The sequence below is a fragment of the Clytia hemisphaerica genome, unplaced genomic scaffold (genome assembly GCF_902728285.1).
Source record: "Clytia hemisphaerica strain Z4C2 unplaced genomic scaffold, Clytia hemisphaerica genome assembly, whole genome shotgun sequence".
Classification (NCBI taxonomy): Eukaryota; Metazoa; Cnidaria; class Hydrozoa; order Leptothecata; family Clytiidae; genus Clytia; species Clytia hemisphaerica.
In genome coordinates this window covers 196,391-260,336 of record NW_027104426.1, presented here as the reverse complement: position 1 = coordinate 260,336, position 63,946 = coordinate 196,391, and the positions used below count along the sequence as shown (strand labels likewise).

The following is a 63,946-nucleotide window of genomic DNA, read 5'->3' as shown; positions in this document are numbered from 1 at the left end:
ATCTTAATGGTGCGAACTTTTCATGAAAAATCTTTTGAAGATTTTGACGTCAGCAAAAATGCAAAAAATCGAAAATGCAATTTTTTGCTGACGTCAACTTTTCAAAATTTTCAAAAAGTTGCATTTCAGTTAGATGCATCTTTGGTCCAAATTTGACAACGATTTGACATGTATTTTTTATATTATAGCGATTATACGATTCATGACGTCACCAAATTCGATCAAATTATGACGTCATGATTACAATTTAATAATTAATTTTTAGGTTTATATTAAATTACGTAACAACCGGACCCTGAAACCTTAAGGTATAGAGGTACTTTAGAGCCCTAAGTTGATCTCTGAATCTGGCTGCTATTGGTAGCGAAAACTTAGGGTAAACTGTTAGGTTTTTGAAACTTGCTCTATGTAAGTCACTCGAGTTATCTTTAAGTAATTGTGCCTTTCGGAAAGGACGACGGTTAAACTAACTTTTCTCACCGTTTATATTCTTACACCAATTTAAATACCTGATTACTTAATCCAATGTCCTTGTTTAATTAAACATCAATTATCAAGCTAAAAGTTCCAAATGGCTGTAGAATAAATGAAATTAAAAATCAAAGCCACCCGTAGCATTTCTTTAGTTGTTAATCCTAGGAAACTAAAAAACTAAAATGGTGTCTTGGGATTTAAATTCTTACTGTTTTGGCTTTTCCTCAATTTACGATAACTAAAAATATTGCAGTTAAGTTTACAATTTTCCATATTATTTCACAAAATTCATTCATTCATTGATGTAGCCAATTTGACTATGTTGTGGGGTAGCCGTGTATTTCACAGACCAGAGCAAAAAAATTATGAAGAATCTAAATGATAATTCTAATTGCATCCAAGTGGCAAAATTTGCTGAAAAAAATGTTCAAATTATTCATTTATGATGCACAAGACATCAAAGATTTAACTTATTTATCAAACGTAATTAAAGGAAATTCCGATGAAATTACCTTAATCCTAAATTTACCATAGGTGAAAAGGTAATTAACCTTCGAGAAGATATCCACTTTTTATATGGACCGCATTGTTATGGACCTCAATATGGACCACCGTCAAAAATGGCGAATTGCATCACAGCACCAAGCGGTCGAATTGTATCAGGGTTACTACATATACATATCAAAATTCATTATTTTATGACTTTAAATCAACCATTTAATCAATTTAAAATTAACTCGTTTTAACGCTATTCAAAAACTAAAAAGACTCCCTGTTTTTAAAGAATTTTGAATTTTTGGGTATGTATACACCCCTGTGTCAGTGTCAGCGATCCCCCCGGTGGTAACCTGGTAAAAATTACAGAAATAGCCGATTTCAAGTCCGGTGGGAGTGAGTGACCCCGGCCAAAATTAGTGGAAATTTAGTAAAATTCTGCGAAAATTCTCTCTGTCGACCCTTATTGATGATATATATTTGAGTTCTCTTTAGTTCGGGAAAAAATCGACGTTTGGTAGCTATAAAGTTTTCTGGCTCAGTGGTGTATCACCCATGAAAAATAGAAATGGACTAAACGGTCAAAGTTATTCTTATTGGAAGTGTCTGTAGTTCTCTTGTGATCTTATTCTGGCTATCTTTGACCTCCCTGTTGCGTTTTTAAGCTTTGAACTTTGAAATACTTCTTTTAACGTATTAAAGATTTCTTACATGAAAGATTTACACCTGCGGCGCTTAAGTTGTAATAAAGGTGTTCTCGGAAAATTTCCGCCTTGCCCAATGAAACGAAAGCTTGTGAGAAAGGGACAACAGTTTTATAGCACCGAGGGAATAATCAAAGCATACCGGCTAATTTACTTGAAAGTCCAGATCTTGTTCTTAACCCAGCTTTTCAGGTTAAATTTTTCAAACCGCTGACTTTTTTGAATTTTACAATGGAGCCTGAAATTTCAATTTGTTCAGAGACACCCTGTAGACTCTTAATTTCCACCGGGTCACTGAGACAGGGGTGTATATATCTCTCTAATGTCTTGTTACTTTTATTCATTTTAACGAATTCTCACCAATTAAGAAATTGCATTTTCTCCCTTTTTTCCACGTCTTATACACGCTTTTTTTATAAGAATACACTATATAAGAATATCCACGATGAAATTGGCCAGTAAATCAAGAATAATTCTAAAAATATTACCACCATGGAATTTGGCTGCTCATGCTTAAGAATGCCATTTTCAGACCGTTTTCAATTATAAATTGCCAATTACCCCTAAGGGCCATTTATTTCACAAAAACGCCATTTTATGTTAGGGACGTATGTACTAAATGTCAAATCTAGTCCGATTTACACTGTTTTATAAGAACAATTTTATAAGAACAATGAGGTTCAAAATCGCCAAGAAATAAGAACAATTTTAGAGTTAAGTTCAAGTTATGTTTTTTCCCTGGTCAAAAAGTTTCAAGTAGATTTTGCTTTTCAAAAGAATACACAATAAATGTCAGTGTGTCAGCGGAAAATAGGTCAGCGGCAAAAAGGTCAGCGGAAAATACTTTGAGTAGAGTAATATTTTTAACCTATGAAGAGCGCTTAATAACTACTTGTGGTATAAAAAGGGAATTTCCCAGAAAAGGGAATTTCCCAGAAAAGAAAAAAGAATTTCCTTAGATTATTCATTAACTCTCCAGGGATAAGAAAAAGACAAACTGAGATTTCAAGTTTAATTTTAATTTTTAACATTTCAAATTAACTCCGGAAAAGTCTTTATGATGATGATAAAACAATAGAGAGACCATCAAGATAAGAATGCTACCGGGACACCATTTAAGCGGAAATAAAATACTGAAAAACGCGCGCAAAATTAAGAGATGTTTGTCCAACTATCCTTAGGCGTGAAGCTATGAATGCCATCCTCGGTCGCTTTAGGCTCCCTGCGGTGGCAATTACATGCGTAAGAAAAAACCACAAATGATTAACACTTCCGAATATGGTCAAATCTCTCCCATAAAATTGGAAAAGATACATTAGTCAAAAGAATAAATTAAGCACTTCTTCATCATGTATTTATTAATTGTTTGCCCGATTCGAAAGAATGTTCTCCTTTAAATCTAAATTAAGTTGAATGGCGACTCTGCAACATAAAATATGTTGAAACTGCTAAAACTACTGGGCCGCCTAAACGCTACTTAGGCTTTCTTGTTCCACATTAATTTATTAACTTATTTTTGCATTTATTTTTTCCCTAAGGTAAATCGGATACCGCATTGTTTCGGATAAACTACCAGAGTACTTATTATTTTTCTTTAACTAAAGCAACAAATTATGATTATTAGGAACATTTAAGGAAAATCGCTTACACAATTTATTTTCCAAATTTAAAAGATCCTCTCCTCGTTACGTTCCTCTTTCTAAAAGGTACACAAACCTACCACGTGTAACAATGGTAATAACGAAGGAAATAGTCAGGTAGAATTGCATAACTACCCGGAAAAAAATGGTGTAGAGAAGATATTTTGCGCAGAGGTCCAGGAACATATCAGGAATCACCAAAAATCCAAGCCAAAGGAATACCCTCAAATTCATAAGGATGGACATGGTACTTTGTAATACAATTATTAATGAAGATACATCCTTAACTGTTCTTAATTTCTAAGACTTACAATCTTTCAACCTTTATACCTTGTTTCAACGATGAAAACTCAAATACAGGCTGAATCAATTTTTGTTTACTGGCATTTTTGAGCCTTATTATTCTCATAAAAATGTTCGAATAGAATGCGTGTCTTTCTTAGAAAATTAGAAAATCGAAAATTAAAAATCAGAAATTGAAAGTGATTTTCGAAAATCATTACAGTATGTTTGCCTACGTACTTTTAGTCGGACAAAATTTCATGTACCATGTGTGTGTGTCAGTGACATGGAAAGATAACCGAGTCCCATTTGGACAAGTGTGCTTCCCAAGAACAGGCTCTCATCTCAGATAAATGCAATATTTGATTTAAAAATCAAAAATCAAGAATTGGTTTGAAATTTGATTTTTAATTGGTGAGGGATAATTGAAAATCAATTTTCTTCTGAAATTCGATTTGATTTTAAATCAAAAATCAAATGATACTTTCGGGTCACGGATTGATTTTGATTTTGATTTTGATTTTGATTTTGATTTTGATTTTGATTTTGATTTTGATTTTGATTTTGATTTTGATTTTAATTTTAATTTCATTTTAATTTTGATTTTAATTTTGATTTCATTTTTAATTTGATTTAATTATAATTTTAATTTTGATTTCAATTTTATTTTCATTTTGATTTTGACTTTGATATTAATTTCAATTTAATTTTGGTTTTAAATTCATTTTCAAATGTTTTTTTTATATTTTTCACTATTGCATTCCTAGGCCACCATAGAGATGAGACCAATTAATAAAAAATCATAACATTCAGTTAGAAAAATTAAGAAAAAGTCTCGAAGAAAAGTCTGTAGCAAAAATAATATTTTTATAAGAAAATGCTAAGTGTCTTATGTATGAAACCAAATTGTAAAACTATTTTTAACAAAACTAAATTCTTAATAATATAGCAAAAATATTAACAACCTTTACAAAGATGTGTGGATCTTTTACCAAAATATATTAAAATAATTTACCAACTATCAAAAGAAACTAAACTCAGTGCTCCGATATCAAAGGGCCGCCAAAAAGTGCCCCAAATTTGGAGTAACCTGAAATTCACTCAAAAACAATTTCATACGATCCCACACAAAAACTTTTTATATTTTTCAACATTTTTTCCAAAATGAGAAAGTTGTTATTTCTCCTGGAATCAAACCTCTGTGTCAAAACGCTAGTTAAAAAATATCAGGAGATGGATAAAAATTAATCCAAAAGAGAATTTATTTAAATTTATAAGTAGAAAGTAACATAGCTGAAGGGGTTATTCGGATAAAAATGTGAATTTAGAACAGCAATCTTCTCCATGACCATAGCTTAGTAAAACCTCAGGCAATTGATGCCCCATCTAATCGTTTTGATCAAAAATCCCAATTTGCTTCCGACAAATGTCAAATATTTTGAATAAAATGTCTAAATAATCTTTAGTTTAGACCAGAATTTGTAAAGAGAACAGGCCCGGCGGAACAACCGTAAAAGTAGGGAGGCTGAAGGCTCAAAATGAGATAAAATTCGCTAGGAATTTGAGAAAAACTCATTTGCTCAAAGTTGGAAGGCTCCCCAGTCTCCCCGCTTCGGCCGGACCTGAGAAACTTGACGGTTTGTTTATTTTTAAAATCCTTCACAAGAGAAGAAATCTGAATAACGGTGATATGATAACTTCTCATAAACAAAAAACCGTTCTGTGCATGTATCTCTCAAGATTGTCAATAACACCAAAACGTTGGTCTAACGTCGTCGATATTTCACGAGATACCTCGGGTAAAATTGATCTCGTTCGAAAATGACAAATATGGATGGGTTATGTTTCATATCAACACAGCTATCGTAAAGAATGTTTCTGGTTCGTTCTGGTGGTCTATCGTATGTTGAATTGCCCTGGTAGAGGAAATTAGATTGAAAAGTTTTGAGTGGACATTGGTTGAGATCTTAATTTAAAGTTGAGCGCCTTGAAATAAAATAGGTGGTCACTCAAACTCTAAAATCCTTATAAGAATTTTGGTCGAAAAGGAAAAGAAGATTTTCCATAAGGGTTAAATCGACGCCTTTCTGAGGCTAAGTGCACTAATTATGAAAACAGAGCCTATGACTGTGTACGTATAATGGCAGGTTTCTTCATTTCTCGATGCAAAAAAACAAAACAATGATAAATAACTTTCTATTATTACATCAGCCTGGATCTTAAATAAGACAGCTTATAAATAAACTTACAGTTGTCGAATGACCAACCAACACATCAGCTAAGAACATGCTTAAAACTCCATCGTTGCCAGCTTTACAATACGTATCACTATAAGACGCATCACGTGCAAAATAACTTCCCTTCCCATACGCATGCGTACGAACCATCCGCCAATCAAAATTCTGAACGAAAATTTTCTCCACGATATCCGAGCTGGTTCCATGCCAGAGTTGTCTTTCGTTGACATTTTGTTGACCACTTAATTCTTTCATTGATTGCTTCTTTCTAAAATTTGGATTAAATAGTAATAAGTTTCATGGTAAATAGCCAAAAACCAGTTGAGTTTATGGTTTATGATAGCAAACCCTTAAAATTTCAAAGTTAATGAAATTAATCCACCTGAAATTTTGATAGATTGATCTATGAGCCCTGAAAATCTTTAACAGACGAAGGTGGACGATATATCGTAAAACTTTCTAATTTGTAGAAGTATATGGTCGTTTAAACCACTTATACTTCTGGGCCAAATTTTAGAGAAAAATATTTAAAGGAAGCTCCCCACCAGAATGAAGCACCGAACTTCCTAGCATTAACAAAAGACCATGTCTTCAAGCAACCATATCTCAAAACTAAGTCTTCCCAATAGTTATTTAGCGTACCGTTGAAAGAACATACAAATTTTAAGTTATTTAAGCCAAAAGGAGTCGCAATTTTACAAATTTAAGAAGAAACTACTTACACCAAATATTGACGATATAATTGCTTGTTACACACTTCCTCGATTGATATAATGCGACGTCTCAGTGTCTTTTCAAAGAGTTTTGTAATGTTGTCGTGTGTTGCCTTACTGACTTTGATCAGAATATAACCTGTTAAAGGCACATTGTTCCAGTGTGCAGGGAAATCTGCGAATGCCGAATTGGTGTTTGGTGGGTTTGCAGCGATCGCACTATTAGTAAATAGATGAATTCAACAATGATTAAATGTTCTCTTTTCTCTTTTCTAGTAAGTGCTGCAGGCAATTCGTATGACATATGAGAGTTTGAAGGTCTTTTTTGGAACTTATTGACAGCAAATTTAAGGGCTACTTAGACAATATATTGACGAAAATATTCAACAATATGTTATAGCTCACATCATATTGTTGGAATATTGTAAATTCAGTTGATAATATATTGCGGACAGCTTTTCAATATATTGCTAGCAAACGAACGAACGAACGAACGAACGAACGAACGAACGAACGAACGAACGAACGAACGAACGAACGAACGAACGAACGAACGAACGAACGAACGAACGAACGAACGAACGAACGAACGACATATTTTGGGTAAAGAATAAAATAACTTACACTGCTTCCTCTTGAAGAGGGATGATACGCCTTTCTATGTTACGCTGGTTATCGGTGTCCAGATTAATTTGAACCATGTCATCAAAATAGAGGGTGTATTTCTGAGAATTAATGGAAAATTCCATGTATTCTTGTCCACCCTTCTTTATATAATTTTGATAATTTGCTTCGATGATGTTTGACGTTAACTGAAAAAATAACAAGAGAAGAATTGCAAGGCAAAACCTTATAATGAGCTTCCCCTCTGCATATTATTCTCTTTATAGATGATTCCCATAGGCTTAAAAGAATCAGTAGAAAGTGATGTTACGAGGTGGTAATTTCATGTGTCTGGGGGTCCACTGATGGTTCTCTAGAGGATGAAATTTATTATACTGAGGAAACTGAAAATGTTTTTCCTCCACTCTGAGGAAGCGCCCAAATTCTTCCACATATGTACTAAAATAGTTTGGTCCTTGAATAAGAATCTTCTTATATTTATGATTTTCTTGAAGATCCCATTATAAAAAATAACCAATGAAATCATTTTTGTGATGATGAAGCTGTGATTGGTCACTTACCCCGTTCACGTTGTATTCTGTCCAATCATCATCAAACCAATACCACTCAAAACGTTCTTCTTTAGTGACATTCCCATAAGGATTCTTGCTCGCTTTATTGCAAATCTTGCAGAGTTGATTGTGATCCTTTGTGGCTGGCTTTCCACAGAATTTACATTTTGGACCAACTTGGTATTGGGGATCTCTCAAACCAACCATTGGATCATCGTCGGAATCGTCGTTAGGCTGGTATTGATAGAATGGTATGTCCGGAACGGCATTAGCGTCTTCATCCTCAGAATCAGAGCCTACAAAAGCTGCTGCTGCTGCTGCTGCTGCTGCTGCTGCTGCAGGCTGTGCTTGTTGTTGACCCAAATTTTGCATAGCATCTCTTTGCTCTTGAATACAATCCTTACACAAAAAATCATCCTCGTGTTGAACCAACTTCAAACATTTACGATCAGGGTTATTGCATTTTGGTAAATTAGCCTGCTTCTTTACTAGAGCTCTTCGAGCACTTAGAAAGGCAGCCATATCGTGTGTACGACGGTTCCGCCTCGGTGAAAGATCGGATTGACTTCCAAAAGCAGTATTCTTGGACATCACATTGATTGTATGTTTTTTGATTTGATTTAGCATAGCGGCCTTCACTAGATTCTGTGCATCTTTAGGTGTATCAGTACCCACAGTAACTGTTTCAATATTTCCCATTGCTAATGGCTGATTTGCGTTACCAACAGGTGGCCCTCCTTGAGCCTCCTGGATCAAATTTCCTTGTGCCAAAACACAGACTTGACAAGTTCCTAGTTCCGAAGAACCATCAGCAGGGTTTTTCCTACAATTCCAACACAACTGATCAGCTCTTTGTTGATTTTGTTGTTGTTTCTGGTCCTGTTCCTCCTGCTCCTTTCTCATTTCATCATTACATACTTCACAAAGTCCAAAATCATTTTCAACGTAAAAATCCCTTAAACATTGATGGCAACTCCCTTTAAACTTTTTCTGGCTGGCTCCATTTGGGTGAGGAGGGCTGCTATCTAGAGGATCAACGTATTTGTGCTCATAAGCCTCAGCGAAACAGTCGCCGCATAAGTTATAGTAAGAGTCATTTGCAGTTTTCAGTTGACAATTTTTACACAAATTTATCGTATTATCTGGTTGATCATCAACAGAGTTTGGTGGTAATTGTTTTTGTTGTTTTGCTTGTTGGACACTGCTTGTGCTCGGTCTGACTGGAGAATTGGCAAATCTCTTTTTCTTACTTTTTGTTATTTGTTGATATTGCTGATGACACTTAGCACACATTCCTTTTAAGTCTACCTCTGCAAAATTATTACAAACTCCAACGTTGTTTCGGATGCATAATCGTGGCAGTGGTTGCTGATAGATTTGAGCAGGTTTTGCTGGTTGGATTGGTGGTGTTGGAATAGGAGAGGGTTTAGACTCTTGTTTTTTTAATTGTTGCTGCAGTACTTGTATTTGGTCTATAATCTGCTGATGTTGGTCAATAGGTGTTGGTTGGGGAGGTTGTTGGGTTGGCAATTGTGGTTGTACACTTGGCTGATTTATCGCTTGGGTTTGGTGAACAATTTGTTGATTTGCTACTGGAAATGTTGGAGGTTGTTGTTTAATCAGTTGGCTTGTCCCATTTTGAGCATTTTCTTGATTCTGTGCTGTAATAGTCGGTTGGAAAAGCTGTTGAGTAGTCATTTTACGTTGCTGAAGATCTGGCTGTTGATTCTGTGCTGGCATTATAGACATTGGTGGTATGGATTGCGGTTGGCTTAAAATTTGATTTGGAATTTGTTGAAAAGATTGTTGTGTCAATGAAAACGGTTGGAGATTAGGGATTGGTTGTTGTGGCTGAATGGCTTGTTGTGGCTGAATGGCTTGTTGTGGCTGAATGGCTTGTTGAGGTTGAATGACTGGCTGAGGCTGAAATATTTGCTGAGGTTGAATGGCTTGTCGAGTCTGAAATGCTGGTTGAGGTTGCAAGGTTGATGGCGGTTTCCCTCCATCAGTTACCAAAGTTGATTGAATATTTGGATGTTGTTGTTGGGTTGGTTGAGTTGGTGTGTATTGCTGGTATTGTATTTGTAAGGGAGACAGATTTTCGAATGTTGGCTGAGGGTTCCTTTGTTTCTGTTCCAGAGATGGTGGTCCTTGCTGTGTTGATTGTCCTCGGTATGTTTCATACTGTAACGATTGGCTTCTGCGGTATGCCTGTAAAGCGGTGTTTATTGATGGTTTCTGTTCCAGCGGCTTCACCATGGTGCTGGGAGTTGACTTAACGGTTTGGTTGCCTTGAATGGCTTGCAAAGCAGGGTTTATAGACTGATTTTGCGATTGATTAGTATCTTGCTGTAAGAGATTTTTTGTGTTCTCATCATTTTCAGCATATTTTTTCACTGTATCTAGGAGAGACCACAACAGATCAAGGGAATGTTCATTTGGTGCTTTGAAGCTTAATCTGGCTGCAGTCATTGATGATCCTGGATTTACATGTGGTACTGTGATGAGATCTAAATGTCTCTGAAGTATGTGGATAGGTCTTTGAAGTTCAGATGATAATAAAAACCGTACTGGAATGTTCGAAAGATTTTTACGAGCCAGCGGTACACAATGTTGTGCGTTTGGAAACGATTTCAAACTATGAATATTCAAATCTGCATTTTCTGCACTAAGAAGTGGTATAAAACGATTCGAGTCGTAACCAATAACAATGGGCGATTTAATACAAGTCTCTATGGACCTCGTGAAAGGTAAATATACTCCTTCATAACGTATTGAATTAGCAATGTCTTGTTCATTAGAGTGTAATTGACTCGTGTAAACTATGATTGGTCGTCCAACAATGTTTGATAATATAAAAATATGAAGCGCGTCAAGTTGAAAATATTTTTGTGTGTTCGGATCTCGTTTCCGGTGTTGAGAATTTTTCATATAAAATTCCCATGAGCGATCAAACTCGTCATCAAAAGCCGTTTTATTTGTATTTTGTAAAGCGTTCAATATTTGCTGACGGTCACTCAACCAACGAACATAGATTTCACCTAAAAGAATAAATGAATTGCAATCATGGCCAACTGGGGAAGCTTTTTCGAAATAAACTAGAAAATCAGCATTTCCTTAGTAAATGCAGCTGACAGCAAGCATTCTGCAAAGAAAACAGGAGATAGTAATAAAGTTGTAAAACGGAGGTGTTGGTAACAATGTCTGACAATATCAAACTTTTAAAGATATTAATTGTGCAGTCTGTTTGAGTTCAGGGGGGGGGTACATGAAAAGTGTACCACCCTTTTTTAGTACATGGTACTAGTTTTTCTGGATTTTTTTTAGGAGACCACCCATTTTACTACCATGTAGTAACTATTACCACCAATTCGAATCCTTATACCACCCTTTAGTACCTTTAGTAGATATCACCGCCCATCCATATAAATCCTATACCACCCTTTTAGTAACCTGTATTAGTTATCACCACCCATTTCAATCCTCATAACACCTTTTTAATACCCTGTAGTGGCTACCATCACCTATTTTGAATCTTTACAACACCCTTTTAATACGCTGCAGGAAACTAACCACACCTGTACCATTTACTTTGTCTTTATTTTAACACAATTAACCATTCTTTCTGGTTCTTTTGTAAAAGTACTGAAAAGCAGTAACAAATACAGTCATTGATACTAACCATGATTTTTTTCTAAAATTTTGGGATAGAAAAGCTTTCGTTGGCTCCTTGAACCTACTTAAACCTATTGAAAAGTGAAAACAGAGAACCGAAAGATTTCTTACTAAAGTATAAGGGGAATTGGGAAGGATCAAAGAGAATAGTAAGTTATTGTAAGTTGGGGCGCAACTCCCTAGCTAGGCAGTTTACTATGCAATGAACAGAGTTTGAAAGAAGTTTCGTTAAATATCAATATAGAGTTTTTTGAGTTACACAGATGATTTCGTTTGTTTACAGGTCTAAATCTAATCTCAATTTCCCAAGCGCATTTACCATTCTCTTGTCTTTTCACATTTGTTAATGACTTCAAAAACTCATTAAAAGTGTGTATTCTAGGCCTTATGCCTGCAATTCCTGGCAGCCATTTCATCTTAACTGCCCAAATCATTTGTTGAGTTAATGACTATTTTAAGTTTTGAATAAGTGAGTCCTTCAATAACATTAAACGTTACGGCAAAATCATCTGTATCAAAGGCTACAACAATGGGAATTAAGAACTAAAATAAACTAGTTTCCTCTTTGTTTTTCACAGTTTGTCCAGGTTTGTTTTGACCCTCAATACTCTCCACTTCTTTGGCTACCATTATGAAAAACAATAACAAAAATACACACAGCACCGATTTATGTAAAGATTCGAAATTTGAATATTTCAATTTCAAACATTCAAAATTGAAATTTCTAAACATAACAAAAAGAAAGAAGGAGAAAAATAAACAAAGAAAGAAAGAAGAAAGAAAGATTTTAGTTATGGTACATGCAGTGCAGTGCAGTACCATAATACAACTGGCAGTTTTTCGATTTGGTTTGATCAAATCTAGCTGAATATACTACATTGTACTATCCTTTAAAATTAAATTTTACTTTGGTACCACCCAATTTACTACATGGTAGTAATTTTTTCTGGAATTTTTTTTAGGGGACCACCCTTTTTACTACCATGTACTAAATGGAAATAACTTCGAAAAACCACCACCCCACCGGCCATGGGTCACTACACTGAACATGTACCCGCCCCCCTGTTGAGTTCGAAATTGCAGGCAAAGACGTTATTCTCTCAGTTCGTCTGAAATTTTGACAAGAGATGACAAAGTTTTCAAAATATATCATCAATTCACCATTGAAAGCTTTCTAGGAATAATATAATAGAGTACTTTAAAGCAATCCCCGAAAGAAAATCAAGGTCAACAACTTCAAAATATGAATTTGATGGAAAATTTTTTTATGTCAAAAAAAGATAAATATTTCTTGAATTAAAAATTACTAATAGTCTTAATAATCAGAAAACGTAGAAATTAAATGATAAATCAGTTACCCTGTTTGTTTTCCTTTTCCATGTTCATCAATTGGTGTATCAACTGTCGGAGAACTTGTGTTTTATCTTGTAATCCAAAGATATACATAGAGACTGAATGAGCCAGTGAGTTGCCATCATCTTCCACATACATTGGGAGAAGAGCTCTGATATTTTGGTTCCAATTAATGGCTCCTTTCCTCTCCAGGTTTTGAAGGATTGGGATTTCACAGACATATTTGATGACTTTGTTATCATAACCTATCGATAATACCATTGAAGATTTTGTGAGCTCGCGCTCCAATAATGGTTTCTTATTCTTGCAAGCATTGAATGCCAAAACAACAAGATCAAGCACTTTTCTGTGAGCCTCTTCATTGCTCTCTGCAAAGGTCTTTTTACGATTATTCATTAGGTATTTTATTTGACATCTAAGTAAAAAAAATAGATATTTGAAGAGTGATTAAAAGAGTTATACAATGTACCTGGACCACAGTGTAAATCTAGAGCGTTCTATCATAGTGTGCAAGGTTGTAGGTTTAATTCCTGGCTGTGTCATATGAGACAAAGTTAAGGGAAGGATCTAGGGGAGATCAAGAGTGGCACCCTCCTCTACCTTTGGGTAAGACTTTGAGCGGTGTCTGACGTTGCAAGACTTACTAACTAGATTCAAAATCTAAGAAAAATACTTGTAGTCAGTTAGTCACACTAGAAAATCAAGCTCAGATGATCAGAAAATCCAAAAAAACAGCATCAATTATTAGTCAGGTAGAATCAGTTGAAATTTCGCCACACCCCGGACAAAATTGCCATCAAGCTGAAAATTGATTAATACTTGTATATTTGAAAAAAAGATTTTTCGGACATAATTTCCGGACATGTCCGGTTTTAAACTGTCCGAAAAAATGGTTTCCCCTGTCCAGATTGATGGGGCTTTTTTTTGGTAACTCAGTATACCCTAAAGAACATCTCTGTGCCAATTTTCAGCTTGATGGCAATTTTGTCCAGGTCTCAGGCTAATTCTACCTGACTATATCTACAGGATGTATTTGCAACAACAAGGATGAGAGTTACCTCAATCAAGGTTAAAGATCCCAAGACAATTAATTAAAACTAGAAAAACTTAAAATGAAACAAAATGACCGATTGCTAACATGCAGCAGCCAGCTAATCAACCAACCAAAATTTGTTATTTAATTCCTGAGATAGCGCTTCAATTCGTTAGGCCTGGATTACATGTTAAAATAAAATAATTCCGCACATGTAAATTGGTCAGTGTTTGAGATCTGACAAAATTTCCAGGAAATAGCCTTTCCGGTGGTGCACGAATCTAGGTGGGTGTCTTCTCCAGCGTAGATTTTTTTCTTGGGAAGTTACTCTCTTCAAATTAGTGTTTAAGGATGACTTGGTTCCAATTTTTTCATCTATTGCTCAAAATTTAGGTAATTTCTCAAAGGAGTTTTTGAAAATATTAATTTCATTTAAAAAGCGCTGGTTTATTTTTTCACGAATCCTATAAGAATTTTTGCGGCACATTTTTTTGCTTACAAGTCAAGTAAACGATATAGCACTTTTGCAACATTAATCTTTGATATGCATTTTGGCGGGATACTAGTGTGACTAACTGGTAGTAAAGAAGTGTATTTGTTTTGCTTTTTTCATTTAAAGTGACTAGATCATTTGAGTGTTGTCTGCAAACAATGCCAAAATAGAACAGTGTCTAGGTTGAACTTCAATATTCCTTGGTTAGAAAAAACTATACCTGTTTTCTTTCCTCTTTACATAATCAACAATTCATCAACATTGACAAATTCCATACATTTCCTCATCAGAAACTTTTAAATTATCTGCCATTATGGCTTTCTTGAAGCTGTTCCAAAATTAACCAATCGAGTTATGTATCGGAATTCATATGGGATTTCTTTTTAGAGATTTGTGAAATAGCTAAGTTAGAAAAGAAGCTTTTCTTGAGGGTTTTTCGAAACGCTGAAAAACTCTAATTTCGAGCTTCCTTAACCCTTTAAGTGCCACGGTAATTTTTTTCTAAGTTTTTTAAAGAAAATCACTAGCTCAAACTTTAAAGGCTTATATCTCGGGATCTAGAAGGAGTTAGATAGCTCGTTGGATAGCTTAGAGTCTCTTCTTTCTTTTAGGCGCCTTTCTTTTTGGCCCGCTGCGCGGACCTGCCTGAATGATAAAAAGGTGGCCAATTGTAAAACTTCAAACTAATTTGCTGGAAGACAGAATCGAGTGACACAGGGCCAAATTTGGAGGTCCTTGGATCACTCGTTGACCAAAAATGGTCAAAAAACGGTCAAAATCTTAAAAAGTGGATTTTTGACAAATTTTTGCATTTTTTTGACTTTTTGGCTTGAAACCTCGCTGGAAAGACTCATTTTTGATTTTTTTTTGCTTGATTATGAAACCCAATTCAATTCCTACAAGTTAGACCAAAAATGACGATTTCTAACTCAAACTGGACATTACAAGAGGGCTTCGCCCTCCTGCATAGCCCATATCTGATATATACGACATTGGTACTTAAAGGGTTAAGGTTAAGAGGTTGCGGTATGGTATTTGGGTTAGCAAGGCAAAAATTGCTGAAAAGCTGGTAAAATCATAATCTTTGAATATCAAAGTTCCACCTACACTTTAGAATGAAAGATGTGTTGCTATCAATAAACCATAAGTTTGTTTATTGTCGACATCCCTCTTCTAAATTCAACACCTTCTTTAGATAGGAATAATGGGAAGGACGGAATCACTGATTGAAACTAATTTTCTTTGCTTAGCGATCAAAGAGGAATAAATCTTTTGTCTATCAGTGATTCTGACCTTCTTATTATTCCTATTTCTAATAAAGGATATATATCATTGGGGGATATCGACCACAGTATGGATCATGATGAGGAGCAAAAGCGTTCTCAGCACAAGATTCTTGTGGCATACCTGAAATAACCTCTGTTTTTGAGGACAAGGTTGAGTCTACTGAAACTCTCTGGGTTCGATGAATCAAAAAAGGTCTGATCCATTCGAAAAGTTTACCATTTAATGCCATTTTTTCTGAGTTTATGCAACAAAATGAAAATGGTATGTTCTGGTTTGATGGATATGAACTTGTATGTTCGATAACAATCAGTGTAGACCTAACTCTTCACACAAAAATTACAGGAAACGCATGTTTGGACTTTGTACCCTATGCTGCACTCAAGCACTTAAGCCAAAGTCCAGCAAAGGCGGGACAAAAATCAGTTTTTGAAGTTTGCAAAAAAACGCCACATAGAAGATCTTTCAAATTCAGTATGTAGGTTTTTTTTGCAAAAGTTCTAGGAATGAAAATAATGACAATTGAATACTATCCATTGATGCCCAGCGGCACTATCGTAAAGCTAGAATCGCTTTGTGTACTCTTCGCTTGAGAAAATGATTGACAGATTGAACTTGAAGTTTTTCACCCGCGCAGGAGTTCGCGGAGCGTTCTCGGTTCAATCCTCGGACCGCGTTAAAAATGGTAGACTGAGCTGTGATAGATCATTTCGATGGAAGTTGTTGGAATGTTTTCTAAATCTCCAAATAGAAAAAAGAGACAATGAGGAAAAACTAAAAGAAACATTGTAAACAAATCAAAAAGAAAAAAAAAAGAAACAAATGTCTTGCACCTTATATATACGTGATTTAGCGGAAGAAGGTGCTTGTTGATGTAACACTGTCAACAAAGAGGACGATTATAAGATTCAAGATTGAAGATTCAAGACCTCACTTCTTTGCAAGCGTTCAATGCAGTGTTTTAAAGAAAGGAATTGAAGTCCTGAAAAGTGTTTATAATCAGGCAATTACTTATCTTTTGAGGACATTTTTGGTTCAATTTAATCAGTAAATTTGAGAGAATCACACAACAATATCAATCAATGTACGATGATTTCAACAAAGACTCTGCGTGATGGAATTTTCATCTGCTTTTGTTTGATGTGGTGAAGAGTGACAAACTGACAAAAGAAAAAGAAAAGACGATTCTCATTCTGAGGAAACATTTTTGTTTTGGTTTATCTTTAGAGAAGCATTCATACCAACAAAAACAAAACTTAAATAAATTTTGCTTGATAAATGAAGTTTAGAATTTTTTATGGGAAAGGACTTAATTGTGAATATTTGGTGGAAGTTTATCGTGTGTTGAATATAATCACGAGATTTACGTTTGGCTCTTCTCCCATCATCGGACATCGGGAATATCACTGGGAAAAATCTACCTAGCTATATATGGATAACGAGATTTGCGATTAGCTACGTTTCGAGAGATTCTTCTCCCATCATTGGACATTTGATGAATTTCACATGGCTACGTTTCGAGAGATTCTTCTCTCATCATTGGACATTGATGAATTTCACATGGAAAAAAAGCTAGCTAGCTTTATTTTTGAAAACTGTTAAAGAAAAACAAAACAAAATTTGTTTTAGAACAGAGACTGGAAGAAAGGTTCGGTTAGGGAACAACATTTTGGCAATTTGATTGAATTTGGTTGAAGATTGAAATTTCTGGAAAGGTGAATGTTCATGCATGCTTCAAGATAATGTGATGCGAGGAAATATTTTTGGTTTCGTCATGTCATAAGAAGAGATAGTTCATACCACTTTATACTTGCAAAACAAAACTAAGATTACTTTTACGTGATCATATGAAAATATGGTACTTTTATACAAAAAGAGACAATGGTGACCTCTGAAAAAATTACCCTCTTGTGCTTAATTGTAGGTGGTAATTTTGAAATTTTTTGGTAAAAATCATCCAATTAGCATTTTGTAATGACCTCCAATTTATGAAATTTTCCTGATAAAGTACCAAAACCTTCATTTTCCTTGTTTTTTTTGGGAAAATCACCCCAAAATCAGTTAAAAATGATCCCCCCATTTTATGAATTTCCTCTGAGAGTACTGCCCCTACATCTTTCAACCCCTACAAATAAGCATAAAAGAGTACGATTGAATGCAGAGTTTATGAAATGATATATAACAACAATCTCTACCAAAAGAATTATAAACAACACTCCATACGATTGAAAAAGTTGAAAAAGTGTTTTCCTACAGATTGTTGATGATTACTGTTAGTACCTTTAATAATTCTTAAAAACATCTTTGAATGTAAAAAGTACTTTTTTATGAGATTATTCATCTAATTTCTGAATGAGAGCTAAAATTATCTATTTGCACATAAAACACATTATATCAGTACTTCATGGTGTACTCCACTTTTTGGCAATATTTTATTTTTCCATCGTATTGTATTCCCTTGTATTATATGTATTATATAAATAATCTCCTTTATTTTTTAACTTGATCACTATTTTCAAAATATTATCTATTTCTGGTTTTATAATGTAAACATACTCAACATGAAAATTTTTGCTTGATTATCAGCCAATTAATTCGCTACAAAGAAATTCCATGAAAAATGGTTATAAGAATAAATTATCGAATTTTTTTACTATATTTTAAATATTCACGAAATGAAACTGAAGTGTGAAAAGTATTTAATATAATATTATAAATTGTCTTATTTTTCCTTCAAACATTTCTTCAAAACCATTTATTTGCTCTTTTATCCATGGCTTTCTTAAAAACATTTTCTGCAAGAACCATGAATATATAAAAGAATATACATCAAACAAGCAGTTTTGAGCATGATCTGGGGTGTCTGTTTTATCAAAATAAAAGGTCAAACCAAAGAAATATAAGAAATATAATACTCTTATATTTCTTTGCTCAGACTATATTTCCGTTTTATGAACGTTTTGTGGGATATGATTGAAAAGAAGAAACTAGATGTGCGCAATTGCAGTTAGGGAATTTCCCAATGTATACATGAATATCACCACAAACGATTATTACACGTTCAGTCTCTGGTTGTTCAAGCCGGGACAAAAATAAATTGGCCTGCCGCCCTCCTTGCAGCGCATGTTAACCCGCTAAGGCCTATGTTTGGAGTTCATAGGTAATGGGAACTGCAGACGTGCAGGCGCTCATTAACGTCCCTCATGTTGAATGGAAAAGAGGTGACACCGCCAAAACAGGGCAGGTGCAAAATTTACACCCAAAATGTTTGTTCCAAAAATTTTTTTTTGAAAAGAGATTTTTGAACCCCCTCAGAAAAATCCCAGATCCGCCTCTGTTTTTCGTACTGTTATACAACTTTGTGAATCAAACTGGTATTTGGAACTTCGAATTTGTCTAATGAAAATATTTAACAATGGATGATGATAAACCAGGAAAGGTAAATAAAATTAAATTCTACTATTCCTATGATGTTCCTTTAAAGACATGATAGCTAGACTTGTTTGTTCGGGCCGATTCAATAATACTTTTTTGTGGCCCGAGCATGGTCCGAACAGGCCCGAACATGTTCGGGCCATGCCGTGGCGGGTCGTCTCGATATATCCTAACTAAGATGGCGGATAGACCTTTTTTCAAAGAGGCCACCCTGTTGAATAATTATGTAGTCCAGCAGAAAAACAATGATAAAACCATGGCATATATTACAATATGCATGATACAGTAATTATGCATGGCTCTATCATTGTTTTTATGGCTGGACTACATAATTATTCAACAGGACATCCTCTTTGAAAAAAGGTCTATGGAAAGCATAGATCATAGATCTATTAGGGAAAAATGAATAAAAAGAGAAGAGCATCAGAGTAGACAGATTCAACAGTACATTTTCACGTTGTTTCACCATTTTGGTTAAAAAACACAAAACACAAATGACAGGACCCTTCCGACGCACCGGACTTAACGAACACCGGACACGCAAAAGTCCAGAAAGTCAGATGTCCGGTGTCGGAGAGGGATATTTTTTCCCACCGGACAATCAAAACACAGGACATGACCAGTCCGGTGCGTCCGGTGTTTCTTAACTTTTTGTTTCATAAATGTCAGGCGTCCAAAATTCCCTGTATGCAACACCGGACTTATTGCGTCCTGTGTAGCGAAAGGATCCTTTTTGCCACCAGACAGTCCGGTGCGTCGGCAGGGTCCTCAAATGACAAAAGAAATGTAAAAACCAAACCATCAGTTTTTCTTGAGTCGCCATCTCGAACTTTCACTTTCAATCCTAACCTACTAATAAATAACCAATATCATAAAGGAAACTGATGATATTAGCTTTCTTTTTAGTTTCAGCTGATTTAAGACACCACACACAATAGACAGCACCAGCCCTGATATCTATCAAGATCTGACCAGTATCAGAATTTCATTTTTCCAAGAAAAGTTTTTCAATTCGACCAGATTCGACCGAGTCCTTTTTTGCCGGGATAAAACGAGATAAAGCGGGGATAAAGGATCGGAAAATCGGAAAATCCGGAAAAGAGCGACGCCTTTTTTGGGGGGTGGGGGGGGGGTGCGGGCGGGCTGGTACGAGATTTTGGTACTGCGGAAAATAATTGGACCATGTCATAAAGCCAGAATATTTTGACCCTAAACTTTGGAAATCACGACCCTGGCACCCCGGAGAATAAAAAAATGCTTTATTTTTATATCAAAACAAATCTCCGAAAAAAAGGAACTTCCTCTTTGTTGTCGCTTCATTCAAGGGGGTGTCAGAGCTGAGGCATTAATCTATAAAGTCAACGAGGAAGGAAATGCGGGAATACAAGGCTAGCGCACCATACAGATCACAGATCGATTCAAACAATTCTCACTCCGAATCCCAATTCCAAATATTACAATTGATTATGAAACAGAGACTAGGTGTATCAGCTATTTCAATGAGAGACAAGAAAGCAAGTGCGAAGTGTTTCATTCCTCTGAAAAAGAGAAGTCCCTTTCAATGCCAGATTTATGCATCCATTCGAATGCTATACAGGGACAAAAATTGTTTAATTCCCTTACCCAAAGATTTTGGGAATCTTACTAAATGTAAAAATAGACGACTTCAAAAGAAAATTTGATCGTTATTTGCGTACTGTTCCGGATGAACCTCTTGTTTCAGGCTAACAAACCTATCTTTGCTTTGAAACGATGTAAACCCGGGGGGGGGGAGTACTAGGGCAAGATGGGTTATATGGATGCTCCGCTGGTTAGGGTACCTTTTTTAACCTCCACGAGTCCCAGGTAGTAGGGTCGCAAAAACACCAAAAAAATAGAAAAATCAGTCCCTCGTATGTAGGGTGCCTATTTTTGGAGAATTTGGGGAAAAAGTAGAAAATTTGAGAAAATTTTGGAATTTCAGTCCCATTCAGGGTCACTTTTTTCGCAAATTTCGAGTCCCTAGTAGGGTCCATTTTTCGAACCCCAGCGCGAGCACCCCCGTCGGTCGACAGGGGTAGTACCCCCCATCCCCCCGGGTGCAAACCTCGAAGCTCTTGCTATCCCAAAGACAAAGTTTCATACCGTAAATGTCACAATTATATAATTAAGCGCTTTGCTTGGGGACAAGGTGTACTCTTGTGTGCTTAGTTGTAGGAGGAGGTGGAATAAGCAGGGGATGGTACTCCAGATAAAAATCAACAAAATGGGGAGTGCTATCACCTGATTTTGCTAAAAATCCCTAGGAAAATGAAGGTTTTTGGCCAATTTTGGCACTTCGTGGCATAAAGGTCATAAAAGGGGGGTCATTATAAAGTGATATGGGGGTGAATTTTATCCCAAAATTGCAAAATGACTCCCCTACTGTCAACCTCACGGGGCTAAGGTTGAAAATCGTCGGGGATTGTGACCAGTGTGAGAAAAGAACTAATTATGCCTCACAAAGAAACTTGTTGGTGGACGGGATCTTTTCGAGCAAAGTTCGACTTTTTTGGTTATTAAATACAAAGAGATAAGTTTATTACTTTAACAAAATATGAATTACAATCAATTACAATTTAGAAGCCCCAAAGAAATATTATAAAATAAAAGCCTATAATTTTGTCTAGCAGCAGCTTCTCACGTCACAATATGGTCGTTGCATAATGCATAGTACGTAATTAACATTTTCCGTTACCAAGCTTTAGCCATTCCAAAGATTTTCTAAGAACAGTATTCAAAATGCGATTTAAAACTGGAACTCCATGATTAGTCTTTGACGAGGATATTCAAAACACTTTCATTCAAGACTTCGCATGAGCATCCTGTAGTAATGGTCAACGCAGCATGTTGACCCTGCCCCTTGACACGCCCAATATGATGACGTAACTGACGTTTCTTGCAAGCTCCTTCACTGCACAGACATGTGATGTCAGCTCCGTTACCGCATCGGAAATGGACGAAGGATGTCGGGAAAAAGCTAATATGAAAGAAATAGTCAGTAGTAGTAAGGGATTCAGAGCATGAACAAGTGTAAGGTGGAACATCACTTTTGATTTGACCAACAAATCTACAGTTTGATGACTAAAGTAATATACCTTTCGAAATACAGTTGACGCTCTCTAATTGGATCTAAAAGGGGAATTGGATTTTCATCGAATAAAGAAGCTTATCCAACAATAAGGGAGCATCATTTATGAGAGTTTTCTTGACATGGATTTTAAATTTCATTGAATAAGGGAGCCTATCGAATATAGAACGTCGAGTTAGAGAGCGTCAACTGTATCTCATTTAAAGATACGAGCTTTACTAGACATGATTCTTTTCAGATTAATGCTCTCGGCATGCTAGATATTTACCAACCCCAGCCAAAGATCGGAAGTTTTAATACGCCTCAATAGTCATTCTGGTACAAGAATGAAACCCTCTAAAGAAAAGAGACGAAATTTAAATTACTTGGACGATATCAATGTAATAGTGTATCTGCAGGACTTGCACATGTTGATGGTATTTGTATTAGGGTCGACCTCTCCTTTTTCAGTACATCCTTCCTTTTGAACGTTGATGAGATTATTCAAATTTGTTGTTGCTGAAAGTTGAAGTTCATTCAAAACATCTGCTTCGTCGTCGCTCATTTGGCGTTTTGATTGCTCCACCAGATATTCATCTTCGTCGTTGTTGAAGTCTTCTTCCGAATCACCACTTTCTTCGTCATCATTTGCTGTGCATTGTGTTATTGAACCAGTGTTTTGCTTAAAAGAGAAAGTTTGATGCATGTTACATTAAATGCAGAATCTACAGTCGACGCTCTCTAATTCGACTCAGGTAAGTTATGGCATGTCTCAAAAACCTGAAAATTACCATAATTTTTGAAGACCATTATCCCCGGCAGAAAATGAGCAAACCAATGATTTACAACCGAAAGATACCATGGTGAAGTTTCACTGTAGGGGTGTTACCTAATTGTTTACGCGCCCAAAAAGTGTTGACGTCAGCAAAACTTGTTTTTTAAATAACTCCAGTTTGACTAATGGTAAAAACATGAAATTTGGACTGAAGTTGCACATAATTAAAAGGACTATTTTGCAAAAAAAATTTTGAAATTTTGCTGACATCAGCACTTTTTTGAAAAATTTCATATTTCGCTGATTTCTGCTGACAACAGCAATATTTCGAAAAATTCTTTTTTGCAAAATGATCCTTTTAATGATATTGGTCCAATTTTGTTCCAAAACTCTACCGCCACTTTTTTCCCGTAAACCGCCCCGCCGACGCCCGAACCTTTTCCCGCGTTTAACTGACCTTTAAACGGACGATAGCATCTTCTAATTTTGGAGTACTAAAGAGTAAGACGATTGTGATGATTTGACACAGTGTGCTCTAAAGCTCATTTAATCCTTATCCCAAATCTTGGAAAACCCTCTTACGGAGCCACAACTTTAAAGTGAATGCTGCCTTTCGTGCGCAGAGTATTAAGGACCTGCTCAATTGGGGGGCTATGGGTAACATTCCGTCAAACTCTACCACGCGCTGTTTATCTATTCGTCAATTTTGCTACATTTACGGTATTCATCTCAATAAAAGTTATACCTTAAAACTTTCTTTCAGATTCATGACTTGTTGTTGGACTTCTTTAGAATGAGTTTTCGGACAAACAGGTTGGCTGAGCGATGTTATATAATCAGGTTTCTGGTATCGTTGAAGTATCTGTCTGATTCGTCGGTTGGCATTCGCTAAACAAGTAGATGGCGAAACACATCTCGAGGGTGGTCTAGTTCTCCCACCTGTCTCAGATCTTGGTGGGGGCACCCTGCTTGAAACTGGTACCGAGTGGATGATAGTGGTCACACAAATCGTGAAAAAAATCGCAGTTTTCTGAAATGAATGAAATCAGACAAGAGTGAAGTTTAACGATTCAAGGGTTTTTTGCGTCATCGGGGACTAATTGTCAAAGACGGTGATGTTATCGTCCGTTTCAGTGATAGTAAAGGCGGGAAAATATGGTGTTATGGCGTTATGGCGGTAAACGGAAAAAAATCGGCGGGAGAGTTTCGAAGAAACGACTGGCAAACTCTACCGGTTGCAAACTATTTTCCGGAAAAATCCCGTTTTGTGAATTTTCTCCGGCTTTGGGGTTAGTTCTTAGATAGTAGCATAGTCTAAGGATTTTCTTGTCATTATAATACTATCGCTGAGCTTTTCAAAAAATTTATAAACAACATACTTACCATCACGCTCACGATTGACAATCTACAGGTACGTGTTAATCAGTTGGAAATAGATCGGCAAAATGGTTTATTCTTGTTTTGGTACTGACTTTAAAAGAAAAATGGGAAGTTCAGCGCTTACAATACAATAATACCCTATTAACGTGGTAAGATAATGTTGTCATGACTCTTAATTATCATACTTAATTGATTAGTACTTATTGAAAAGATAGAACAAATATTATGAAGCAGGATCATAGTGTGCAACGAAAGTTCAGTATTAGGCCCACACAGTTTTAATTTTGTCAGATTCTATTTTGATGTTAACGAGATAAGATCTCTCCACCATGCGCTCTTTTGTTACGAGAAATAAACGTCATTAAACCTTATCACTCTAAATTCCTTTTTTCGACAAGGTCAAAGTTCAAAAATTGCTCTTGGGTACCTAATAGCCGTCCCCCTGCTAATTCATTTATCAAAGAATTTTCCATCCACGACGCGGGGTGGATCGCTTATTCCGGCTTATTCCCCGGCTATTCGGTACCCGAGAGTAGATTGCTAAGGCAGCGTCGAAATAGATCTTATTGGAGTTTTTGATTTTTCTAAAAAAGCAGTGCATTGTGGGATTGTTTCGGGAGTATTACAATAGAAATCTCCTAGGAATTCCTCGAGGAATTCTATTGTAATACTCCCGAACCAATCCCACAATGCATCCCTTTTTTAGAAAAATCAAAAACTCCGATAAGATCTATTGTAACATTTTGGATAACAAAATAACGATAAGAAAATTTGGTTTAAGATATAATGAATAAATATTGTGCTGTTAAAGTGAAGTAATACAAAAATGCTTAAAAACATCCTCTGCTTTCATATTATTATAAGTTGAGTTTATCACATGCAGCTAAAATAATAAAATGACTCTAAAAGAACTATAGATACAAAGGGAAAACATCGCAGTGAAAAATATTTCCATAAAGGTATCTTTGAAGTAAGACAAACAGGGCTTAATTTCGACAAGACTTTGATTTTGACAGTAGTGAAAATACTGAAAAAATTCTAATTTTTCGCCAAATATCTTAAGAGAATTTAGAAGCGACAGAGAGAAAAAATGATGGAATAAAATTGTACAAATTTGTATGAACATAAAAAGATTGCGATCGATACCAAAAAAATAGTACAGCATAGAAGAATAAAAATTGAGGTCTTAAAGTACAAACAGAATTAAAATATTTCTTACAATTTCATATCAAAAAACCTACACAGAATTATTACAAAACACAATATATAGAGTAAAATTAGAAGAATAAAAATACAGAATAAAATTAAAGATCCGTTCATCTAGATTTTATCTGCAAGCAGGAGAACGATTTTGATTATTTCGCAAATGAGTAATTAATGGTCTTTTTTGGTTGATCAATTTTACACGGAAGTACACAAATCCGGACCGCAATATTGCCTAAAAATGTAATTTCGTAGGAAAGGAAACAAAAGCTGCTTTTTTAAGGTACCAACACTGGTTTAGACAAGATAAGAGTGCCATTTATTCGATATTACTTTCTAGTTCAGTCAAAAATTATACGATTTAACTATCTCTAGATACACTTGGATAAATATAGTTATCCAAGCTAAGGACATCACACTAAAGATAGCCATTAAAAACTAACTTTGTTAAAAATTATCTCCGGCTAAATACACATCAGTTACATAAGGAAGAAATATATACACTAAAATATAATACCTAGAGTAACATTTTTACTTATTCTAAATATATTTTTTTGATGAAATTTTTACTGGTACTGGAAGATAACAAACGTGGACAAAGCCTTTTGAGTTCGAATAGTCAATCCTTTTTCAACAATCAGTTTTAAAGCAAGAAGTTTAAAAAGGTTCAAATTTAGTGAGTGTTATATTAGAAAACTCAGAGAAAATAGTACTCGAGTAACTGTATTTTTTCAAATACGTTAACCAACCGAACCAGTAAAATTCCCATACAGTATAAAGTGAGTCGAAGCAAAGACTTTGCGTAATATTTGGGAACTTTCTTACGAAAATTAATCGTTTTTGTGTTTATATTTCAAGCACGGAGTACTGTAGGCTTACTTCCAAAAATCACACGCTCGTCGAGCATCAAATAATCAGATCACGTGATTGGTGCATAATATCCTCTCACTCAACACCAGACTCTTTCTCATATCGAATCCATAACAAATTGAATAACTGAGACAGCGATTATTTTCAAAACAAAGTGACTCGTTTCTTCAACTCTTCTTGTTTCCATTTGGGTTGTGAATAGAACTTATCACGTGTCATACGGAACACTTCGAAGAACTCGTTGTCCGTCAAATAAGTCTGTACAAGGAAAGTGAAGGGAATCTCATTATTGAAATTAAAAATTGTAAATCTTATTTTCTTGTCAAAATATATTTTTAGACGGTTTTAGAAAAAATTGTAAAACCTTATACTCTATTTGTCAAAATATAATTTCAGACGATTTCAGGAAACGCAGCAATGAGGCCTAAATTTAGAGCCACCAAAATATACTATCTTTCGCTAATTCGGGCTCAATAAAGAAAGTCTAATTTGTTCCAATTATAAAGAAATTCGAATCGTAGAAAGTATTTTAGCTCGGGATTAGCTCGTATTACAGAATGATTCGGATAACAGAAGCTCGAATTAGCGAGGGTCCACTATATAGTTTTACTACAAAAATTTCCCCTTTTGAGCCAAATAACTTGATATAAACACGATGGTCGATTTAAGTAAGGATCACTTTTCAGAGCAAGATAAGAATCACAGAGCTGTGGAAAATTGGCAAATATTTTCAAAAATCTTTACAAACTTAACAATTCGAAAGGTTTAAGAAATCGATGATTAAACATTTCAAAATTGAAATACCTCAAATAAACAAATTAGATCCCTCTTGGGTGCAGTACATAAAGTTAATACAGACCATTATTTCATTATTAGCAGTTGAAGAGTGTGTTAATTTTAAAAAGTGTTAGTGTTATTTGATTAATGTTTGTTAGTGCAAATTACAAGAACAGACAGTGTTAACCTAAGCAGTCTGTGCCACTAACTCGATCGGGAAGATTCTTGCGAAATGGGAAGAACCTTCCCGAACGGGAAGAACTTACTCTAATTTTTTCTACCCATTTGGGAAGATTCTTCCTCTTTGGAAAGTTGAAAATTGACTGAACCGCTTCTTCCCGATCTGGAAGTCCGTTTTTTAACTCTTACCCGTTTGGGTGTCAATTTCCCGTTCGAGTAGGTTCTACCTATTTCGGAAGAATCTTCCCGATCGAGTTAGTGTCACAGACTGCTAAGTATTCAACAAGTTTCTTCATTTAAAATAATCAAACAGACCCCCAAAAAGACACCAACAAACATACCTCCAGCTTATTTTTGTCGACATTATATGGTGTCTTAAAGCTACTAGTCTTTAACATCTCGTATGGGTAGGTCTAAACACAATATATTTCAAATTTGAAGCTATTTTTATTAGAGTTTATGTGTTGAGAATGAGTGACTGCATGATGAATGGATACGAGAATGGAAGAATGAATGAATGGATAGCAAGTTGATGTGCATGCTAGAGTGCAATTATGTGCAAATTATCAAGTGCGACTGCAACTATTTCAAAATTCTTTAAATAATTTTAATTGGTTTAGTGGTATTTAGTCTTTCAGTCCTTACATAGTCTACAAGGTTTACAAATGTTTAAATGATCTCATCTTGACATCTATTTAATATTCATACATTTTGAAAAAAAGTTTAAAAACGTTTTAAACGTATGAAAGTTATTGCTTTAAGAGTTACTGAGACAGTTAAAGCGCCGAGCAAATTTATCGCATTTGCAAAATTTAATGCTTTTTACTTTTAAGGCTTCAAAAGGTTAAATGGTAGGAAGTAGAAAAATTAGTTTTGAATTCGACTTTCCATACCAAAAAGTGGGGTGTTTTGAATTTGAAGAAATCCTCATTAAAAGATAATCTTCAAGCCTCTAAGGAAACGAAGTTAGTTTCCACAAGGCAAACACGTGATTGAAAAGACATGCAAGCCGGGGAAGGGGGTGGTTGTTGTAAACATAATGCTGGTCTCGGAAGAGTATATTTGGAAAATGAATACGCCAACGCCAACGGGTTGTTTAAAAGCGAACTAAATCATGCTGAACCATCTTTAAATTTCAATGGAAAAAGTATTGCTTCTTAAAAAACAAAAGTAAAAACAATAGAATAATTTCAAAAAAAACAACTGAAGACTTACATTTCCATTGGGATCAGCGTTTAATTTCCTTAGAATTTCTGGGTCTAAAAAGAAGGAAAAATAACATCATGAAGTATAATATTGCTTGCTATTCATTTATCAGTTGTAGCAATGGTTTCATTTCCACTTTTCAGAGCAAAAAAAGGTATACTAAAACAAGCCTTGTACTCAAACATTTCAAGAAATACAGGCTTTTGAAGTTCAAAATCCTGTCAATAAGAGTACGATTGACGTCAAATTTTTTCTAAAACGCATCAGAATTCACAGGATTTCAAAGTTTTTATCATATCTTTTTGTGTGTTTTAGTATAAGACTTGCTGTAGTATACTTCTTTGCTCAGAATTTCATGCTCTATTTGATGGTATCGATTTTTTTGTTTTAATTCAATTTTTCGCCAATTTTTGGGGTAAAATTTTGCTTACAACGTCAGCTTTTTGGCCATAAAAACTTTTCCCAGGCCTTATCCATGGGCCCCCTCTCCAAAAAGTTTCAAAATCCTATCTTATTTCAAACCAATCAAATGCGGTTGTGTCCCACGAAAGATGCTACGGATCATAAGGATTAGCCCCCTACTAAAAGAGGTGAAAAAGTCGGAAGCAAAGGAATTTAAGACATACCTAAATTTTCATGCCCGTTTGCAGATGGCTAAAACATAAAACAAAACCAATTAATAAAGCGTGAACCCGGGATGAACATTTTAATTGGTTCAAGTAACCAGTTTCAATTTCTCCTCATAAAACGTTAGGCTTCTGAAAAATGGGGTATAGTTAAACAATTTTAGTTTATTCATGATATGCACCACTACAATGTCTTCTGACATTACATCAAGGCCCCAACAGCTGATTGGTTACAAGTGATTATTGACGGGTCTTATGTCACTTGCAACCAACCAGCTGATGGGTCCGCAGTGTTGTCAGAAGGCATTGCAATGATGCATATGAATAAGAAAGAAATAAAAGAAAAGACTAACTCTTGCCAGTGAATTCTCTTTCATTTGTTTTCGTTGTTGCACTAAAGTAAAATAAAGGAAAAGGAGATAATGGTAATAGAATAGTCTTTCTTACTAGGGAACACAACCCTCTAGAGACAAAGCACTAAATTGACTCCGATTTTAATCGTACTCTCAAGGATTGAGAACAAAAGACAACGTAACACAGCCCTCTAAAGACAAAAATTGACTCCGGTTTTCACCGTACTCTCAAAAATTCAGTAGATAAGTCAACAAAACATTTTTCTTTTGTGTTGATTACAGTAAGACATTGAAAATACTTAAAAGGGGAAGAAATACATACATTTGTTGAAGCCAACGCCTTTTCTCAATGCTGCTCCTCTTAACCCATTCTAGAAAAAGAAGAAATGAATGTTTTCATTATTGTTAATTTATTTTACCCAGGTCAGGTTTAAACTATAAAGTTGAATATACGTCTGCATTCAGTAGTATGTCTGATTTTTAGACGGTAACTGATGACCTCTGTTCATCTCATCGCCGAACTCCTTGACACAAGGTTTAAAAAATCCAGTGGGGATGGTTTCGGAGTGCAATTTTCAAGCATTAAATTTCTAATAGGGGTGTAATCATAATCAATTTCCCAGTGGGACTGAAATTCAATGTTATTTTTCCAACGTGGACGAAATGTTTGCCAAATTTTCCAGTGGGGCTGGGGTCAAAACTGGTCTGTGACACAGGGGCGTTGATGTGGGTCTGCATTCAGCAGTATGTCCAATTTTTTAGACGGTAACTGATGGCCATCGCCAAACTCCTTGATTTTTATTCATCATAATGGAGAACGATAATGAGATTTCGACAAGAGCCGCAGAGGGTCGAATCAGTACATTAAACACCTTTTGAGCTTACATCACTCAAATTACTTTAGGTTTGAATTCAGTATTAATTGCAGAGGGAAAAGAAATAAAGTAGAATCTGGATGTCTCGGATTGTAACGATCACATAACGATACGAGGCCATTCTACAGTAAGGTAAAAATAAGTATTATGAACGATTGCAACTGATTTCTTACATCTCGTTCGTCGTAAGGTTCTTCACTGCTCGTCGTGCTTATCGTTCTCTATGAGAAAAAAACAATTTACACTTCCGAAACAAAACACCTGGGTCGAGATTTTATTCTTTTTGCAATAATGATTCTGACTAGACAAGGCCAAAGCTAGCGATTAAATTTGTAAACTCGAATGCGTCAGATAATTGCAATGGTTGAAATGGGAAAATTTCAATACTTAGTAAAGGACAGGGCTTGTTACGGGCTTGAGCTTTAAAGTTATGGGAATAGTGAATGAAACTTAACAATCCAAGATTAAAATCCATATCAGCCTGTTTTGCAAAATCTCATATACAGTGGAGTCTCCATAACTCGAACACGCACGGGTAACACAAATCTGTTCGAGTTAAGGAAATTTCGAGTTATGGAGTAAGGTTTATAAGGCATTGTAAACAGAACGCACCATAAAACTTGTTCGAATTAAGGAGACATTTCGAATTAAGGAGGCTCAACTGTATATCATACAACGGAAAAGGTCGAAGAAAAGATGTTTAAAAGTTAATGTAATTTCCACATACCGTGCTGCTACTGACGATACGAGTTTGGTGTGTTGTCTTAGTGATTTGGTAAGTGCCTCCTCCTGATGACGCTAAGATAAAATAATCAATCAATCAATCAATTAATCAATCAATCAATCAATCAATCAATCAATCAATCAATCAATCAATCAATCAATCAATCAATCAATCAATCAATCAATCAATCAAGTCACTCAATCAAAATCAATCAATCTCAATCACTAATTCCTGATGGAATTGCATGTCTTCTGACATTACATCACGGACCCAAAAGCTGATTGGTTAAAAGTGACGTAAAGTCAATCAATACGTCACTTTCAACCAATCAGCTGTTGGGTCCGTGGATGACATTGTAATGGTGCATATCATGAATCAGGTTTAAATAGATACAGTATATATTTGGAGCAAAACCCACATATTGTATGGACTGAGCTAGAAAGCTGATTGTTAAATAATAAGGCTTTAAAATGGTGGAATTTAGATTAGTAGAAAAGGGTTTAAACAAATTACTGATAAAAATTAACATTTTTAGTATCTCATTAGTATCCTTACTTGAAGCCCTTGCGGCTGCAGATTCGACAAAAGACAAAGGTCGTGATTTTCTTGCTGAGTAAGCATTGCTGGATGGTTTAGTAGTTGGTTTATGAATTACTGGCACAGGTTTTTGTTGAGCTGGTGTTGGTACTGCAAAGGATTTTAGTGATATTAATTTGAGAAATTTATTAAAAATCAATCTGAGCTAAATGGTCTGTTATTCGTTATAAATAAAAGAGGTATTCACTATTTTTGTTAATAAATTTACTTGTTCACAAAAATTTATTACGTTAATGCTTGTTGAATTGTCAAAGTATGTTTGTCATCTGGCGTCCATTGTGGAAGTCGTTAATATTTTATTTCTCAGGTTATCTGTTTAAATGTTTATTGTAGGACTCACACAGTATGTACCAATTTCGTTACACAATCAGAAAATTCATTGTCATAAAAATCTCTTCAAATTGTAATACCTTAAGGGGATTAATTTTCGCGGGGATTATATTTTGCGAATTTTGCGAGTTTTTCCGAAATTCGCGAAAATTTTAAAAGCCTTTGGATTCGCGAAATTCGCAAAATATAATCCTCGCGAAAAATTTAAAATCATGATTTTTGCCTGAACCCCTAGGAAAATGAAAGAAATTCGGCCAAAAAGGGGCTGATTCGCGAAATTTTATCCTCGCGAAAATTTAGAATTCCCGTCTTCGCGAAAATAAGTCCCGCGAAAATTAAATTATTTCGCGAAAAAATTGTCTCGCCGAAATAAGTTCCCGCGAAAATTAATCCCCTTAAGGTAAATTGTTTATTTGGTCTCAAACAATATATTTTCATATGTAGTTGTTTTTATTGCTGGCTAAGCTATTTGTTAGGGTTTATGTGTATGTTCACCTCGATTTATTAATTATTTTATTAGTGTCATTCAATTAGAGTTTAGTAGTTCGTGTAATGAGCTGTTAGATGTGTTACAATTTAAACGAAATAAAAGCATTGTATTCAACTTCACTTACGTTCGTTCTTCTTCTCCTAGAAAGGTAAAAAACGAAAAAAAGAATTAATACGAGCTTGCAGAGGTTTTCCAAACTTTCATAAATTATTTTTTCTCTCGATACATTTCCACGTTTCTGCCAAATTCTAGACCGCTGGCATCTAAAACAGATACTACCTTCCGGAGGAGTTTGCAATTTAGATTACTTCTATGGGATAAAATTTCGCGGGGATTAAATTTCGCGGATTTCGCGGATTTGGCGAAAATCCGCGAAATTAAGTCCCAATGGAAATTTGGAAGGGCCTCATCCGCGAAATATTTCTAAACAAAACTCAAAAAATGTCAAATGAATACTATTTGAATGGTTTCTTGCATCAAAGAGGCGCAAATAATGTGTTTTTCAACAACCAATATGCATGATTGACAGTAAAATCGTGAAAATATTGCCACCTAATAGTGCCACCCGCGAAATTAAGTCCCCGCGAAATTTTTGAATTTCGTGGATAGGCCCAACCGCGAAATTTAATCCCCGCGAAAGTTTATCCCATTAAAGTAGCCGAATTCGAAAGAGCTTTTCCCCATATTTAAGAAGTAGATACACCAGGATAAACGATGTACTTTTAAAGAAAAATTAAAAGAGATTAAAGCTTTACCACTGCAGTCGAAGATTGTGCATATTTCTGTTTCCATGCAGTGCTGCTAGACCTTGATGGCGGTGGTGGGACGGGCGGAGGGGCGTCCTCTTCGTCGCTAGCATCTTTAGGTGGTTTGTTATTATTATTGTTCACTGCTACTATTTGTGGTGGTTTGATTGAGCGGAAACCAGGCGGTTTATGATAACCATTAGTTGTAGTATTATTTGATGCAGGTGGTTTCCACGTGTGAGCACTTGGTGATTCTGGCGGCTCTATTGACGAGTCATTGTTGTAGCCGTTCGGACTGTAGGGACCTGGTTTAAGACTTTCCGGCGTCTGATGAGTTTGTATCCTTAGATGAGGGGAGGTTGGTCCGTTACGAGCAGCTTTCTCTGCTGCTTCGGTCTCGCGTTGGAATTCTTCGCTACACGATGGATGCCAGATTTCAGAACCTTGTAAATACATTTCTTCTCCTTCTCCGAACATATCTCCGCACTTGGCGCACCTTGAACAATGTGGATGGTAGTGCTTCTCACCTGCCTAATGGTGACAAAAGAAAATGGTATGAATTTTTTCCAACGGGTCAGAAGTTTTTAATAGCATTTCAGCTTCCCACTATTTAAAAAAGTAATTGGTTTTTACATCGTAATAGCAGGACAAGGTCACAAAAACATTACAGTCTCATTTTATCTAGCAATTCGTTAAAGTTTATGCTTGCGAAAAATATTTCTTGCTCAAATTCGAAAAAGCAATAATTATCACTGATATTGCACCTCGCGAAAGTTTGTAATTATCTATCTAACAAACCTGTAGAACTTTCCCAGTGATGTAACCTCCGCATCCTGCACAAGTGACACCAAACTCTGACTGATAATCTTGTTCACAGTAAGGTACACCATCCCTGAAAAAAGAATCAACCCAACATTTTGATTAAAACAGGCTTACAACTCAGCTGAGGTTTTCAAATCAAATTTTTCAGCATTTTTCAAGGATTATAAAATGACTTAAAATTAACTGCAGGTCACTTTTTAAAAACTAGTGCGTACAAGGGATTATTTGAGACAACGTTCTTACTAAAGATGGTTTCATTTTAACTGACTTTAGTCAAAACCAAAACGTTCCATCCAAGGGTTTTTTTTGGCATTGAAAGCTCTCTGTGAGTTATATCAAACTTCAGTGGTTGTATATTAAAAATAACACTAACCTTCCCATATATTCTCCAGCTAGTAAACAGCCGCATTTGTGACAAGTGAAACACCATAAATGCCATTGTTTATCTAGAGCTAATAGCGCTTGACCACTCTTTATATCATTACCACATCCAGCACAGCCTGAAAACATTTGATGAAAATTAAAAAAACCAATCCTAAACATGCCTAAACTATCACATATCTAATTATATGACTGATTTTATTTAGGTTGCGTGCCCTTATCCTTCGGCGGGGTATTATTTCGTAATACCCCGCTTGATTTGTAATACCCCGCTCCCGCCTAAATATTTTTGATCAAAACCATTTTCTCCTAACATAATTTCACGCGAAATGAACGTTCGAATTTCCAAAACATTCGAATATTTTTGGCATTATTCGATCACAAAAAGTAAACAGTGTTCGATACAAAAATAGTAAAGCTGTCTGGTCAAAGGAGGAAAAGTACAAGAACAAAGTACAAAGAAGAATTTGTTGAATTTTGTCAAGCTGTTGGATGATGTTGTTCTTTTATTATGGCAAAATTCTAAAAACAAAAACGCGAACATTTAGATAAATGCTTTTCAGAAATGGGCGGAGAGAGTTTCGTGGACTTGAGGAGATAGAATGGGAGAGCATATCCGAATACGAACCATATAGCTAATTTGAACACTTCATTTGTGACCATTTTGTGTGGAGATACGAAAGAAAGAATAATGGCACTGATTATGAACTTGGATACTTGCTGATAATAATACAGGCGTCTTTGCAAAGGAGCCGAAAATACAATTTTTATGAAGAATCCTCGTTCCAATAATATTGTTGTATAATGGATTATTTTTGATTATTGGTTTTGTTGTTTGACATTATATTTATGAAATTTCTGCAACAATTTGAAAGTGATATGGAATAATTTGTGTTTTGGAGCAGCAATACATCATCTTTCTATAGTAAAACGTCATAAATTTTCTGACTCACTTCTGGAATCCCCATTTCGGATAAGCTCTTTAAAAAATAATAAAATCAGTCATATAATTAACCAGGAATGATATGACATTTCGTGAAATTAGGATTAATACCCCTCGTATCATTTTGAAATAGTTTGAAATAGCCCTCACTTCGTTCGAGCTATTTCGAGCTATTTCAAACTATTTCAAAATGAAACTCGGGGTATTAATCCCTAATTTCCCTCAATGTCATATCATTACTATTACTTATTATGTCAGACAGTGTCAAATAAACCTGAAAATTTTAAATGTCGAATTAAATTTCTTTCCAATATTAACCCAGTTTGCTCAAACGATAACTAAAAATGATAGACATTTTCTATGAAAACGACTGAGCCAAAACTCACAATACTCACAGTTTTCAATATCGTCATTCTTTGCATTTTTATTATTATTATCTGTGATATCGACCGATTCTTTTGGTGGTGTACTGGACTGGACATGATGCTCATATGAAGGCGGACCGCGCCGCTCTATCTCTTCACTTGGCACCTGTTGTTTCTTGGGTGACGCTAAATTGTCACATGTCTCGCAAAGAAAGTCTTCACCATCGTATATAATATTTGCACCTTCTGGAAACACTTTCCTAAATGTGAAACAATGACAAATCTCACAAAAAAGCGTATCTTATTGTGCCTCACATAGAAAATGTAAGACAATCATATTGAAGTCCATAAGTGTACAGTCTTTTACTACCATGTGAAAACCATGACAGTATAACTAATAAGTATTATTATGCATATGGAACAGTTACCTCTAACTAAAATTCAATCAAGATTTTTAAGTAGAGAGGGTTACCTTAAAATTAGTTCATTACAGGGCTTGAAATAACATTGTCCGACCCAAATAGCTTCTAGTCTGACGCAAAAATCATAATTTTCAAACTAAAGTAACCCTGATTGAACATTTATTCCGACCCAAGTCGTTATTTTGAGCCTTGTCATTTAACATTTTATTACACATTGATGCTACTAAAAAGTCAGGATTAATAAACAGTAGTTGACATACCCGCATCTGTGACAACCGAAACATTCTGGATGGAAGGTTGAATTCATTGCTGTTATTACATTTCCCTCAACAAACTTGTGGCATCCATCGCATTGGGTGCCAACAAGTTGATGGTAATCTTTATTGCAGAAGAATTCTCCATCTACTTCAAAGTAGCCTGTGTTCACCAGATCTTCGTTACATTCTGATAAGGAAACAATTCAAAGAGAAAGTTCACAACACACACATATCAACATTTTTTCGAAACAATTTCTCCATCTACAGTATATTAAATGTTTATTTCAAGTTGACGAACAGCAACAAATGCTAATAAAAGTCAATGCTACTTTAAAAATTTTCTAATATAAATAATTTTCTGATGTCATGATTTTTAAAACAGTAGAAAAAATCTTCATTTTTTTCATTGTCATTTTTTTCATCGTCATTTTTTTCACCGTCATTCTTCTTAACTTCATTTTTCAATTTTTTAAAAATCTTTTATCCTTTAGGTTATTCTCCTTGGAAATATCTTTCCAATGGTGTATAACTTTCTAACATAATATGAATATGTGCTGAGAAAAGATATAAAAACGCATCCACACAGATCCACATACTTTTGAGAAAGACTTCAGTGCTCCCGATACATGACATCACTATTGAGTAGTACACTTAAAAGCTCAAATCAAAGATTTTGCTTTGTCGGGATTGAGAAACTTGTTCCAGGGTATGTAAATATCAGTGAGTACAACTTACTTTTACAAGTGAAGCAGTATTGATGATAGAAGTTGCCACTCAACTCAACAACATCCCCATAGCACGAGTCTTGACATCGATTGCAAAATACATCTTGTTGAACTAGAAAATTTGACGTCAACATAAAATTAATCCCAAACTCATTATAAAGGTTAGTTAAAATAAAAGCTTTCTCTGCTCTGGCTGGCAAAAACTGTAAACAAAAGACCTGAAGATGGAGTTATTAAAAACAATGAGGCTCATGTCTGCACCACAAGCATATATGTCAATCTTAATTATAAATAAATAGAGCAAGAGACTCAGGCAATAATCTAGAAAGGCAGGGCAGCGTCCAGTAGTGGTAAAAAAAGGCACTTTTTCCATCAAAAAGGCTGTTTTTACCAAGAATTTTAGTGAACTCGGGTTAAGGGCTGCGTTCGATAACCGGACGCTAAAAGGGCATGAAAAATGGCCTGAGGCTTTCATGGATTTCAACGTCCTTAATACAAATGTGACACACAGGGGATGTGGGTGTACAACGGGACAAAAGGTCCATTTGCAAACGTGACACTTGGTAACTATGAATTAGTAGGTCCACTGTCCGTCAAGGAAAACTCAATAGAGAGGCAGTAATATTTTACTACAATCAGGGTATAAACATTGCTTACAGAATGCAAGATTCAAGGAGAAAACAGCCAATTTATGTACATAATTTGATCATATCTTTTTAAATGCACAGACAAAATATTTTTTCTGTAGATCAGATTCTTTTAATAAAGACAAGCGTTCTTCTTGTGTGATTTTTTTATAGTCAATGATTGTTTATCTTTGTCGACAAGCACTGTATGTACCCGTCGTAAGCCTACAATGAAAACTACCACAATTGCATATACATACTGAAATTGAGGGAATTCCTTGACTGAATGTACACCTGGTTTAGTTTTGTTTTCAAATGGTTTTTGCTGGAATACAGACTAGAAATTGAGTCATATGTAAACGATCTTACAATTGTTTTGTATTGCCTTATGTCTGCCGAAATGCCAATAATTGCCGTTTTTATCTTCAAACCCCCAACGTCAGCCCTTTTTTCACAACTTCTAGTTCTTCAATACCACTAAAGAATTTTTTTGGGAATACCCTTTCCTGTTTCATTTAACAGAGATATTTATTTGTGGCAATTTTCACGATGGTATAATGTCTTCTTTTGAAATTCTAATCAACAAACGTTTTTATGCTTAGGTGACATCACCATCGATCCTGACTTGACAATGGAGAACCAAATTTGGCAATGCATAATTATTACAAGCGGTTGAGAAAGTTTGTGTGACGCAAAAATTGCGCGATCAACAAAGCGCTAGAAAAACGCCCACTGAAAATTGAAACTTGGAATTTATTGAATATTTCACTAATGAAGTATATATCAATTTTTTTGTTTTTGTAATTATTATAAATTCATAATTTTTCAATACTATTTTTTGAAAGTCAAAGGACAATTATATAAAGTGAATTTAAGCTGATTGGGTGGGGACGGGCGTTTTGCACTTTCCGAGAACGGAAATTAAACGAGAGTAAAAGACGGGGGCGTCTTAGTATGTATTTAATATTAATTCATTATTTTCTTATTTTTATTTTTCGCAAATGAAAAAATGAATTTTTGATTTTTGAATTAGGGAAATATAATATATTATATTTGATTGTCAATGTCAAAAGATATTTCTTTACTTTACAAATAATCTGCTGTGTTCCTTTGCCACTTACCCCCGGATTGTTTAACTAGGCACTAAGGTCTCGTAAATAAAAACATGTGTATATGTTGAAGCCGACTGTGGACTGACTGAAATTGCAATTACATAAATTATTATGGAAGTGAACGCTTTAGACGAAAGTTTGGGAAATCAAAAAGACAACTTTTGCGAGAATGTTGAGTTTTGTTTATATGGCAGTTTTCGATGGACTGTTAATATGTTTTGTCGAACTTAATCATATACTCACAATTTTAGCGACTTTTGAAAAGTTCGATTAAAGAATTTAATTGAACTTTTGTTGTTCGATTAAGTTCGACAAAGTTTGATTAGTTCGGTAATCGAACTGTTCGATTAACTACGTCTGGACGAAGCTGATTTGCAACATCGCAAATCAAATATTTTTCCTCCGATAGCGATAGGAAGGGTGCATATTTCTTTGTAGCAAAAAGGTTTCTCCAGGCCTAACTTCTGATGAAATTCAACTCAAGCAAATTTTAGATTCATGTAGAGTAAACCCTGCTGGTAGTGACATGCTTTTAATAACCATTAATCATCATATATTATATATCAACACAGCCAGTATGGACTTTAAAAACTCGCATATGAAGATTACGGGATTTTGAGTACGGGCTGATTTTACTTTCGTTTTGAGTGGTTTCATTTTCGATTTCAAGTCAACATCTTAGCAACGGGGTGCTTGCCCATAGTTACAGGGGTTTTGGTAAAAAACTAAACATAGAAAATTTTCCAAATCCCCCATTTTGATTAATGCAATGAAAAAATGAAACTTTTCTATGTTTCACTTTTTTGCACCTATTCTTCAAAATGAAAATATATATTTAAGATTTTAAGTTCTTCCAGGTTCTTCTTTTATTCAATGATTTTTACGGCACTTTGTTGACAATCTAACTCTTGCATCAAAGTCCTGCTTTCTTCAGTAAATTGAAGATGATAAAAAACCTAAGCCACGGATCACGGATTGAAACAAATATTATGAAGGGTGGGATTTTACAGCCGCCCGTCGTGCAAGGTACTGAAAGGCCACGGGTGCCAAAAAGAAGGGCCGTTTCAAATGTGGCAACCTCATTGGTGCAAATTTGATAAACAGCTGCAAAGGAGCGCTGGGAAGCAATCAGTAGAAGAGACCACTTTCGTTTTTGTTGCAGATTTCTATAAAAACTTCTCTCAGGGATTACTTGTCAATGTACATGTATGTATGTGTTGTGTCAACTTGTCAGCATTGTACATTTGGTTCAATTGGTTCAGTGTATCAAATTTCTCAGTTTAGTTGACACTTATTTATTTTCATTGCGTCACAGGGAAAGGTTTGTTTTTATTTTACTTTGTATCCTTGAAAGACTCCATCGGATTAGGACCCTGCCGACGCACCGGACTGTCCGGTGTATTTGTCCGGTGGCAAAAAGTATCCTTTCGCTACACCGGACGTACGACACAATAAGTCCGGTGTCAGTCCAGTGTTGCATACAGGGAATTTTGGACGCCGGACATTTATGAAACAAAAAATTAAGAAACACCGGACGCACTGGACTGGTCATGTTTGGTGTTTTGATTGTCCAGTGGAAAAAAATATTCTTCTCCTACACAGGACATCTGACTTTTTTAAGTCCGGTGTAGAGATTGTCGGGTGGTAAAAAAAATTCTCATTTCACACCGGACTTTGGCGTGTCTGGTGTTTGTTAAGTCCGGTGCGTCGGCAGGGTCCTATTGGATTTAGGCAGGGCTGTCGGATTTAGGACCACTCACGGTAGGAAAAGATAAAAGAGGCAAGACTAGCCTAGTTTCTAATCCTGATATAGGAGTTTAAGTTCAGACTGACAGCTGTTTTGCCTTGCTTTATCGAATGATTTTATTTGCGATTAGCTTTTCAAATTAATAGATCCAGACGGTAATAATCAAACGTTTGATTGTGATTGAAGTAATCAATAAAATAATGATCGATAATAATAATCGAAGGTGGCGGTGTCGAAAGTTGGTCTAATGCTGACAGCCCTTTTCTTCTAATTTCGTATATAGCTAAGAAGCTTGATATTTAAATTCAAGAATTCTATAGACCAGACAAAAATGCCACATTTCTATTATTAGAAGTAATATAATTTAAAGTTGTTAAAAGAAAAATGAATATTCAAAGATGAGAAAAAAGAAAAGGTCCCACTTACCCATAATTTCAATCACTGATTTTTCAACTCAAATTCATCTAGCTAGAAGAAATCACAGCAACTTCCTAAATACTAGAGAAGGAATCCCAGAATATTGATAAAACAAACAGAGGGAGTTTAAAAAATTATCCAAAACGATTATTAACATCCAACGATGTCTCATCCACTATTTTTATGTATCCTAATGTACTACATAGTATATTTTAAAAACATTCCATTTTATTATGTGCATGACAAAGAAGAGATAATACGACAAATCAGGGATTACTCTTTGATTGCCATCAACATTTTTATCTCCTTAATATTTTGCACCCACTGCAACGATGATATATTTGATAACCATTTGAGATATGTTGTAAATACGAACTGTACGCAAAGGGTTAGGAGCGGCGGTTTCTGGCATGTACCTGGATGAGGGTGCACAACTGATACGACGGAAAAAGAAGAACCGAGAAGAACCCCCTGAAAGGGGAGTGGCATAACTTGAAGTAGGTGGGGAACGGCAACTTTTTGTCCACTAACAAGCAAGAAGCTTCAGCGGAAAAATACAATGAAAATTCGGTAACTAATATGGTCGGTAGCTTTTTATCTACCTATTCATGTGTTCGTCTGCACTTCCACCATGATGTTTTTGCAAAAAAATGGCACAAAAATCAAGTTACTAGCGATATTACTCATCCACCGACTCATTAGGCACTACTATTGTTTCAAGTGTGAGAGAAATTCCTTAGCTAAAAGCTCGTAAATTGTGGTATTTTATTTTTGAAGGCTCAAATTTCAATGTGACGAAAAAGAGATGATCTCCAATAACAAAATTACAGTATAACAAGAGTTTGTCTTTTATTAAACGATATAAATTTCGAGAAGTGATGTCCAAATTAAAAATTGGATTGAAATACTTCAACTCTCTATCAAGAATTGGTTTCAGCTACTTCAAACCTTCTTGAAAGCTGTCCAAACGTAGATTTAAGGTACACGCACCCTATTGATCGTGCAGAAAAGAGCAGTTTGATTTAATTCAAAAAAATATTTCTATATTTTGGGTTTCTTTCTTAGCAAAAAAATCAACCACCTTTTCCAATCTTTATAAAGTTCCAAAAAATATTTACAAATGTTACAAAATAAAATGTGCATGTGTGTACCATTCTTTACTAGACAAGTTGTTTTATACAAAACAAAAAAGAAAAGAAAAACGTCAAGATTATGAAAGAGGTCCAAAACTTCTTATTTTTTTTGTATTTTCGTATTTCAGGTAAAAAACCGCTAACAGAAAATCAGCTAAAAGTCGATAAGATATTGTCTCGTGATCGTAACAAATTGGTGAGTGCAAGGTTAGATTGCTAGTAAGCTAGACGACTAATTCAGACATAGTAGAAAAAAAACAAAACGTAATGGAGGGAATAAATTTTAGTCGTCTACAAACCTTTGAGCAAGTGAAAAGTTGCATATTAATATTGGGTCGTTATTGTTAATGAAAAAAAATCTAGGAGGCCTTTTCGGAAAAAATGGTTTGTTTTAATTTCGTAAATCGATCTAAAGTTTCTACTGCTTTTTTTTTCCAAAAAAGAGCGGATTCTGGACCTCTTTCATATGCTCTGCTAAATAAGTAATCAAAAGTCTGCATATATATGTCATCAAAATAATGATGATGAAAGAATTAAATATAATTTAGATTAGGAATTTATAAGTTAACATTAGACAAGAATATCATTAAGCCAATAAGCATGACATCGCTTCGGAATTAATGAAAACTGCAAAGATTAAAAAGTTTAAAAGCTGTTTGGGAAAGATAAGACGTGTTTTTAGAAAAGCAGTTTATATACAAGGAGAAAGCGTTAGAATTCCAAAAATTATCTAAAAATGTTAATTTAAAACATCAGAAACGTTATTAAATATTTTTTCTAATAATTTGGTCAATCTATTGAAAATTCTCTGTAAAATATATGATATGATGTTGAATTCGAATACCGAAAGAGGGGTTTAACATGTGACTGATTTGGTTCTATCAATACGCAACAACTAACACCTCTGGATAACGCCAATTCGATTTTGACAATCCGAATTCACTCCGTACCACATCGCTGTATTACTAATAAAGTCACTATCGATCATCAACGGTAGGGCTTCTTCACATCGGCATCCATTTTATTATATGCTGATATTTGAGGCAGCTTCCCAGGTGTTGGTCTCGGACTTGCTGTTGGTCTAGGGCTACTGCTACCTACACTAGGAGGGTAAGGAGGCGGAGCCATCTTTCCACTCGTTGACGGTGGGGGTGGCGCTTTATACGTAGGTTTGGCGGCGGGTGCTTTTCGAACTGGAGAATATCTAACGTCTGGATTGGCAGATGCATGAGTGACGTATGGACTTCCGGCTTGAACTCGTGGGTTGCCACCAGTCGTTGTGTTTCCTGCGATGAATTTCGTCCTGAAAAAGGAAAAACACGTGTTTTTGATGGAATACAGTATTGCTTTGTATCAAATCTTAAAGGTACTGAAGACAAAAGCATTATCCTTAGCACTATATACTAAACATCTAAAGCACCTTATCCCAGGGTCGAAAATTGAAAGAACAACTACCGTATTACAGTATTTCGAACATACACCTCGGGCGTTTGTTAAATTTTTTGGATTTTGAAAAGTGAACAGTTCTTTCTAAAATCAGATACTATTAGCTCAAACCGCAAGGAAGGTGCAAAATATCATTGAAGCCGTTACTGTAAACCATACTTTTACAGAACAGAAACAATGTTATTTGTATTGAAATAATGGTGAATGAGTCTAAAATAGATCATTGTTGTTAACAGACTTAAGGTCGATATCATCAATAGCAACTAATTAATTCAATTCAGAAATGGTTTGGGTCTACCACAAGTTTTGTTATCTCCCTAATATCAAGTGACGTCATTAAAGAGACAAAAGTGAGAATTCTTTTCCATTGTTTTGTCATATCAAAGAAATATGGAAGTGCTTAGCATGTCAAGAGAAAATTTTTTTTTAAGCAAAGCAGTACAGTAGTCTTAGAATACATTGGAAAGTCTGTAAAACCGGACATGGCATTTCGTGAAAAATTGTCAGTAGAATGCTTGAAACTCATTCGTCGTTGGAAAACCTCTTGTTTCATATTAATACGATTTCAGATTTTTATAAAAGTTTTATTGGATTTACATCTCATCCATTTTAGAGATTTAGTTTCTTATACCTTCAATGATTGTGTAATAATTAATGTCAAACACAGATCAAAAGCTCTGATAAGAATGCAAGTAAAGAAACTCAGTTTGAAACATCGATGTTAATAAAAGATAGAAGCAGTCAGTTATTAAGGCTTTGAAACATTTTTTGATGAATGAAAAACTGTTTTGCATAGCGCGTGCTAACTAAAGTACAGTAACATTTTTTTTTAAACGTGAAAGAAAAAAAAAACTGTCGAAGTTACACAAAAAGGATTACTGTAAAATGTGACACTTTTTTTATGACAAAATGTTATTAAATGAACATGACTGACTAAATAGGTGGTTCTATGTCTTGTAAAAAAGACTTGAGAAAGAATATGCTGAAAAAATAGACGATATCGGCTTAACGTGAAAACTCAGATTTGATCCCCGAATATTGCCCACAATGCTTTGCGCGGAAAAAAGTTCACGGTGAAATTTTTTCCGCACAAAGCATTGTGGGCAATATTCGGGGATCAAATCTGAGTTTTCACGTTAAGCCGATATCGTCTATTACGGAAGAATTAATTTTAGTTTTATTAACGTAAATTTAAGGGCAGTGTTTGGAATTGAGGGTTGATGCAACACGAAAAAGGATACTCATAATATCAGCATAAAAAGTTATTTCCCCATTACCGAATAAATATGAACTTTTCTCAAAGCAATTATCTACAAGCAGATGATTCATATCATACGACAGAGTAACGCCCATTTCTAGATGACATATACTTCCGTAATTACGAATCCCTGCTAATTAGCTCTTTTGTGAGGTTAAGCTGGGTTAAGATATATAGGTTGAGTCTTACTACATCACTCGAACTCTAGTCGAAATATCAAAAGAAAATGTTTGGAATCTTAGATGCACTTAAAACTTTAATAAGATAAAAATAATTAAAGGAAGGAAAAATGTAACTTCCTTCTCAAAGTATGCAACAATTCAATATCTCACAGTGTGGTCAGAGCTATCTGTTTTATTGCATTTCAAATTTCTCAGTGGGGGCAATTCTTAACCAGTAGGGAGTCTACATCTAAAGTCTAATCTAAATAATGAAAAGACTATAGACAAACCCTTGGAAAAGTGTGACAGCAAAAAAATATCCGGCACGATGTTCCGGTTATGAGTACATATTCCGTACTCCAGACCATAATCTAAAAACAAGATGAGATATGAAGAAGTATGGCTGAAATCTCAAACAGTAACTTGTTAATATTTCGGCCAAAATATTCATAAAAAATCATTCAATTATCAAAATGGTGAATACCTTAGTTCCATTCATTTTCGCAGGCCTTTTATTTTCGTGTAGAATACGTGCGCGAAAATAAAAGGCGCACGAAATAGGTCTATTTTAGCGCACTTGGCCGCGGAAAAATTAAAGGGCGCGTAGATTTTTAATAAAATGGGACTCGATTCATGTTAAATATGCCTCCGGGATGTAAAATTCAGCTTAAATACACACCTAAACGAGTAAAACTCCTGATTTCACGTTTTTTTCCCCTCTTTACCTATAATCATTGTCAAAAACACTCAGAAAATTTCCCAAAAATTACAAGATGTGCGAGAATTGAAAGGTGCGCGATTATCCTTTTTTACGAGTTGCGCGAAAATTAATGGAATTAAGGTATGCATGGGCAGCTATTATTCTTACCTTGTTTTGCCACTACTTGATTGTCCTCTCTTTGATTCTCGGTATACTCGCCAACGATTACGTAATTGTTCTCGATGTCGGTAAGATAAGTAACCAATCAGACAAGCCAATGGAAGGATGAGGAGAAAGAGAACCAACATACCTTTCACCAATGGTGTCAGACATTCTATGGTGAAATAATGAAAAGTAAAACATCTGAGATTTAGACAAAAGAAACAAATTAGACATGGCAATTGGCCCTTTAGTGAATGTTATCATCATGGAATAAGACACCCTGTTGGTATCCTGTGGCTTTGTGGAGGTATGTAATTCAGCTTAAACAGAAAACATGAAAATTAGACACAAGTGAACTGGCAAAACGATAAGAATTCATTTATCATGCCTATCAGGAGGTATTGTCATATCGAGGCGCTTCAAAATAAAGTCACTAGACTTTTCAATACTACCAATTTTAGGAGAATTATAGAAAGGGAAAAGAGCCTGTTCCTACCAGTCATACAGTTAATAGTTTAAAAGATTCCGAAAATTATATTCAACAGTTAATTTGTCAGATGACGACACCCTTTCAATTCATGATCAGCTTATAGGCTAATAAAACCGAAAGAAAAGTTAACGACAAATTATTTGGCCTTTTAATACGATTTGTCTCGATCTTAAAAGGTTTAAGAGCACGACATTTCATAGTTCAATAGCGGTTTCAAAAGTTTAAGACTTAAAAAAAAGCCTGTATCAAACGCTAAAGAGAAGTATTTTCTCAAAAGGACTTAAAATTTATCAAATAGAGTAAAAAATCAAACTTGATTAACAAAGTTACCGCAGTCGTCTTGTAGCAGACATCCTTGCCCGGAATCAACACTTCCGCCAGGTCCGGCTTGTTCACAATACGGACACGCCCAACCAGCGGGACAGTGACAATTACCCATATTGTTGCAGACCTAAGAACGAAAGAAAATTGGTTGATAACCATTGACAACGAGTGATCTGTCCTAATCGACCAAGACCTAGAACACACAACACAATGAGAAGCTCGAATTTCTTGTTTCATCGAGAAGAGAATCTATTTTAGCCAATCTATTTTATTTAAATCCATAGGTGGGGAAAAACGAACATTTCCATGAGATCCACGGAGAAGGTGTCTAAGGATTTTTGTAGCATTATCAAAATTTTCCTTTTTGGTGGTCGAAGCTTCACATTAGCTATTTTTAGAAAATTTATGAAAATATCAAGATCGTGAGTCGTAACCCTTATGGATGAAACCTCACCCCTAAACTTCGCGGAATCCCATTAAATAAACAATTATGATCAATTAAAGTCGTAGGTGAACTTTAAGCAAAGACTTTACGAAATTTTTACTGCAACCTATTTTTTTATTTCTACGATTTTGGGGCTGTTTCCTCAGAGAAGTTTTCTCAGGCTTGCTTACCCCTCCATTTTGACATTTCTGTTTACAAGTTCGGACATTGGCCACTGCTGAAACATTCTTACACTTACTGTCCATACAAATCTGAAGGGAATATGAAAAAGGTTAGAATAGCAAAATACACTGAATACAAGTACATGTTTTTTCTATAAGCAAGTGTATATTTTTTATAAGCAAGTGTATACCCCTTGGTCAGGCTCGAGTATGCTTAATTTCTTAAAGCATCCAGGCATAGCTTAAGCTTATTGTATGCTTATGAATCATGCTTATCATTCGCCCCGAGCGAAGTTTTTAGTGAAATTTCAGAAATTTTATAAAAATTTGTTCATATTTTGGGAGCCGTGAAATGTGGAATTGACCTCTACCAAACCTTTTTAAACAGATAAAAAAATGTAAACTTATGAAAAATATTTCAGGCTGACATATTATATGCTTATGTTATGCTTAGGAATTCTGCAAATCTGAGCCTTCATATGTTTATAAGCGTTATCCTTATAAAAAACATGTAGATAACTAGAGAAAACTAGAAACTATTAATCTGAACTAATTTTGTATTTGGAAGCAGAAAGACGGACACAAATTTTGGGCTGTTTTACATTTATTTTGCTTCACCCGTTCAAAAGTTATAACGACAAACAATCATACCGCATTTTCACGACATTTAGTTCCTTCAGCAGCTAGTGTTGGATCAGCCAATTCCGCAGGAAAGTCCATCGTCACAACGCTAAAGAAATAAGGAATAGAAAATTATCAGTTTAAAAAATGTATGCCAGAATGTTTCAATAGCTGTCTACCAACGTACTAAAAGCCTTTTTACTGTTATTAAATTTTGACTCTGTGTTTTTGTGATTTGTAGGCTTAAACACGTCTGCAAATTCTAAACGATACATTCAGCCTCTTGTTCTAAAAACTCCTAGTCAAAAAGTGTTCTGTATCAGGAATTTGCCTTTATCTTGAAAGTGAAAGTATGGATTTCATACCGGCAATCAATTTTTCGCGACCCGATGTAATACGTTTTATCTTTGACGACCCGTTTAGTACCAATCAAAGGAAACCTAGGTAACGATTCGCCAGGTTTGCCTTGACATTGTATTTTTCCACATAATATGTTCCTAAAATAGAATGAACAATTTCTTAAATGGTAGAAATTTGAGAGGATTGAAATGTAATGAGACGGACAATACGTCTATTAAAAGATCCCCATAAGTTGTAGATATCGAAAAAAGTTTTTCTTTTGAAGTTGCAACCATTCAGTAAACGTATTGATTAGATTTGTATATAGATAATCGGAAAACTAAAAAAACACACCACTACTGGGTACGCCACTTAAGTCAACTGGTTAACATTACTCTAGTGAAGATTCAAAAGCACACTTCCTCAGGACAAAAGAGTAAACAGAACATGTAATGAATGTATCAAAGGGCTTTTAGGATGATGAAGTTTTTGTATAAACTAACTCTTCAGCGCATTTGATTTTTTGCTTCCGTGCATCAGTCCCGCAATGACCAAATCGATCGCCATCTTCATTGCCAGAAAAGCAAATATCTTCTGCTTTCATCGCCGCTATAATAATGAAATAAACAACAACAAAAAACCAGTTAGATGAAAACAACCCTTAGCGGTGAGAGGAAAACTGGTAACGAAAATACAAGGAAAATTCTTCTCCACGACGGTATGGAAAGCACAAAAAAATGTAAGATACCTTTGCATTGAGGTGATAAAAGTAACATCAATATAGTTAAGCTATACTAGACCGACTTTTTCATATATTTTGCTTTCAATTTCTGTTTCCCAATTTTTCCCTAATTTAGGATTTTATAAAAAGAATCTGCACCACATCATAGAGACTCGAGAAAATGTCTCTCAAGTTTTAGCGGGAATTTTCACAGCTGAATTTAGTTGTGGCCTAAAAATGCCGTGCGCCGAGAACAAATCCTCTTTGCAAACTCATTACCAGTCCCCTAAAAAGCAAACCACGCCGTTAAGGATTGATAGGTGATAGGTGCATTGAGAACACATTCTAGCCATACGATAACAATTTCGAAAAGAATTGCTATTAAAAACTAGTGGATGAATTCATAATGGCACTGGATTTTAAGCCCTCCTGGTTATTTGTTGTGAAAAGTGGAAAATTTCAAAGCGTCATCAACCAAAAGCTCTCATTCTGCTTTCAACACTGCTATGAAAACAAATAAAAATCGGTTGAACGTACCACTAACAAGTACTTGAAAAGCATTTACAATGGACACTAGAATTTAAGGCCTCATGCAAAGCGTCAGTCACAAAAGCTCTCTTAAGCCTTGGGTGCTGAAATTTTTGAATCGTTCAGCGACAGCGATTATTAGTGACTTACTGGTTCCCCAAAGTGCCTCACATTGAGCATCGTGTGTTTTACATAATCCTTGGTGACAAATACCCTATGGAAAACACGAATAGAAACAAGAAATTTCACCTTGTAGGGGAAAACTTCGTCGGGGAAAGGTGACGAAATTTTGGCCAAGTGACGAAAATTTTCCCCGGCCTTAATGCGTTTACCAACTAACAGCAAGTGACGAAAATTTTCCCCGATGAAGTTTTCCCCGATAAGGTATCAAGCATTTCCTTGTCAACACGGGCAATAAAATCACGAGAACAGTGCTTTCAGTAACAAAGGAAAAACCAAAAAAATCTTCACAGCATTGTATATGAAACCTTTTCAAAGAATCTGCAAATAAAAATCGTCAGTTACCTCATCATTAGAGCAAGAACCACCATCTTGAACATAAGAATTACGCGGACACTGAAAAATAAAAAGATATTTAATAATAAAAACTAATCTGAGAGATATCCCCTGTGATAATGAAGAACAATGTTTAAAGGATCTCTGAAATCAAAAATCTCTAAAACAAAACATCAAAACATGAAAAGAATTATTAACCCTTTGCGCGCGCTGTTTTCTTGAAAAAGTTTAAATTTTTTATTTTTGAAAATCAAAACTTTAAAATGCCATAAAAGCTTGTAGCTTTTGATTTAGAAGATGATTTTGGTACCATTGGAAAGCTATTTTTATACTCTTTCTAAAAGCATTCAGTTTATACCCCTTTAAATCAAGTGGTCATGACCTCAAGTCTGTATTTTGGCTTGTTTTGGACGCATATACGCGTCCCTCGTGGTCAAAGGGTTAATAGTAAAACCTTCCTCCTTTATACCTCAGCAGATGTTCCAAGACAAAATTCTTCCAAATCGCATTCAGAGTGCATTTTTTGTCGACATAATGATCCTTGCGACTTGAACTGAAATCGAGAAATACTTAAGATTAGGTTAAGCTACAAAAATATGAATTCGTGTTCCTTTCAACAGTTATTTGAACGGTTTGGTAAAGCTAACAGCCACAAAGATGCAACCAGCCTCGGTAACTTGATTCCTGTATAAACTCTTGAGACTAAACTGAGATTTGTTAATTTGTTTTGGATAACTACTTTACATATGTTCCACCTCTGTAAAAAATTTAGTCTGAAACAAGTTTTCAAGCACGATAAAAAGTTACCTTGCAATTCTCACAGCAAGTGCCATCAGCGCATTGGGCAGTAGAATGTAGCTTGCATGTCTTGAAATCACAACATTTATCAGCACCCGATCGTTTGCAATCCTAGGAACAAAGTAAAGATTAATTAAAAGAGGAGCGGCACGGAAGGTTGGAGGTTGTTACATAAGAAATCATTAGCTGATTCATACAGCAAATATAGTCCTTCAGTGACCCTAAATATCCAATTCCTTTCAAACTCTTATAAAGTTTATTCCAAAAAGATTGGTAGTCAACTCAATTTTATGCATGGCTCTTGAAGGAAGAAAATTCATAATTTTCAAATGTAATACCTTGTTAGAAAGATAATATTGATGATTTTAAAGGTTTGAAATTTTACAAACATTTCGAAATGAACATTAAATTATAAATTAACGATAAATTGACGATTCTGAAACGATTCTGAGATCAAAAGTTATGACCCTTAAATAGCCTAAAATGGGTAAAATGGAACCAATTTTGTCCGGTAGAAAAATCTTTATTTATTCTTTGGAATATCTTTCGAAACCCTTAAAAATCACCCTTAAACTATCTTTCCAGTAAGCTAGGTATTACTCTTAGAATCACGACATTAAAGAACTCAGTTTATACGGTGATGCACGAGTTCCAGCGGGCAATTCTTTTTGTTCGAATTACAGAGACATTCGAATAATAGAATATTGAATATGGAAGATTCAAATGTATCAATTATTTCATATCAGAACTAATAGTTGAAATGGGATGAGCCCTGAAAGTCATAATGACCATACCAACTACAACAGGGGTAAAAACCAGTAATAAAATCATACCAGAGTTCACCGAATGAGAAAAAGAAAAATACCTCCTCTGTGCCACAATCACAAGTTTCACCTTCTTCTAAGTAGCCATTACCACATGCTTTCGGTCCAACAAGCTAGAATATAATTTCAATCAAAATTGTTACTTCAAAAGGTCTTAAAGGTTTTGTTTTGATGCGACAAGATTAGAAAAAAGTTTTGAAAAATGAAAAAACATTGAATAAAAAAACATTCCTCAAACAAAGGAAGTTTTACTGATACTCTTTCGAATGTTTTTATGTTTATAATAAATAGAACGTTTTCTACTTTATAATCAAAACATTTGATTGTAAATTTGCTCGAAATCAACTTTGCTATTATTTTGTTTACAAAAACTTTCTATCTTTCACTTGTTTGCAGGATATTTTTGCGTAAAAAAGTAGCTTTAATTTATGTGACTCAGCATGCAGACACTGCCTAAAATAAGCTCCTTTTATTCCCGTAGAAAACCTTTAAACTTTAATTCTAAAGTTTATCAATTAAGAATACCCCTAAAATAAGACTCTGTATTCATTCTTTTTCTCACCAAAGTACCTTTTGCTGGTAAAGTTTTTGTGGTAAAATTTTTGTGTTAACATTTTTGTAGTGAAAAATTTGTCACTTTTCACCAGAAAAATACCTGGTAACTTTAATAGTACACGACTGCAAAATTTTGCCCCAAGACAAACAGCTTTAAACAAGAAATAATTTAAATAAACTATTTGGTAAAATTATTGATAGGCAAAATTAGTCGTCGGCAAAAACATTTGTGGGCTGAAAAGATTCGTCGGTAAAAGATTTCATCGCCAGGCGGTGTTCAGTTCCTCTTGCCGAAAAATCTCTTAACGAAAAGGTATTTTGAATCAGAAAATGATACAAAAGCACTCACCGTATCAGGGTAATCGTATAAACATGGATAACTTCCCGAGTCTTCTTCCTTTTCATACTTCTCAATGGTGCATGAAGTGAAACCCTTCACTTGTGAGTAACTGAGAAAAAAATTGTAAGAATGATTTTATTATAAGCAATGGAATAGAATTGATACAATAAAATAGCCAAAATTCGATTTTTGCGGAATCTCGAAACGGAAAAGTCTCTTTTTGTACAACTTTGGACATGAGTTTTAAAGATTTCGGAATTGCACAAAAGAAAAAAAAACAACAACATTGAATTCTTTAATCGTTTTAAATCTTCAATTATTTGCTTCTGAGTTGATATCACTTTGTCCACAAACTGACTGAAAACACTACAAGGTTTGCCTTGAGTAACGTAACATAGGCGAATCAATCATTTTTAAATATTGACGCGGTAACCAGCATATGAAGCAAAGTAAAGTATAAAGTTAGATAATTCTTACGGAGCAGTAGCACCCATTACACACGGTGCATTCACACAAGAGCAAGAATCCGCTAAAATGTACAGAAAATGGATCATTTTTAAAAAACGAAAAGATTATAAAAGAAAAGATGACAACTTTGGATGACATTGACCAGATTATCACACATTGTTCACTATCATATAGATAAATAGTTTCATTACAAAGACTCAATGCTTGTGGTTTTTGATGGTTGAAAGCAAAGGCTTGCATTTGAAAGTCGTTCAGGATTATCCAAATGGAATTGAACGGACTATGCTTATAATCATTCATATTACGAGCGTAGAGTTATTGACGGGATGTGACGCTCAAGCTACAAAAATGCAGTAATATTTTGTTGATGGTTATGTATGTACTTACTATTATGATAAAACCCTAGATTATGCCCCATTTCATGAGCAACGGTATTGGCTGAAACTGCTGCATTGGATGTGTGATCCTATAATAAAAAAGTGAAAATTAAATATAGTGACAGTAATTAACTATATCCATGGCGTAATGTTTATACAGAAACATCCCAAAAAGCTTGGGCGTTTGTCACTACATTGTTTAAAATTCGAAATTAGTGGTAAACACTCGATCTTTTTCGGGTGCTTGCATATAAAACATTACGTTATTAATATCACGAATCACCAAAGAAGAAAAATGTTGCAAAATTGCTAGGAAAGAAACGTAAAACAAGTTAAATTTACATAATTGACAGCACAAGAGGAAAGTGAGCAAATCACACCAATTCCTGCTAGACCAACCAATGTTCCATCAAAATCTGAATTCCTTTATAAAGAAAAAACGAAAATTACTTTCAATGGATAATCAACGTAAGTTTGTGTATTATTTGGAGGATTCCTTTGGGACCAATGGTATATGAGATGGCAACCTCGGCCAGTATTATCATAAATGGTAATACAGTAGAGACTTTTTAACTTTCTAACCCTTCAGTTAACAATGCCTTATAACCCTTACTCCATAACTTGATATTTCCTTGACTTGAACAAATTTGTGTTACCCGTGCGTTTTCGAGTTATGAAAACTTAACTGTAGTTTCTTGGATGGTAGGAATAGCTTGATTGGAATGGGATTGGGATGAATAAAAATCATACGTGAGAAGTTGAGCATTGTCGGGATACAGTTTCATCTTATCATTGAGTACTGTGGAGGTATATTCTCGAAATTCACCGAGCATCATTCCAGCATTAGTTGTTATGCTGATCATGTTCATTGTGTTCCAAACAATAACTTTTGTCAAAGCAACACGTGTGTTCATCGTTTTGTATACCTGAAAATTTCAAATGGACGTTTTTATATAAGAACATCAACAACTTTGAAGCCTTAAAATGTTCCAGAATGTTCTTAAATATTTTTTATTTTCACCGTTTTGTGCGTATTTTCATATAAATTTTCCTAAGAAATCGGATGTTTTAGAGTCCGCAAAGCCTTAAATGCTTTTATATCGTTTATTCTCATGAAAAAATTATGAAGGGAAATCCAAAGATCTGGATACCAAATCTGGTGTACTCACTAGGAAACTCAGAAACTAGACTATGCACCAGACAGGAGAGGGAAAATCACTACAAATGATAAAAACTTAGTTTTTTAAACTTACAGCATCTACATAATTCATGACTTCAATTGCCCTTTGTTCAGTTCTTGATACAGTCCCATATTTTTGAAACTGAAATGCAAAGAAACCATTTAAAAGCTTGGAATGTTCTAATTAAATTTTGATTGGAAGAATGCATAGTCATTGCAATATTCTTATCGTTAAATAGTTTGACTTCATGGGCATAAATGTTTCAGGCCGAATGAGGTTCAACTTTCAGGTTTAATGTATTTCAGCTATTTGTAGCTATTGTGATACGCTTGTTTGCAGTATCCAATTGAATCTCAGAAATAAAAAAAAAGGTTTGCAAAACTTTTTAGTCAAACTTGACTATTTCAATCATCAGGCAACTCAAAGTTTTATATCATGTAAGAGAAAATAAGCTTAAAAATATTTTACCATAGTATAATCCATAACAGCTATCGTTTCAATGTACTTCTTGCTCCTCTGTGTGGTTGCCCTTCTTACCTTTACATAATGAAAGATTTCAGTGAAATAGTGCATAAGTATTAACAATATCGATTCATACTTAGGGTTCTCTACAGTATAGCTGAAGAATAGATCAATCAATCAATCAATCAATCAATCAATCAATCAATCAATCAATCAATCAATCAATCAATCAATCAATCAATCAATCAATCAATCTGTCAAGATTTTTAATTACCCTTAGACTTTCTTTCATGGCTTTCAAATTTTCTTGGGGTTGAAAATGAATGTGTCCTGAGTCATCCGTATGATTAACACCTGTCAAAAGAAGAACAAAGAAGCCAAAAATTAGTCAAACTGGTTTTCCTAGAAATGATGTCCTTAATTTAATGCTAACCCTGATTTATGAAAATTTATCCACATGAAAACAAAAATTTTCCTACCACATGAACGTTCCTTAACTCGTTGTAGATGCTTCATGTTGAATAAGACATGTGTTCCTTTCTAAAATTGACATGACAAAATATATTTTGAAAGGATCTTTGCTTTATGGTTTTTGCAGCTACACAGATTGTCATTTTGGATTCATTTTCCATCCTGTCTTAATTCCTCAGTAGACTCAAAATATGCTAATTTGTGTTTTCAGTTAAACAAATACTTGCACAGTGACTTTTCAAAAATAAAATTAATTCTGGAAAGGAAGTTGTAGTAAAATCTAATCTTAAAGCTTAAGCATGAGATAAAAGAAGGTGTAAAATGCGGAGACCCTTACATCAGAAGGATGTGGTTCAATATAATACGAATCACCGCTCTCTTCTTCAATCATACCACTAAAATGAAGAAAACAGGGTGAAAAATTTTGATGAAATCTCATGTATTTCAAAAGGATTTGAAGATGTCCAGAATAAAATTTTAAAATTAACTTTTGCACACTAGTTTGCTAAAAATGCACTGTTCAAGTAAAAAAGAATGCTATGAAAAGATTCCTGGACAATTCCCCCCCCCCGGTGAATCCCCCCAGTAAATTCCCCCCTGGTGAATTCCCCCCGGAAAATTCCCACCCGGTGAATTCTCCCCCTGGTGAACTAAAAAATCATGTAATTTGAAATAAGCGATTTTACTATTTATCTTATAAAAATCTGTGTAGACGACTATCATGTAAAAATCTTTCAGTTCTTTTCTCAGAATATAAAAAAATGGGCGTAGTGATTCTTAAAACTTTGTAGACTATCATGTAAAAATCCTTGACCCTAAAATTGGAGGTTTGTTTCGATTGAAAGTTATAAATTAGTCCCTCTAAGGGTCGGAAAATCCAGGATTTTTAGGAAATTTTTTGATTTCCAGAGAAAAGATTGTAATAAAGTCTCTCTAAGGGTATGACTTTTTTCAAAAATCGAAAAAAAAATTCAAAAAGTCTCTCTAAGGGTCGGTTTTCGGAGGTCCCGTCTGCACATACCTCTTATTCGCCAACCCTAGTACCCCCCGGGGTTACAGCCCATGATTTCGAAACTTAAAAACACATATGAAAATATATGGGTGGGAATTCACCAGGGGGGAATTTTCCGGGGGGGGGGGAATTCACCAGGGGGGAATTTACTGGAACTGGAACTTACTACTATGAAAAACAGTTTGAAACAAAACCTTAATGAAAGTTTACCTAAGTCCATTACATGTAGTAAGAACAACATTGGAGTCTGGTTGTCCATCAATAGTACCGTGGTAATAACAATGCTCGACTTTCTGAAGGGTAGAAAAAATAAAAACGTGCATTAACGGCATACTAATTACACTAAGAAGTGCTTAAAATTTAGCCAAATCCAACAATTTGGAAAGGCTTTCCAAAAATATTATTATAATGAACGGATAGACAAACAGAGATGCAGAGACAAAGAAAAATTGTCTTACAGGTGCTTCATAATGTGTTTCAGCACCAGTATGAATTATGCACGAATAGCTTTCTGGTAATAATATCCTATAAAGAAAAAAGAGAACATCCAAAAATGAATTTGTAATAAAAAAAACCTCTTATTGATCTGCTAAATTGAGAAATTCAAGAAAACTAAAAGACTATCCTTCGAAAATCCACCAAGTAAAAACATACATTAGTTTAAAATTATAAAAAGAAAGCTGTAAATTTCAGGAAAAATATGAACAACATTTTATTAAAACTTTAAATCAGCTTGAAATTTAAATTTTTTAAGGAAAATCTGAAGAATGTCACATACCTATTTTTTGTGATACTGACATTGAAAATCTTATTTAATCCTAAAATCTGAAACTTTGTTTCTTCTAAATGGTAATTCTAAATAAAAACAAGATATGGAGAAATTATTTAAAGATTATGGAAGAAAATATTGCATCCATTATATTTCAGCGCAGCAAAATTTGAAATGCAGTCATTTTCGTCCCTGCAATGCTATAACTAAAACAAATAGCACCCAAACCTTCGCAGCCATGTTTTTTGTTAACCATAACATTAAAAAAAAGCAAGAGAAAAAGAGAAAAGGATCTGTTAGGACAGGACAATCTCGCACTTAAATCTACCATATTATTGTAGATATGTAAAAATAAATGAATAATACTTCTACTGAATATGTAGAATCAGAGACTTTTTATCAAACGTTTCCAGACCATCCAAAAAGAACGACAAATAACTATCAAAGATTTTATTTAGTAAATTTACCCATGTTTACATATCTACTGTACACATAATAGTAGAGATAAGTGTGAGGAAGTGTTTGCCCATGTAGAATTTTTGTAGTGCCAGCATTTTTTACATTTCCTTTTTTTTTGTTTAAGGCAGGTCAAATCATAAAGATGATACAGATTTCTATATAAGAGATAAAACCTAAAGACCAAAGAACCTGGCTCTGATGTTGCATTTGAAATATTCCCTTATTATGGATTCTTGACAGGAAACCTTGACAAACATAATTTAAAAATACAGTAGCGTACACAGGAGGGGCGCAAAATTTGTGTAGGAGAGCAGAATATAAAAAAATAATTACTGTGTAAAAAACCTGCCCTCCTACACAAATTTTGCGCCCCCTCTTGTCTACGCTACTGAAAATAGATTACTTGATTAAGAGTTTTTGTTGAAACATCTCTTCTATTCCTTGCATGTTTGCCAATATGGAGGGGTGTTATGTGTTCATAATGTTCAATCTGATGTAGGTAATCAATACCTGAAGTAAAATTAGAAATCACCAACTCAAATTCAAATCATTACTTTGCTGGGTGTAAATTTCTGAAGAATTATATGAAAACATTTAGGACTAAACAGAAGAGAAGTAATTAAGATGAATGAATGATAAATCTTACCATTTGTAAAATCGTGCAACAAAGCCAGTAAGACTACAAAATATACCATGTAGCCCATGCTTCTTAGAATGCACATAAAACCTCCAGCAAGTTTTAAATTTTATTTCCCAGTGTTTGCTATTAATACATTTTTTATGTTATTTACTGTCCATCTAATCTAAGAGTTCCAGAAGCAATAAAACAAATATTAAACTAAAGTAAATAAGTTATGGGATTTGATAAAAAAACAAAAGGGAAATGGCACATAACATAGATTTCACATTTTACTGACAAAGTTACTTTATTTATCAGGAATTTCTTGGGTCAGCTTAGATGAATCTGAATTTCAATCAGACTTACAAAAAACTTATTTGTTCAAGCATATCTCTTTCACTCCAGCAACAGTATTGAATCACCATGGCAATCTATTATGTTTTTTATTTAAACATCTAGATGCTAAAACATAATGTCCTGGTTTTTAACACATCCCTTAAAAAATAGTATTAATTTTTGTTAGATGGTTAGGGAAGTAGAAAAATGTGATACATAATATTTCTAGCACTGAAAAAAGTTAATTAAAAATTTCTTCACTTATTTAAGATATTCATTCTCTTAAATGATGTAAGAAGCAGGCACACCTCGAGTTAGGAAATTAAAAATGTTATACATAATTCCAAACAGAGAAAACAATTAATTAAAAAGTCTGAATTTAACTTTAAAGGTATTCATTCTCTTAAATGATGTAAGAAGCAGGCACACCTCAAGTTAGGGAATTAAAAAATGTGATATATATTTCCAAACAGAGAAAACAATTAATTAAAAAAGTCTTAATTTAACTTTAAAGGTATTCATTTTCTTAATGATGTAAAAAGCAGGTACACCTCTCATACTGACAAAGCAGTATTTTCAAAACAATTTCTCAAAATCTGTACTTTGAGGATAAAGTTGTTTTTACTATTGTTTAAACATACAGTGCAAGCAAATGATAGATACACTAAATGGTGTCACTCTTTAACCCACAGTAACCTTTTTTAAATCTTAATGATAATTTGTAGTTGTCTCAGGTTATACTCAAAGGGGTGCATACTTGTCAATTTTTTAAAAAACCTTGCAAATTGGCCACAAAATGAGTGTTAATTGATAAAATTATCAATGCAACTCTTTGAATTCAAATAATACACAACTAACAAAAACATTTGATAACTATCAAATTTATAAGCATAAAAGAAAAAGAAAGAAAAAAAAACAAAAAGAAGAAGAAAAAGAACATAATATTAATATTGTTTCCAGAAACTGTGTAGAATATCAATACCAATAGGAAAAGAATATCAACAACAGGTTTAATTAGCAATGAGTATAAACAGCAATTAAAATATATTTTATCAATATCAAATCAGATTTCATCATTTAATACAATCACAACAGATACCATTTTATTAACTTTTACTGTTACTTAAGTTATAAAAAATTGTTCTAAACTCAGGACGAGAAAGAAAGAAAAAATCACAGAAAAATCAAGGTGTAAAATGACACCACTGCTCTATAACACATTAACAGGTTAAAATCAAGATAGCTTTATAGCCCATTCTTCCATATGTAATATTGTCAATATATCGCTTAGTTTAGCTTAGGGTTGATAAGGGTTGAATTATTCAAATTTGTAAAGATTCCAAAGTCGGATTTATTAGGAGAAATGTTAAGGAGATGGATTCTTTCTCTGTTTTCCCGTTTTTTCAAAACAGACAAAATACACTTGTTTATTATTGGCTAAATGCTAATAATAAATTTGAAAGTTTTATGTCAAAAACCCCCTTACTGAAAAACCAACTTAACTTGGTCTAATGTTGACATCTATCATCTAATTCCCACACAACTTTTGTAGAGCTGAAAATAATAGAAAGGTTGAAACTATTTTTTTTTGTTTACTGGTCAGAGAGGAAAAATCCTTTGTCAATCAGTGAGTCCAACTTGATCATATTATTCTCCGGACATGTTTTTTTAATTTGGAATTTAAAAAAAAGCTAAAATCTGAATGCATGTGTTTCATACTCCCAACCTTATATAGGTCATCAGTACTGATGATAAGACCTCAAAAATATTTTCTTCTGAAATTATAGCTGTTGCGGGGCCCCATTATGAGCCATTTTTAGCACTTTCACCTGGTTTACAAAATCCACTAAATCAGTACCAAAAACCATTTATATTGATAATTTTGTAAATGAGTCATATAATGGGATGGTTGAACTATATGCTGTATTGTTATATGGCCCATATTTTTCCAATGAACGGTCTGTTTTTGAGTCAGTTTTTAGCACCTTCTTTCTTGTTAATTTTTTGCTCATTATGGGGCCTTACAACAGAAATGATTGTTTGATGCTTATAGTCAAATACTATATGAGTAATATACTAACCCATTATTTTTTTAAGTATTAAACACATAATTTGGCCAAAAATGGAGCAAAAACGTAGCATTTCACTATTTCACGGCAGGTGCTAATTATTGCTCACTTTTAGTCCATTTAACCAAACTAAGTACACTTTTGAAGGGCTAGAAGGTTTAACAAAACATATAATAGTCAAATAGTACCTAAATTACCCATTAAATGATAATAACTTTTTAATTATTGCAATTTCCAAACTGAAAGCCAACTTTGTGAAATATAAGAACTGGCCTTCTGCCAAACCTTAGCTCCTAAAAGGGCCTAAGAAAGCTCTAAAGTACATTGAGTGACTTTTTCTATCTTCTTAAAAGTGTCCCAAATATCCATACTATTAATACCATAATATTTTTGCATTGATTTGAGCTCCAATTCAAGATTGACTATAAGCTGATACTCATCAGTGTTAAAAAGATGCTCATAATTGGGCCATTTAAAACACTGTTTCCTTTTTGACAAAGATGGACCAGTTCACAAAAATAGGATAAGGTACAATCCTGGAGAGCACACCAGCCAACCTCCCACCTGATGATGAAGATTATGATTTGTAAGACATTATTGCTGATCCTCTAGTGCTAGTGCAATCCACTTAATAAAGGATGAAATTTGATGTGCCAGAATATATAACCAAGTCAAACGTGTATTTTCAATGGTCAAAAACAAGGACCAAAAAAAATGCGATTTGATTTTACTTTAATTGCATGTTCATGTCTATATCATTTTCATTTGTTTTAAATATTCTTGTGTTATTGCAATTGTTTCAATAAGAGAAGTTGTCAAAATTGAATAAAAAACTTTTTTCTTTGACCTAATACTCTTGTGTACCGCATAATGCCAGTCTGCAATCTCATCTAAAAGTGGTATAACATTTTTTTTTAAAGATTATTTTATTTTGTAATCTCTTTTTTTAACTCAAATCTATTTTTACTACAGTCAACTGCTCTAACTTGGAACTATCTGACAAAACATGGGACGACAATTCAGCCACCATTTCACCGAAGCTCCGAAGTCATTTGATTTGAGTCAATGAACAGCGTATTAAAAAATACACGATTTCTCTTTCGCACCGAATATATAGGCTTTTAAATCGAAATATGAAAAAGAATCTGTAGTGGAACACACCCTGAGTGTCTGGAACAAAGAAGGACAAATTAGTGGCAAAACGATGGAGTGTTGACGTCACTCACGCAGCAAGTTTCCTCACTCTTTATTTATTAATCCAATCGGGTGATAGGCAGGCAGGCAGTTAGGCGACAGACGTTCTCTAATTCTCCAATTGATGTCCGGTCATTTTTAACAAAAAAGTTAAAAAGGGCGCGCTATCTGTGAAAGTTATCATGACATGTTATGACAGAAAGTATGATTGATAAACTTGATGGAGTAATCAAAACAAATTTGTTGTCAAAGAGATTTAACAGTAACTGAAAATACAGGCCAGATATCAACCAATCCCATGTTTCGACCAATCGTCCCAAGTTAGAAGAGCAGTGACGGTGTGCTATAGCAACTAGAAAAAAGCTGCTTTGCAGACTTTTATTCTGAACACAAAGTTCAAGGCTTGAGATTCTTAACCCTTTCAGTCCCAGAGTTTTCACAGCTACCTTCCCAGAGCCGTAAAATGCGTTTTTGAATGTATTTCAGGGGGGTACCAAGTTGTGGTACTGGACCAGTGTTGAAAAGTTGTACTTTCTTGTATTTTGAAATTTATCTGAGACCACCACCACTTTGGTACTAAGTTGAATTTACCACTTAAAATAGGTACACCACCCCATAGTACCCGGTACAATCTTGATATCACCATTGAGAAATGACACACCACCGTTAAGTACCCTATACTAAGTTGATTTTTCCCCTCAAAATAGGTATACCGACCTTTAATTCTTAGTAATTTACTTTCTGGTCTTTAGTTTCTGGAACTTTCTGGTACACCTCCTTTAAATTTTTAAAAAAACTTTACAACACTGTATTAAAAAATACACCACACCACTCTGTATGTACGACCCATAAATTAATATCTCAGGAAAAATTCCTGTCAAATTAGGTCAAGTCAAAGATCTTTTTTTTAAGCCAATTTTTTTTTAAATCAAAAGAAATAAAGTTTCAAATAAAAACATATGTACATGCTTTTTTTTATAAGAATATCATCTATAAGAATATCAGGTTAAAATTTGGCCAAATCGTAATAATACCCTAAGAATACCCTCTAGGGTGAGTTTCACAGACTTTGATAAGAATACAGTACAGTCATTTTGTATTTGGTTAACAGAAAAAAACTGCTTCCTTTGTTAGACTTGAATTTCAATTTTGAGGTAGAAATGTAGTTTTAGTTCCAAATGTTCATTCAAAAGTCCAAAACTCTCAAATTTATCCTTTCTCATGTTTGTAAAGTCTAAAAAAGTAAAAATACGTTAAGAATATTTCACCCTCAATTTTGGCAATTACTTGACCCTCATCCAAAGTATACTATTCTTATAAAAAAACGTGTATAACAAGCTTGTCAAAGAAATCACAAGAACTACAATAAACTAGTCTCGAAAAAATGAGAAATAAGAATAGCTAGGAGAAAAGCTAAAAGAAGTTTTAAAACTGCTCAATCCAAAGGTAAAAATGTAACAACCATCTCAAGAAAATCTTAAGAACTAATAAAGTATACTATCAGTCAGAGAGAGGTCCCATTCCGAAGAGTTAAGAAATCAGACTTCTGCATTAACACGCATGCGTAATTTGTCGTTCTTTTAGACCACATGTAGTTAATTCCCGTGATAAACAAATAGGAATGATTCGGTCGGGGTTGTGGATGGCCAAAAGTGGACTTTTTTTATTCTTCCTTTTTGACCTTTTCGATATTTTCGATTTTTGATTATTTCGATCTTATCAGTTAGGGTCAGGGTTGGAGCTTGAAACATTGCGTCATTATTTAGATCATCTGTAAAGTGTAGAAGAGGCTTTCTGGGGAAATTGTATACTCTTCGGAATAGGACCTTTCTTCCCCTCCTATTGAATTAAAATCACTTCTGGCCCTGCTGGAAGTTTCAAATTTGATTAAAAAGCTTTCTCTTCAACTCATTTTCTTGCATTTTCTTAAAAATTGGATAAGTCAAGAGAGAAAGTAAAAACTAGATACTAACTTGA

At 34.6% G+C, this 63,946-nt stretch overlaps 4 protein-coding genes across 6 annotated transcripts; all 4 read right to left on the bottom strand.

The window, feature by feature from the left end:
- Positions 1-4,441: 4,441 nt before the first annotated feature.
- LOC136820473 (uncharacterized) lies at positions 4,442-13,195 on the bottom strand. The gene is made up of 6 exons (XM_067076655.1): positions 12,754-13,195; positions 7,730-10,761; positions 7,170-7,357; positions 6,555-6,764; positions 5,845-6,100; positions 4,442-5,511 (listed from the first exon to the last, which is right to left on the bottom strand). The coding sequence occupies exons 1-6, from the start codon at positions 13,142-13,144 to the stop codon at positions 5,362-5,364; spliced, it is 4,227 nt and encodes a 1,408-aa protein (XP_066932756.1). The 5' UTR covers positions 13,145-13,195; the 3' UTR covers positions 4,442-5,361.
- Positions 13,196-21,535: 8,340 nt separating this feature from the next.
- LOC136820460 (uncharacterized) lies at positions 21,536-24,317 on the bottom strand. Its single transcript, XM_067076644.1, has 4 exons — positions 24,240-24,317; positions 23,602-23,886; positions 22,468-22,763; positions 21,536-21,991 (listed from the first exon to the last, which is right to left on the bottom strand). The coding sequence occupies exons 1-4, from the start codon at positions 24,240-24,242 to the stop codon at positions 21,781-21,783; spliced, it is 795 nt and encodes a 264-aa protein (XP_066932745.1). The 5' UTR covers positions 24,243-24,317; the 3' UTR covers positions 21,536-21,780.
- A 689-nt stretch (positions 24,318-25,006) lies between these two features.
- LOC136820472 (actin-binding LIM protein 2-like) lies at positions 25,007-41,244 on the bottom strand. 3 transcript variants are annotated; one of them, XM_067076652.1, is made up of 17 exons: positions 41,040-41,244; positions 37,139-37,240; positions 36,407-36,590; positions 35,755-35,984; positions 34,409-34,535; positions 34,012-34,105; positions 33,223-33,744; positions 32,592-32,607; positions 31,606-31,737; positions 31,054-31,124; positions 30,500-30,547; positions 29,774-29,822; positions 29,452-29,492; positions 29,099-29,126; positions 28,482-28,525; positions 27,608-27,679; positions 25,007-26,567 (listed from the first exon to the last, which is right to left on the bottom strand). In XM_067076652.1, exons 1-17 carry the CDS (start codon positions 41,041-41,043, stop codon positions 26,454-26,456), a joined length of 1,878 nt encoding a protein of 625 aa, XP_066932753.1. In that variant the 5' UTR covers positions 41,044-41,244; the 3' UTR covers positions 25,007-26,453. The 3 variants fall into 3 exon arrangements, with proteins under 3 accessions (XP_066932753.1, XP_066932754.1, XP_066932755.1); XM_067076653.1 differs by lacking the exon at positions 27,608-27,679 and having other exon boundaries at positions 41,040-41,243; XM_067076654.1 differs by lacking the exon at positions 31,606-31,737 and having other exon boundaries at positions 41,040-41,243.
- Positions 41,245-42,066: 822 nt separating this feature from the next.
- LOC136820474 (zinc metalloproteinase-disintegrin-like VLAIP-B) lies at positions 42,067-58,585 on the bottom strand. Its single transcript, XM_067076657.1, has 27 exons — positions 58,398-58,585; positions 58,155-58,261; positions 57,302-57,378; positions 56,982-57,048; positions 56,734-56,816; positions 55,849-55,906; positions 55,520-55,580; positions 55,315-55,394; positions 55,047-55,115; positions 54,651-54,719; positions 54,148-54,323; positions 53,740-53,821; positions 53,408-53,486; positions 53,030-53,081; positions 52,562-52,661; positions 51,699-51,770; positions 50,843-50,944; positions 50,505-50,588; positions 50,045-50,095; positions 49,670-49,733; positions 48,774-48,879; positions 48,297-48,428; positions 47,962-48,040; positions 47,320-47,400; positions 46,711-46,831; positions 45,897-46,062; positions 42,067-43,466 (listed from the first exon to the last, which is right to left on the bottom strand). Exons 1-27 carry the CDS (start codon positions 58,471-58,473, stop codon positions 43,151-43,153), a joined length of 2,610 nt encoding a protein of 869 aa, XP_066932758.1. The 5' UTR covers positions 58,474-58,585; the 3' UTR covers positions 42,067-43,150.
- Positions 58,586-63,946: the final 5,361 nt, after the last annotated feature.

Excerpts from the sequence above, each read along its gene's own strand:
- LOC136820473 (XM_067076655.1), bottom strand. The coding sequence starts at position 13,144 with ATGAATAATCGTAAAAAGACCTTTGCAGAGAGCAATGAAGAGGCTCAC. Across the intron at positions 10,762-12,753 it reads GGAAAAGGAAAACAAACAGG|GTGAAATCTATGTTCGTTGG; the intron begins GTAACTGATTTA and ends TTATTCTTTTAG. Across the intron at positions 6,765-7,169 it reads CCTCTTCAAGAGGAAGCAGT|TGCGATCGCTGCAAACCCAC; the intron begins GTAAGTTATTTT and ends ATTTACTAATAG.
- LOC136820460 (XM_067076644.1), bottom strand. Across the intron at positions 22,764-23,601 it reads ATCTGAAAGAAAGTTTTAAG|CAAAACACTGGTTCAATAAC; the intron begins GTATAACTTTTA and ends TTCTCTTTTAAG. Across the intron at positions 21,992-22,467 it reads ATTACATTGATATCGTCCAA|CTTTTTCCCGACATCCTTCG; the intron begins GTAATTTAAATT and ends CTTTCATATTAG.
- LOC136820472 (XM_067076652.1), bottom strand. Across the intron at positions 28,526-29,098 it reads AAACGGGCATGAAAATTTAG|ACCCAGAAATTCTAAGGAAA; the intron begins GTATGTCTTAAA and ends CCTTCTTTTTAG. Across the intron at positions 27,680-28,481 it reads ACGCTGATCCCAATGGAAAT|ACCTACCCATACGAGATGTT; the intron begins GTAAGTCTTCAG and ends TATTGTGTTTAG.
- LOC136820474 (XM_067076657.1), bottom strand. The coding sequence starts at position 58,473 with ATGTGCATTCTAAGAAGCATGGGCTACATGGTATATTTTGTAGTCTTA. Across the intron at positions 52,662-53,029 it reads GTAATGGGTGCTACTGCTCC|TTACTCACAAGTGAAGGGTT; the intron begins GTAAGAATTATC and ends TTTTTTTCTCAG. Across the intron at positions 47,401-47,961 it reads CTAAATGTCGTGAAAATGCG|ATTTGTATGGACAGTAAGTG; the intron begins GTATGATTGTTT and ends TATTCCCTTCAG.